General features: G+C 38.6%; 2 protein-coding genes across 4 annotated transcripts; one reads left to right on the plus strand and one right to left on the minus strand.

Moving 5' to 3' along the window:
- Positions 1–13421: 13421 nt before the first annotated feature.
- LOC129361319 (ATP-binding cassette sub-family C member 4-like) lies at positions 13422–59326 on the minus strand. 3 transcript variants are annotated; one of them, XM_055032092.1, is made up of 32 exons: positions 59065–59326; positions 57634–57744; positions 55485–55605; positions 54903–55127; positions 54724–54813; positions 54285–54374; positions 53683–53846; positions 53454–53579; positions 53043–53292; positions 52709–52816; positions 52454–52543; positions 52055–52246; positions 51789–51883; positions 51620–51706; positions 51127–51223; positions 50625–50843; positions 50347–50478; positions 50175–50212; positions 49773–49867; positions 47909–48055; positions 39271–39350; positions 29934–30084; positions 29187–29264; positions 28076–28186; positions 27855–27955; positions 27213–27404; positions 24964–25119; positions 20943–21032; positions 20312–20484; positions 18870–18975; positions 17266–17400; positions 13422–14566 (listed from the first exon to the last, which is right to left on the minus strand). In XM_055032092.1, the coding sequence occupies exons 1-32, from the start codon at positions 59136–59138 to the stop codon at positions 14489–14491; spliced, it is 4002 nt and encodes a 1333-aa protein (XP_054888067.1). In that variant the 5' UTR covers positions 59139–59326; the 3' UTR covers positions 13422–14488. The 3 variants fall into 3 exon arrangements, with proteins under 3 accessions (XP_054888067.1, XP_054888066.1, XP_054888069.1); XM_055032091.1 differs by having other exon boundaries at positions 29187–29306; XM_055032094.1 differs by lacking the exon at positions 54285–54374 and having other exon boundaries at positions 29187–29306.
- A 3622-nt stretch (positions 59327–62948) lies between these two features.
- LOC129361469 (claudin-10-like) lies at positions 62949–65114 on the plus strand. Its single transcript, XM_055032331.1, has 5 exons — positions 62949–63282; positions 63864–64025; positions 64105–64186; positions 64266–64370; positions 64500–65114. The coding sequence occupies exons 1-5, from the start codon at positions 63063–63065 to the stop codon at positions 64654–64656; spliced, it is 726 nt and encodes a 241-aa protein (XP_054888306.1). The 5' UTR covers positions 62949–63062; the 3' UTR covers positions 64657–65114.
- The last annotated feature ends 6975 nt before the right edge of the window (positions 65115–72089 follow it).

Consider the following 72089-nt stretch of genomic DNA (forward strand, 5'->3'; position numbering starts at 1 on the left):
GCAATTTGATTCCCGCCTTAAGTGCATTTGTTTAACAGGTGCTGGAGATGAGAGCGTCTTTCCATCCAAAGTGTCGCTATGTCTCCTTTATTAATTTATGGTTTGCAAGTGGTTGGGCATGGGGGTGGAGGGGTGGGAGTGTAAGGAGAAAGGGGAGTTGACAAACACTAATCAAAGGTTCAGAGTGGGTTGATTCCGCCACAGATTCAGTGTACTTTTGCTTCATTTGCAAACTAATGATTTTAAACCCCCACAATCTGTTTGAGGTCAGCTTCTGTGTATTTTGGATACGCTTGGCTATTAGCATCACTGAAAGCTTCAGATGTGTCAAGCCTGCACACCCTCTAGTGATAGTCACCTAGTTTAATTTCCCTGCAGGCCTCAGAGGGGGATGAATTCAACCAAAATCACAAGCTGTTTTGTTGGCGCTCCTTTGTGGCCTATAATGAATCTAATGAATATAAAGAGAGGAAAAGTGAAGGAAAGCGGGGAGGGGATTTTTGGGGGTGGAGGCAAATGCATTTCAACCATGCTGTGTTGCTTTTACTCGACGATTTGTGACCCTCAACAAAGGGACAATAGCGAGTGTTTTTGTACCCTTAATTTGCCTTTGTGTTTCAGCTTCATCTCTTTCAGCACCGAGCATTGAAAGTCACCAGTTTAAGAATAACTGCTGACTCCATGGTCTGTCAGACAAAAGGGGGAGGCTTTAAGATGGATCCCTAACTATCAGTCTGCCAGAGGGGCAGAAAGGGAAAGGGTTCAACAGGCAACTACTGGCAAGTGGAAAACAGAATTACCCACGCTCCATGAACTGGCCTGAAATATGTTTTCTCATCTATAAAACCCAACAAACATCACTTTGATACCTTAAAGACCTAAAAGTGCTGCATTTGGAAAATAATTAGTCCCAAAAATGTGCATCTGTCATCTAATTGCTGAAGTTATCCTTCTTCCGTTTGACAGTAGAATGCCTTTCAAACTTTTAGAAAGCCCTGCACTTTTAACTCAAAATCATATACATGTTTTGACACTGATTTTAATAATTCACTAATTAAACAGTGATAGTATTGACTGCTGACAGAGTTTTTTATGAATATGAACAATTTCATTACATTAGAATATTATCAAGTTGGCAATGCGTAGATATTTTGATGTTGCATTTATGTTTATCACTGGCATTGTACATGCTCATCTATTTTTGTTTACTATAATTGGTGCATACCTTTGGGTTCTGTGTACCAAGCCTCCTGCTTGGTATACACATACCAAACTGGAGGAGAGCATTTTCTAATGAAAACATGTTAATATTTTACTAATTATAATTTTAACCTTCAGCCTCACAGAAATAGCAGTTTTTATATTTAACATTTTTTGTCAATTCAAATTGGTGAATAATTTGCCAGAAACAATTGGATGGAGGCTCCAGGTCAGTTTGCCCTTATTGCACTAGGATTATTTCTTAAGCCCAGTTCACACTACACAATTTTAGAAAAGTCGGCCGATTCTGAAAACGTGAGGGAGCGCACACTAGCCGATTTAAAATCGTAGGTGTAACAGGTTCGATATTTCAAATTGATTAAACCAAAACATATTGGTCAAGTTTTCTTTGTAGCAATTCTACAACAAACAGCTATAAGTTCCTCAGACTCACAGTCCCACCAAGTGTTTGCTAATTGCTGCTGCTGCTGATCTGAAGGACAGGAGGGGGATTAGGGAGGGCTGCTCTATGAGGCGGATGTTTGGATGGAGGCTGCAGCTCAACGGAGGAACTTTCTCGAACTAGGTGGCGCTTTGTGAGAGCAAGCGTTTAGGCACCTAGAAATAGTTGCCATGGGAGATTTGAGGTTTTCTCAAACATGCATGAAAGAATCAAAGCCACACTTGAGACATATTTTTGATGAGCTAATAAAATCATAATATGATCTTGAGCTCAAAAAAGTCAATTTTACATAACGCCCAACTTGGTTATTTACAAAAGCTACTTTTAATCTGATAAGAGTCGCGTCAGAATGCGTAATTCAATTTACTAAATTTGAATGTATGTACAAGGTCTTAAGCTCAACTACTAGAATTAAAATTACAATTTATAAAAGAAAAACATACTGTGATATAAGTTGTTTTACTAAAAACAGACAAGCAAGACATCCTGTTGTGATGTTACTAATATACTATGATCTAAATTTTTTTTGTACTATGTTTTTTTTTACCTTTCTGATACACAGACTTCACCAGAAAAGAAAAATTACTGCTTAATTTAGTGGAAGGTTTAAAGTGCCTATTGAGTTGAATATTATCATTTTTTGCAGTTCTGTTCTTTATAGCTCCACATAGGCTAAACAAAAAATATATATTATGTGGTTAATTAGTTGGGTTATCTGCTAAAGTAGCTAACCTACACTCAGTTACTGCTTATCACTATCTAATTCCAGAATATTACCGTAATTCTGTTTGTAGTTTCATCACCATGAGTGGAGATAGTAGAAGCAAAACTTGTTTTTAAGGCTAATTTTAAGGCTACGGACACCCCAGACTCTGTGAAATTATTTTACGTTTCTGGAGGTTAGTGTTTATTCTGATCAAGATTTAAAGAAAGGCCTTTTAATGAATGATTAAAAATAAACAAACAATTAGAACATGACACACGGGCAAACTCATGTTGTACTGTACTAAACACACGTGCACATAAACTTCTAAGTTCTGCAACGTGCAGATGTCAAAAAATAGAAAAGTTCTGTGTCACTGGTCCATGCCGGTATGCTCCCCAGTCTCTGTAATGATTTCTATTCATAAACATGCAGTGTGCTATCCTCCACCTGGCAGCTGCCTCTGTGCATATGAGATTACTATTATGCATCTTCCAATCCCAAGGATAAACATCTCCCCACTTTTGAAGTTTGCAACCATGAGGCATATTTTAGTGCCATATGACTTAAGCATCCCTTCAGGTATCACTTGCAATCTCTTCTCATTCTATATACATTGTTCAACTTTAATGGGTATCTAATTTGTGTTATCAGCTTACAGGGCAGTAAGTAATAATTTGCATGGCTGCCCTAAGCAAATATGCTTCCATAAGCATTCAGTAGTATAGACACAAGAATGGATTAACCTCCATATTGGCTATGCCCTAATGGTCAGTGTTGTTTTTTTTCTGTAGTTCAGCATTTAATTGTTATTTTTTGGATTTACTGCAACAGAGAAGCTGTGTAAGATGAATATGTCTATATGACTGTGGTGAAGATGCTACAGTGCTGGAATCAACACATAATTTGGGTTTGAATGTGATGTACTTCTGGCTTTCAACAACAGCATGAAGCCTGGAAGCCTTGTCTTTGTTCAGAAAGTTCAGTCAGTATTTTTTCCCTGAGCAAAACTTACCAGTGCAGTGATAAGTCTGCACAGTGTGAAGGACAGCATTATTTTTTGCAGCCAAAGGCAGAAAAGCAGGTATTTTCAGTGAATTATCCAGCAGTCATCAAGACGCTGAAAAAAAAAATTCCAATTGAATATCAAGAGCTCTCCCACACTTTTTGAGGAAGACGTCCGGAGATTTGATGAAGCGCTTGTGTAAGAAACCAACTCAAAATAGTGCATAATTGTGAAAGTGGAAGAAAAACTGATGAGGAATTTTGAAAAATGAAAATCTGAAATATTTATTGTGCAAACATATATTCTGCCCCATTTACTAAAATACCCTCATGCAAAAAAAAGCATTGCAAGCAATGACCTCTACAAGGCTCTAGAGGCTGAAAAACAACGTGGGCCCAAACTGAAGGTTCACCTTTAAGCAACACAGTGACCCTAAATAATCTCGACAGATGAAAGAATATGTATGGTCAAAGTCAAGCTCTAAGTCCAATTGAGAATATGAAAAGCCTTAAAAATGTATTTGCAAAACTGTAATAGGTAGTCTTACAGACTATAAATGTACTCCACACTTCTCAGAATTTTCTAAGTAAAAAAAAACCCAAAATGATTCCATGTTCTTCAATAATGAAGCACTGCTTTGAGTTGGTCTACCACATAATATCTTGATACTGCCAAATCAAGTGTATAAAATAAAAAAAAAAAGTGTAAGGGGTCTGAACACTTTTGCACAGGACCAAAGCTCCTGATTTGAATTTCACACACCAGCTGCCCTCCAACACACGGTGAACCCACGTACCGATGCTGCTGAGACTACAGCAGCTCGATCCATAGCTGCAGGTCAATCATGTGGAGCGTGCGTTCACGGTGGCAGTTCAGGATAAACACGGATACATCAAGCAAAAGTGTCTTGATATTCAACTGGCTTGCATCAGGCATGTGTGCTACGCTTATTAGCTTAGTAGACAGTTAATTGCTGTGGTGGGTGGTTGGAGTGCTAGAAGCCTGATCTTGGGAGTATGTCATATTTGTTTAATCGGACATGCAGATGCAAATAACGTGTGACAGACTGTGACCAACACAGCCGGAACATAAATACTGTTAAGTTCAGAAATGTTCTTGGCTCAGAAACCATTCCTGCATAAAGGCTATAAAGACAACCCACTGTTTATCTATTTATTTATTATATTCAGCAATTTCACTTCACGGGCCAAATTTGACAAAAGGAATGAGGGAACAAAAAAAAATCCTTCTGAAATAGTAGCATGCCAGATTCCGCTTTGTTGTGCATTTTGTGTGCTACAACCCTACACTAGTTGGTAATTGTTGGCCCGATTTCATTATCTGCCTTTAAGAATTCATGTAAAACAACAACAAATAAGAAATAAAAAAGTGTGAAATATGAGCTCAACATGAATGAGAGGAACACTCGTGTTTCACAACCTAATTCGCATTCCTAGAAGGATTTGTAATTTGCAAAACACATCGGAAATCTGACAAACAGGTGGGGGCACAGCCTCTTTAAAACTGTGCAATTCAAACTAGCATATAGTGCGAAAAGCTTACTCGCAGATTGATGAACGGTGTAAAGATTTCACATCACAAGGAGTTCTGATTAAAGCCATACGCCACAAAGCGGCTGCTACTTTTTTTGTATCGGCTCTGCAATCTTCCTCACCTGGGTGAAATTATTGTTAATGCAGAAATAATATCAATGCAAACGATATTAATAACCATGATGGGAGAAGCTGGAGTAATGTCAGTTAATCAATGGGAACAAATCATGTGCGCCTTGCTATGATCATCAGGGTGAGTGCGAATATTAATGTTTCAGTCTGAATCAATGCTAGGGTTGCATACATTGCCACCAGTGTTTACTCATGGTTAAGACATTTCTTTCTTTTATGTTTGGTTGCATCCTTGAGAGCAATCGATGAAACACTAAATAGAGATAAGATATGAGCCATTACAGCAATTCAAAAACAGCAACAAAACATTAGCGATTGTGTTATTGTAAAGTGTGAAGATGGGCTGTTCAAATTTCAATTAACTTGGGTTTGTATATGCTGATATTAATTAAGAGGGCTTGTAGAAGGACAACAAAAGAGATGGGTTTATTGTCTCAGAATGTTCTCATGAAAGCTGCATTTGTATGTAGCACAACCTGGCTGCCTAATTAACTAGCAAGGGAGGAAGACATTGCACGAGGAACCTTTTGATTTGTGGACGGTAATAGCGCCGGGCTTAAAAATAACTGATCCTTTATTTCATTATTTGATAAGGAGGCCTTTAATGAAAATATCAGCCCAGGAGCAAAGCAAGTCAACATCACTACTTAAGTGCAGAAAGTGCTTTGAGCAGTTAGTGAGAATGAATTACCTCATGACTACAGTTCATTAAATAAAATGTGAAACACACCTGGTGGGCTAATGGAGGACAAATGCAGGAGAAGTGGCAGTGAGAGCACGAAGGGACGAGGCAATCAAAAACAAAGCTGCACCTAGTCCCTCTTTGACAGGTTAATAAAATGCTTGCTGCTGGAGCGTTCTCGCCACACTTCTTCCTCCGTCTGGACTCGGCCGTGTGACAGCGGCGTATCGGTGTCACCTAGAGCAATCATAACATTCCTCTCCTCCAGGTTCCAAGCTGGCTTTAATTCTCTTGGAAGCAGAATGCTCGAGGGGGTCAAACAGACAAAATTTCTGAGCGATAATGGGCTAAATATCAGTTACGACTGTCACTCGTAATCACTGGCTCGGCATTAAAAGCATCTTTTCTTTCTGTTCTGCATACTTCAGCTGTGAATGCTTTTGAAATGGGTATAATGTAATCTGTGCCGTAGATATCTTCTGCTTTTGTGCATCTGCTCAGGCGGTGAATGGCCGGGCCTATCGGTTACTCTCTCGAGGTGATGTATCTGGGACAAAGGTACAAACAGATGAAGGATATACTATGCTGGCTATTTCTACTCTCTCAATTTCCATGCCTATTTTGACTATGAAGAAAATGATTTAGCTGCCACCAGTTTTTTTGTCTTTACTTTAAAGAAAAATAAGGACAAGCTGCAGCTTGCAGTGCCCTGAAAACACTTTTTTACATTTTGTCAACAAAAAAAAAAAAAAGTCAAGAACGTTAGGAAAAATAAATTAGTATACTTTCCTGGACCTTTATGGGACAAACTACTTCATAACTGTGGTTAGCTGAAGAAGGATCATAGATGCTTTTTAAATTATAAAACAAAAAAAAATCTAAACTGATACCTCTAAATAAAATCTCGTACTAAGTTCCTAGATTTAGTAAAATTAGAACGTGAAGAGAAACAACAGAGCCCACTGGTGTGTAATGTCAGTGTGAATAGAACTTTTCTTGGCAGAAATTGTGGGGATAAAGCAGTAGAGAAGCTTAAATGAGTGTTTGGTTATGAAACATTGCTCTGAACATCTCACAGAGAACTTTTAAAATGTTCTCTCTGAGAACAGCACATCATCCTAATACACTATGTCAACTGTGAAACATGGTAGTGGAGGAACATGCTGTGAGAAAGTATTTCCTCAAGGCTGTTGAGATTTAAGTGAAAGATGGATCAATTTCAAGAGGGGGGAAAACCCAAAACAAAGGAAAACCTTTCAAAACATGATCTTTCATCTGAACTAACATTGTCAGCAAAAAAATCCCTCAATAATCTGAAAATCAGACAAGATGTCCATTGTAGCTGGAAGTCCCAAGAGAGATTCAAAATTTGGGGTGGAGAATCATAAATGCACGCCACCCTGGAGGCACAATCTCCACCGTAAAATATGATGGTGGCAGCATCATGCTGTAGGGCCAGACAGATTTAATAAGAAACTGGGTGAAGCTAAAAATAGCACAGTCCAGGAAGAAAGGCTTAAACAAACTTGAAACAGTGGCAGAAGTTAGTCTTCTTGCAGGATAACAACTGTGAACATACAGCCAAAGAGACGATGAGAGGTTTACCTTAAATAAATTGCAGCTTTACCATATTCGTCATGTCAAGTTTATTTGTACTGCACATTTAAACAATAAGGCAGTTCCATTTGCTTTCCAAAAGGAGTTCTACGAATATTATATCAGGGAGGTTGAATTCAAGTACATACCAATCTTTTTGTTTGTAAAAAATAAAGACAAAACAAAACTATCAACCATTTTCCTTTCTCTACATAGTTCTTCACTGCATTGTGCTGGTCTGTCGCATAAAATCTCGATAAAATACAATCAGTGAAACATTCTCTGCACAACAAACATTCTTGACTTTTTGTAATTCATCTGAATTAGAAAACGTTATGCCTCCAACATGTAGCAGCTAGATTCTGTATTATTAAAAGTGATGACAAAATTTCCATCACTTTCAGCATGAATTTGACGTTATCTTCAAGAAGCAAAAGTTTTCATTCTTGCACCGTGATAGGTATCAGATTATCCACCCGGCTGTCTGTCTGTATTACTATTTCATTTTTTACGCTGATGGTTTAGAGAATAAAGACACAGGGTTTAAATACAATCCCCCAACCGAACAGATGATCCTTACCAGATGTGCAACAGATAATGTCAGCCTAATCTTTGAAAGCAGACAGCGGGATTGCTATGTGTTCATTGAAGAAGAGGAATCAAATCAGCTTTAAGGTTCAAAGTATCTTCAAAACTTTCCTAATTGCAGTTTTAGCCATTCTTTGAGGGGGAAAAGCAATGTTTATTTTTTCAAAAGATCCCTAAAAATGTGTGCTAAAAATGCATAAAGAGACAACTCCTGATGATATGTACAAAGCAGAGGAAAAGGTCATTTGAGCAATTATACAGGGACAGAAACCGGCTTGTTATAATACTCTGCCTCACTTTATCAGGCATCTCCAGCATTGTCCATAGGGAGTTAACTTTTAGACTGTTTACTGGTTAAAAAGACCAGGCATGCATCTAAGGCCACATAAGCAAGATAATGTATCCCAGGCTGCGAAAGCAGGCAAATCACTGTGCATTAAGACTGGCCACACAATAGACAACAATGCCTTGCATAAACACTATTTAGAACTATTCACACGGCATTGAAGAGATGGGCGTCGACTTGCCATTGCTGCAAAGCCGGCGCATTGTGGAGAGGTGAAAAGAAGTCTAATGAACAGGAAGCCTTATTTGAGAGAGCTGACAGTAACCATACAACAGCCGCATTGTGCGCTTGCCACCAACCCTGTGGGTCTCTACATTAGGAGAAATGATGAGAAAGTAACCCGAAAAGACACAGTGGGCCCTTGGACCCACGTAAATGCAACCACACAATAATGGAGGGGGGGGAGACACAAGCTGTCCCCACCTTTACCCAGAGCTGCACGTTTACATGCACAGAACATCAACCGCTCTCATGGCTGAGGATAAAAGCCCCCCTGGCCAGATGGAACTTTGAAGTACATTTTGGGTTAGTTTGCCACCAAAGAGTGCAATTTTAGTGAAGAAGTTGCTAAAATATGTCATACATTTTAAATTAAATGAAACTCTGCAGGGGCAAAGTTGGAAACTCTAAAGTTTGCTGCACAGGAATCCTCTTCACACACACACCTGCACACGCGCTCACACACACACACACACACACACACACACACACACACACACACACACACACACATTCACATTGTACTCCCTGCCACAAGCTTCATCAATTTTCAACAAAGAAATGACATCACCAATGAGTATAGTCTTTTATAGCATTTAGCAATAAGCCTTATTTACTGATGAGATAAGCTCGCTGTCATTGTCTCCCGGGCACTTTGCTTCTTTCTTTCGCAGCTGAAGAATCAAATGGCACTTTTGGAAGTTGGCAGAGCATGTCCAGGACTTAAAGGCTAAAGCATGCAAAGATATTTTCTATTTGGTGGCCTCTCAAAGCACCACATTAGCCAGTCTAGTTCAAAGCACTGGGCACAGGTAAAATTGCACAAGTGGGAATAAAAGGCTGTTTTTATTACTTATTGATCAGTTTTCGTGTGTGTCAGTATGGTGACTGTGGTTGCCTCACACAGTCCAGTCAGGTTAAGCGTTAAATTAAATTAAATTAAATTTAGCATTCTGACAATGTTCAGTGTGCTTAAGCTTACAATATTTTTCCACTGAAATATTACAGTTTATGTCTAAATGTTAAAATCATTAGCACAATTTGTTGACGCTAGCATAATTACAAGTGTCAGCAATAATTATAGTTCACATAATTTTTTTGCAATTTAGCGGGCCACTGTTGTCACTGTTGTGGTCATTTTTGGCGTTTGGCTTCAGTTATTGGCTGGGCTCATCAGAGTAACAGTTTCAAAACAAACATGGCAGAAGAAGCATTTGCTTAAGTTTTGCCATTTTTTCCCTTTTATTTTCTATCTTTGCAGTTTTAGTTATTTCATACTAGATTATCTCGAGTGAAATGGTCTTTAAATGAATTTATAGCTGCCAGATGTTTATTAGAATATAGAATAAGGAAACTTTATATATTTAATTGTCGTCTTACTCTAAGGACGTGGTTACATGAAATAGTATTTACCTGCAGGAGGTCTTTTACAGTTACTTTGGTCTGTTGAAGGATCAACAACCTCTCAAAGTTCATAAGATTCAGCAGAATTTCAGAATCTGAAAAAAATCTATTCACATAAAATTAAAATTGAGTGCAATTAAATAACATTGAGCAATTTGACAACTTGTAATAACTCCTTGGACCATGAAAATAACTAAATACAAAAAAAAAATAAACTGATATGCAATATTTTATGTACAGATACAAATCATTCAGCACTTTAGGTTTGTTTTTAAGTTTGAGAAGTTAGATTATTTGTGATGCTTTACCCTGTACAAGACTTTATGGAAACTTTTAAACATATGCCCATCGTTACTGTGCAGACACTTCTAACTGTGAAAAGTGAATGTCTTTTCACAGTTAAAAAATATATATTTTAACTGTGAAATTTTATTAAATCTAAATCAAATTTTTAGATTTGAGTTACCTTTAAAAAAAAGTATAAAACAAGAGATACAATTAATAAATACCAGTCAATTGTATGTTACAGTCTCAATTATTCTATTTGAAATAAAAGCTATAATAGACATAGGTTCTTTTTCTTTTGAAGTGTCATTTTTTACTGAACTGAAACCTACTTTTGTTGATGCACAATTCTGTCTAGTCATAGTTGATATTGTTAACAGACAAGCCATTCTTATATATGTATATAAAATATTTAAATAACAGGTTTAATGTTCTTCTGTCTTGTTATATTTGTTCTCACATTTTAAAATCCACATGTAAACATTTTTATTATGTGCTTTCGTTATGATTAAAATTAGATCAATTATTATTATTATTGTTGGTGGTAGGAGCCCTTAATAATTGAATAGTATGTAAAATGCTATACACAGTCTGCAGGTTCAAACTGACCACAGCCTGGATGATTTACAAAATATAATCACCTCCACGCGTGTGACCTATAATTATTGTTTGTAGCACTGTTACTCAGAGTCCATAAAGCCTCATCAGTTTGGCCGCTAAACTGCTGAGGCACCGTGATACAGTGTGCCTAGTTAGACCTCACGTGTGCATTTGTTTATGCTTCTGTGGAGACATCGCTGGCATGAAGTGAAATAAAAAGTTGGAAATCAGCACAAAGTTGTTCTTGTCTTCCCTACTTTTCCAAAGTCTGTCAGAAAAAAAAAAACTTAGTCTAACTAGGTTGTTGCGACGATATAGAAAATATAGCGCCAACATATTCTGAATTGAGAGCCTATTTTTAAAAAGATAAAAGTCCTTTTCTAACACACTACAAGCTGTGTCAGGGCATATATCTTAAAATGTGCCATTTGTTGTTTGTTTTTCTTAGTTCCACACAGAGTCACGTTGGGAACTTGTCAGATATTCAGTTTGTACTCGGTCTCAGGGGAGTCACTCTAGTCCCCCCCCACCTACACACACACCATGTCACCAGCGAGGAACAAAGCCGCCACAGTCAATTCTCCTAATTTCACTGCAGCCTGTCGAAATCCCGTTTTCCTTTTCTCCTTCTCTTCAACAAGCACTTTATGCCAGGATCAGTCAGGTCTGAGTCGCCAACAGAAACCTGAGGCTCTCGCTTCATCGTCTTTCAGCGCTGGGTTTGACACTCCCCGGCTCCCTGCCATTCACACGTCTTCGCGGTGCAATTTGTTTCCATTTGTCAAACAGCAAGTATCCGTCACAAAAGAAAGGAAAAACGCTGGCACAACAGAAAGTTTCTGACAAACATTGTCTCCAAAACTCGACGCGGCCCTCAGACTACCTACAACCTATTGGCAATTTACATCATCCTCAGTTTATTATAGATATTTGTTACATTATGCTTTATTTAACAGACAATGCATGCTTCTTTAACAGAATACATCAGGTATCACTCCCAAATCAGCACCAACAGATCATTTCTCTCTTAAAAGTAAGGATGCTACAGTTTGAATTCATCATTTTCATTCACTGCCTTCACGTAGTGCTGACTCTTTATTTTCTGCTTTATTTCTTTGGGATTAAACCTCATTGTGTGCACAGCCAGGTTTCTCACGCATTTTTATTTATTAAGGCTTTATCAGCACTATGTTGACAGCCTTGCTATGTGCAACATGTATTCAAATGCATGTTGAAACGGGTCTATTATTGGTGGACATAGGAAGTTATCTGCTAAATAATACTTATTGTGCAAAACTTTGTCGTTGCTGTTCTTTCGCTCCAGGAAAGCAGACAGGATATTTGCCTACTCTGATGTTAGATTATGCTAGGGGTATTTCTAGAGCTTTTTTTTTCTTTCTTTCTTTTTTTGCTGAAGTCCCCAATGGGTTTTGAGATGCTGTCAGTGCTGCGTCAGGTGCATTAGTACCTCGGAGAGCCGCGGTGCTCCAGCTGCTGCGCGCCCTCGCGTTCTCCCCCCGGCCCTGGCCGCCAGCCTGACACCCGACACAAAGTAATCACAGATCACAGCATTTAATCACTGAAACAAGCACTCCAGAGGACCCCACTGTCAATATCCCACTCTCTCATTATCTGTTTGGATTGCACATCCACACTGTCAGATACACAGAGTGGAAAATTAAGATTAAAAATATGGTAATTTCATTTCAGGCAGCAGGCTCCTCTCACTGCCCCATTGTGCTATTGATTACCTCTGAATTCAATTTTTCTTTTCAATGTAAACTTTAATCTATTCGCGAGCCAACAATCCTTCTCCCAAGGGGCCATTTGAGAGTAAGTAACCATTTAATATGACTTTGGCTGAAGATTCATTGGCTTTAATGAATTGTGTAAATCACTCAGCTTCTAAAGGGGCTGATGTCCTGCAGTTCATGACCCAAATTTGGGGCTGGTTAAGTACATCCTTCTAAACCGGCTTAAGTGTTTACTGACAAGAATCTCTTAATGTGTAATCACCATCTGTGTGAAGCCAAATTAAACAGCTCCATTTGTAATGGATCTGGTAATGAAAATGGCATAATAACAGAGTGGCTAACTACAACACTTTCCTAATAAAAAAAAAATTAAAAAAAATCACTTGACTCACTCGGTAATCACCAGGTAGTCTTCTTTCACCACTTACCAATTTGTAGCATCATGTTCAAGACCCGCTGTAACCACTGATCTGCCTGAGGCAAACATACCATTCAGACCAGTAAGCATCTGAGGAGGGAGGAACTGTTTGTGAGTCAGGACGCTCACAGGTTGAATGAACAAACATTTGAAGGGATATTATTGACACGTTGTTACAATCTCTGATGCAAAAACGCAAAACAACATAGCCTCATTTTAATCATCTTATTAAAAGTAAACTGCTACCACTGTGCTGTGGACTGTAGTAACTTTACTAATATTATATACCGCAGAGAGAGGTGTTCTTAAAACTAACAATATGTTTGGAAGTCCTTGTATCCATTTTCTTCCTCTCGTTATTCAAATTTAGCAACTGTGCAATGGATGTACGAGCATGATCATTCTGATGCTCATTGAACAGTTATCTTTTAAACATAAAAGCAACTAAAAATATGAGCTCAATATACAGCAATATATCTTAGTGGTTTATTCATGTCAGCCTATACAACAGCATGACCAAAAACAACATTGAATGTTTGCAAAAGCAGTGTTCTGCAGTGAAAGACATCCGTATGAACAGATATTTGAGGATTGAACCATTGAATAAAACGGTACACAGATTGAAGTATCAGTATCAGTACTGAATCAAAATCCCCCAAAACCTGCATCAGAACACCCAATAAAAGCTCTACAACAGTTAATTTAAAAAAAAGTGTAACAAAAGCAGAGTAACATGATAGCTAAGTCTTCAGAGACATTAAAACTGGGGTCAATTAATCCCAATTTGTTCACCAATTGTGGCCTTGCTCATTGCCATTTCACATCATCTTGCTTGTGTACCTTTCTTACTCAATCATTGTGCAACTGATTATTTCTTTTGGTTGTTCTGTTTGTCACTTACAAAGAAAGATAATAAAATAAAACAATACAAAATACAGAAATGACCAACACCCAATTTGGTCAATTATTTCAGCCAAATGTTGCTCTGCACCAGAGTTTAGGTAAACATAAAACCACTAGAGTCAAAGTGCAGGAAAACCGTTCAATTAAAACAATACAATTACTAACAATCAACAGTCTGATGAAGGCACAAATTACCCCAAACACTACTGGCTCCTGCTAGGGATTTTCTGTCTTTCCAAATAATAAAAAGTCTAACAAAAATAATTTCTTCTTCCACAGAATATTAGAATGTATTAAACTGCAATAAACATATTCAATGTCTCCCTCCTATTCATCAAATGTGCAAAGTAGAAGTTACCCAGGAGGACAGAACATACATTCATAAACATAGCAGCAGGTAATCAATAAACAGTCACCCGGCTATATGCGGTCAATAAAAGGCATGGCCTGCTTCACAAAACTTCTCTGTTCCAGGCCAAAAGACTTTGCCGATCAATGCAGCACACACTAAACCTATAATGCCTTTTGGGAGTCTGAAGGCATTTTGTGTACACATCAAGGAATCCAAGCATATCTGGGGAAAGATTTGGTCTCTGTTGTTCAGCACGAAAAGGACCACAGAAACTCTCCAAACCATCAAAGCGATGTCTCAAAGATGACACCGATGTCCTTGGTGCGCCACGTGTCGCTCTCTCCTTTTCTGTTTGCGTGAACCTGAAAGCGGATCAGGGAGACAGTGTCACATCACAGAATGCCAAGCACACTTCCCAAATCTGAGCTGAGATCAGTTAAGGTGTGATTTAAGACGGGATCCAGTCAGAGCGCGGTGAAGGGATTTATCATCCACTGAGGCAAGCCAAAGTGGCTTATTTAGCCGAACAAACAGGTGTGAAATTCATAGGAAGAAAATTTGGAAGATAATCACGGGAATTATTTGTGGAGGTAATTTTGTGAACTTATTGGCTTAAAAACTATTAGAATTGGAAAAAGTGACTGTGAAAGCTTTACCCTACAGTAGGTAGTAAAAGTATTCATGAGTAGATTTAAGTATTTTTATTTAAAATGTCTGGAAGTTAAGAAGAAAGTGGAACTGAAGTCAAATCCCTAGTTTGTGAGCACAAATGTGGCGAATAAAGGTCTTCACAAGTCAAGTTGGAGACCAAGACAGGGAAGATGGTTTTCAATTTGTTTTACCACAACAGATTTAAAAATCTGTGGTGTGCATTTATATTCAGTCCACTTTACTCTGACACTCCAAACAAAACCATGCGCAGCTAACTGCCTTCAAACACCTTGTGTGTAATTCAACACTCGTATAAATACTGCTTCTCTTTCAGGGCTTCAGACGTTTCTAGGAGACTCTGGCAAACAAATAGGGTCAAAAAGACCAACAACACCACCAGACAGGTAACAGATAAAGTTGAGAAGAAGCTAAAGGTGGGGATTAATTTATGAAACAATATTCTAAGCATTAAATATTTCTCTGCCATCTGTTTAATACCCCTTCTAACAATGGAAAGAGTAAGGCAAAATTGCAGAACAACCAAGACATGGCAATCCTAAAATGTGAGAACTAATCAGAGAAGCTGCTAAAGTAAATATATAGCAACTCTGGATGAACGACAGAGATTCACAGTTCAAGAGGGAAACACATGTCAAGAGTTTACTAATGTGAAATTTGTGGCCTTTATGTGAAAGTGGGAAGAAAAAAAAGACCTTTTTAACATCATAAGACCTTTCCAATTCATCACAAGAAACAACGCCACCATATTTTACAACATGGTGTGCAACATGGTATGGAAATACTTTTCTTCAGCAGGGATGAAAAGTATTTTATGAAAAAGTGTGTCCTCACTGACACTAAAGACATGGAAAATTTGCAAGAAACCCATTTAGAGACTGCATAAGGCTTTAGAGACTGGCGAGGATTTTCAACATTCGATAGTACAATGACATTAAACATACAACATAGATCAAACCATATTTCTATGTTTGATTAGTCTAGTCAAATCCAGATTTAAATTAAATTGATAATTTGTTGCAAGTCTTTAAGGTTGAAGCTCTCTATTCAGTCTGGTTGAGCTTGGGTTATTTTTCAAAGAAGACTGAGAAAAGATTTCAGTCTCCAGATGTGTAGCTGTACTTGAAACAAAAATTCATTCTACAAAATCTTGATTCAGGGGAGCCAGATATGACTACACATGGTCACATACACTTAAAAATTTTAGATGGAAACAATGCTGAAAACCATGTGTGCTGTTCCTTCCATTCCTCATTTATGTGCAACATTTAAATGAGATGGCAACCCATTTAAATACATAGTTTGTGGTTGGACCAAGACAAAATGTGAAAAAATGTTTGATGGGTATGGATACTTTGGCAGGGAACGGTCTAACAAGTTTTTCTTTTACAGCTCAAAGCTTGAGACGTACTGTCTGCTCCTGGATTTTCTTTCAACATGAACAAAGGAGGCAGAGGTTGATATCAGATTATTGAATGTATTTAAACCTTGACTGACAACTATAGAAACCTGACACACAACATGTAGACCATCTCAGTATTTAATAAGTGGTGCTAGACAGTTTTGGATGCTGACGTAATCTGATCTGTGGAGAGCAGCCTGCAATGAAGAAGAAACGTAAGGGTTCCAACAATGTCCTCACCAATCCACCAGTGTGCAGGGTAAGACGATACCAAATAATGCCACAGTGTGCTGCGTCTTTGAAATCAGTATTTTACTCATTTCACTTCTCTGGCTGAGAAGATACAGCACCACTGATAAATTTGTGCGCGGGACAGAGAGAAAATGAAACGATGCCCACTTTTTTTTCTTATTTCACAAAGACCTGTTTGAAGTTGCTATATGGTATCTGTCGTCCCAGACAGATGCACATAAAATGGAATTGAACAATGAATAGCCAGCCCTTATCTGCTCAGTGTCTGAAGGGGAAATACATCACAAATGAATTTCACAGGGACAGAAAAAATATATATACGGAGTTTCTTTATTACAGTAATCCCCATAGAAAGTTTATCCCGGATCACGATGAAGTTAAACCCAATATTCCCAAACGGATACAGTGCGAAGAAAGCTGCTTTTCTGGACTCATCACTTAAAATGATCTCAAAATTATATTATGAGAAAAGAGATATTATGGGAAGTTTCTTTGATAATATCAGTGGATCTGAATCTACAAAGAGCCAATTTCTCTCGTAAAATTAATGTTATGGTGTTGCAAGGCTGCAAGTAGACACTTTAAATTAAAATGGTAATCAAGTTTCTTTGCTTTGCTTTGTCAGGGTCCTGAACATCTTTTGTTACAGCTCGTAATATTTTGGAGTGTGAGGAGATTAGTGTGCGATGGCTGGTCTCTTATTTAGTAAGAGACCTACTCTGGGACAGAGGCAGATACCTGCTTGGCCACTTGCAGCAGTGACGCAGCTTCGGCTTTGCCTGCTTTTTGGACCATCTGGTAGAAGAGCCCTTCCTGGTTCTGGAGCAGGACGTACGGCTTGTCGTACTCCCGGATCCTGCCAGCATCCAGAACCTGCAATCACACGTGCAGCAGAATAATAGGTGTGTGGTCCAACACCTGTATACTTTACTTCAGGGAAAACTGACATTTCAGCTGTTTCGCTGGCTGAGTGGAGCATGCAGACGGTGCAAACTTGAATGGGGGAAACAGTGGTTCGGAGTGCAAAAGGAACCATCCATTTGGTGTGACTCAGGCAGCTTGCAAACAGCGGCGCCTGTTTCTGCTTGATACGGCCTCTGACAATGAGAGGAACCTGTTAGCAGAGCGAAAGCCTGCTGCGCTGACTCTGACAGACAGGAGATCAGAGATTTATCCATGTATTTACCCAGGCATTTGCAGAGGCCTAGAGGTGGTCCTCAGTCAAATCCAACAATCACACCCTCAAGGCACTCGAGAAAATTACCATCATTTCTGTGTCATGGCATGCAATGTAAACCACACAAAGAATAGTGCCAGTTCCAGCAGTTTAGAAAAGACTACAATTATAGCACAGACTAATTTAAACAAGCCAGATTCCCTTACAGCACTAATGAGCAGTTTGTCAACTGTGTCGACGAGAAAGGGAGACTTCTGCAGCTGCTGTCATAATCAATTGTTTATGAGCAGAACCCTGGAACACTGAGTTTGTATCTTGAAAATTGTTTTTAATTTGGGAAAGTCAACTCACACAGGTCACGGTTTAGTTCCCCCTCAGCACACGGGGGCATTTAACACAAGCATAGGTGTGAAACAGTTCGTGACACCTGGCTTTCCTGAGAAACGCTCTCAGTGGTCAAACAGCCGTCAGGTCGCGCTCCGTCCTCCGTAGAGGATTAACAAACACCGCCACGAATGCCACTAATTGGCACCTCTGCAGGCAGTAGCAAGAGAGAGCCAAAGATCAAGAGGCACAAGTGTGGATTCAATAAAAGCGAAAGCTGTGAGGGAGGATCAACCCAGCTGTTGTGAAATAAGTGAATTAAATGGGTACGAGGGGACGAGGCGCTAATGATGTAGAAAAGAAGTGTCTGCATTGAATGGGCCTCAGGTGTGCTGACCAATGAAACAAAAAGTGACTGGTAGTCTACCATTGTTTTAGACTTCTTTCCAATCTTACCCCTCATCTGTCTACTGTGTTTCTCAGTCTTTATGATACTGTTTTTTCATTAATGTCTTCTAAAAAAAAAACTTCCAAGGCTGGATTTACCTCAGATTAAACTACACATCAATTAACTCTATTTTGTAAATGCTTGTCTTCTTAAGTGGATATGTCTGTGAAACATTTTAGAAACTGTATTATTTCCCTATCACACTTGTTCCAGATGTGGAAAAGTTTAATACTTTTACAAGACCCTTCTTGTAACAAAATTATCTTAAAATACAAAATTTAATTGTATTCTTTTAAGATATTTTCTGCTCTTGGCCTTAAGGGGAAAAAATAAAGGAGCTCAAAACACCAACTGAAGTGCTGCACAATGGAAATTTACTGTCTCCTTACTTACCAGTATTCTGTCACAGTCAATGATAGTGTTGAGCCTGTGAGCAATGGTGAGGACTGTACACTCTTGAAACTTGTTCCGGATAGTCTGCTGGATCAGGCTGTCAGTTCTAAAGAAGCAGGGAACACAACACCTGAGAACACAAAAAAAATTCTCTTCCTACAAACCCTTGGGCAGGGATTTTACGCAGGCCAGAACAATGGCTCATCAGCTGCAAAGTATGTGTAAGAGTAGACAGAGAAAAACGAGGACCATCAGGTGGTTTAAACTGGGCAGAAATGACAGATTTTGACATTGTGATAAGCATGTTTTGTTTTACTCTTTTCAATATATTGGCTTACTTACAGTCATCAGATCAAAGGGAAACAATTGGTCTGACATTTATATTTATGTAAACCTACTCTTATTTAAAACTGTATGTATGAAAGGGTTAGAGACAGGATTTATTGAAGACTGAGAGCCAATGTGTGAGGAGAGATGTTCACAAAGAACCTGCTCCACCGAGGAGCTCTATTCAATGCTAACTATGCTCCAATACATTGATATTTTTAGTCAGAAAATGACAGCTTTGCACTGTTGTGATTGGAAAATAATTGTTTAGGTTTGTTTACAGTTAAGATATGATTCAAAAGTGCATTATGACATATTCCATGTGGTAGCAACTCAAAAAAAAAAAAAAAAGATTCTGTCAGCAGGAACATATTGCTACATCCAATTTACCATGTCAAAGATCAGACTCAGATGTCAAGCAACCAGGAAGGGCAAAACATACACAGTTGTCTACATACACTCATAGGCATAAAGCCATATTAATTTTGGACCATTGCTGACTTTTGGTGAAGGGCAAGTAGATACAGCGAAGAAATAAAGACCTACTTAATGTCTTTGTTTGTTTGGGGTTTTTAAATGTTTCATCTTTTTGATAATGATGGGCCCAATGAACAGCAGTTAGGCTGTTGGATAGTTTTCATAGTTTTATGGGAACCACTGAAAAGTAAATGCAGCTTGTTATATGCAGCATATAACTTAAATATTAATTTAAGTACAATGCATTAATTAATTTAAGTTATATGCATTAAAAACATAACACGAGCCATTTGAAAATTACAGTTTCTGCACAGTGTAGACTGTCCAGTTTAAAGCTGCAAATAAGTAAACTGCCATTGCTGTCTGAGGAAATACAATGCTGCTGACTAAAATCAACCAATCAGAGCCAGGAGAAGAATCTCCTGGCTTCTGAAGTGATCAGTGTTCAATGACAAAAAGATGGCTGTACTGGCCAATATAAGGAGACATCTACATTCCCTATTAGAGTTTAATGTATATTGTGTCATTTTTAATTATTTGAAGTCAAATACTTTGTGTATACTCAACCAAGAGAGAGAAAATACTATCATTAATCTTTTATAAAATAAAAAAAAAAGAACAGTAAGGTGTTGCCTGACCTCGGGTCTACATTTGCTGTGGCTTCATCAATAATGAGGATGCGGTTTTCCCTGAGGATGGCCCTGGCCAGACACACCAACTGTCTCTGGCCCATGCTGAAATTGGAGCCCGACTCGGTCAGCACTGTTTCCAGCTTGTTGGGCAGCTCCTCCACCACTGCCTTCATCTGCACCTGCAGAGAGAGAGAGCACGCCCCCAACCCTTCATTACTCCTGCATAAAGGCATCCTGTGGAGATCTCTTTAAAGAGCCATCCAAACACACCCATTAACTGGTTGGCACAATGCAAAGCCAGGTCCACTGATGACCTTGGCCAGTGCTCTCTTGTGGCCAGCCTCTAACTTTAATCCAGGCCACCAAACCCATTCAGAAGCAGGACCAGGAGCTGAAGCCCTTCACGGTGGGGGGAACCTTCATCACGGTTGCCCTGACTGCCCAAACACATCTCCTCTTGCACTTTCAATGGTTCCCCGTTACAAGCCGCACATCGAGCTGGGCCCCATGGCCCTAATGGGATTTCCCCCCATGACTTGTGGCGAGCAGGGAGGCTGAATGGCCGCATTGTACAGGGGAACAGAGGGATCCCCCCTGGGCTGGTGAGGGGGAATCATTCAGAGCCACGCTGGAGTACCTCTTGGAGTGCATTCCACAGGTCCTCATCTGTGTGCTGCTTGAAAGGGTCCAGATTCTTCCTCATGGTTCCTGTGAAGAGTACTGGGTCCTGTGGATAGATGGATATAGAAAGAGAAGGCCATAGCCAGTTAAAATAATGATGAAGGAGCAGATGTATAAAAGGGTTAAAGACAGGATTTATTGAGGACTGAGAGCCAATGTGTGAGGAGAGATGTTCACAAAGAACCTGCTCCACCGAGGAGCTCTATTCAATGCTAACTATGCTCCAATACATTGATCTTTTTAGTCAGAAAATAACAGCTTTGGACTGTTGTGATTGGAAAGCAATTGTTTAGGTTTGTTTACAGTTATGATATGATTCAAAAGTGCATTATGACATATATTCCATGTGGTAGCAACTCAAAAAAAAAAAGAATCTGTCAGCAGGAACATATTGCTACATCCAATTTACCATGTCAAAGATCAGACTCAGATGTCAAGCAACCAGGAAGGGCAAAACATACACAGTTTAAGTCAGTTGTCTACATACACTCATAGGCATAAAGCCATATTAATTTTGGACCATTGCTGACTTTTGGTGAAGGGCAAGTAGATACAGCGAAGAAATAAAGACCTACTTAATGTCTTTGTTTGTTTTGGGGTTTTTTGTGACTAACAGACAAAAAGCTTAATGCAAGTCAATAAAATAAAAAAAGCGGGTACAATGAAATATCCGTCATTGCTTAAGATTGTACTTTGGGAGAGAGAGAGATAACAAAACAGGAAATTGACATTAAAAGAAGCATCGATAAAATCCAAGAAAGTAATATTTACTTTTATTCTTTCTCAACTATTTTCATTTAAAATACACACAGTGGGATTTTCTTGTATGTTGTCAATTAAGCTGTAATTGTTGGTTATCTATGGCCAGTAAGTTATGGTTGGATGACACTGACAACTCAAATTGTTTCACATTTATTTTTGAAAAAGTAAAGAAAGAACATTCTACTTAATATTTCAGTTAACAGTTTCTGACTAAACCAAAATGAAGAAAAATAAAAGAAATATAGGAAATCCAAAAGAACATTGTAAAAGGTAAGTCTAGTTATTGTTTTAAGATAAAATTAAACTGAACCAATGTTTTCTCTTGTCTTCATGTTCAAGATCATGTTCTCCTTTGTATGGCTGCTTGGACAAAAGAGTTTAATAATCACAAGTATAAACTAGTATGAAACTTACTGGAACCGTACACAGTAAGCTGCTGCTAGAAGTCGGAGACCGTATTTGTCTTTAGTCGAGTTCATAAGGCTCCCATTCCAGTGTTAAAGCCTCAAATAATTTCCAAAATGTCTTTGTAGTTGAAATAAATCTGATAAAAATTATTTTACAGATCAGATATGTCTTACTGAATACTGATCTCTTAAAGCAGCCGAAGGAAATGTTCTCAGATCTTATTTTTTTTCTGCATTGTTTTATCATGCAACAATCACTGGCAGGATTACTCTGGATTTAGTGCTACTAAGAGGTTCTAATTATCATGCCCACAAACAAAGATAATAATGATTTATACAAGAGAGGTGATGCAGAGAGAGGTGATACATGGTAGCAGACATCTTTATCAAGATGTCATGTTTTCATCCTGTCTTAATCACAGTCTGTTAACTTTTATAACGGATCTCAATCTGACCTCAGTTGTAGACAATACATTTATTTTAAAACTGCAAGATTAGACCAGTAAAAAAAAAATGGTTCAATGTATGCATTAAGGTTACAGAACATCATGCAAATTATTTTACCCGCTAAACTTTCTAACATGTTTTTCAAACAGCAGCTAATATTCTTAATGCATTATATTGGAATTTTATTTAGCAGATATATCAAAATAAAGTAGCTAATAAGCAAACAAGTCAGTGACGTGTTGTTCATTAATCGATAATGTAGCTTTGAGAATCGCATTATGCTGAAGTGACAGGTGCATGTTCTTTGTTGTGAGTCTTCACAGCACACATACACAAAGTTAAACTTAAATTATTTGTTCTAAAAAGCTCAAACTCAGTTGAGCATCTGTGAGCATCATTCTAGCACATTAACATTTTTGACTGAAATCATTCCACTGTAGATCTTCTGACGGCTGTTGTATTGTTGGAAGACGGACTTTTTTCCCAGTTAAAAAGTCTTTGTAGTCGAGATTTTCTTTTCTTGGCCTTAATTTAGTGGCATTAATCCTCCCATCAACTCTCATCAGGTTTCCTATCGCTGCTGAAGAAAATCATCAATCAATCCTGAGACTAGAAATCAAACAGCAACCAGCCTGTCTGCTCATCTTATAACATGCAATTCTTCTTTAGTTTATGTACGATACAATGATAAATTTGTTTTCCACTTCAACATTATATTCACTTTTGTGTTGGTGAATCACAAAATATCCTAATGAAATACATTGAAGATTGTGGTTGTAGAGTGACGAGATATAAAAGGGTTTACGTGGTATTTATAATTTTATAAGGCACAATAGACACAATAGAAGGCATAAAAGAACATTTAGTATCAAAAATGAAGATCGCATCTCAACAAGTCGCATCCTGTGGGGTCAGAAGGGTCAAGACCAACAGCTCAGTTTCCATACCGAATAATAAACCTTTCAAAACCTAATCCCTGCTACCTGCGCTCTCCCAAAATGTTCCACCTCTTCACCTCCAATGAGCTTTTCCCTCTGTCACCAAAATACCACCTTGTCATAAAGCCAGCCGAAGTCCTAAAGCAGACTAGTTCTGTGTCACACTTTAATTGAGGATTCAGTGTTAGGTTGGAAAACTGCTTTCAAGCGCAGCTTTCCATGCGCCAATTATGTGCTCCAGCAGTTCCAAGCCCTCTGTTTGCCACAGAATTCATGTTACACTAAGACATTCCTGAGGGTTCAATAGAGACTGAAATGGATCCTTTTTAATGCCATATGCTGTTACAAATATATCAGAACCAAATCTCATCAATAGGACTACATAGTAAATATTCCACTTAAATTTTTTGGGGAAAAAAGTAAGGCTACAGCTGACAGAAAAAGGTTTCCTGGACATTGCATTATCTGTGATACTCATTTAAATAATTTAAATATTGGGTTTTTTAGGTTAATTTATATGAATGCAAAAGATAAAAAGTTTCAAAAACTTCTCTAAGTGCTGCCTACATAATGAAAATATCACACTTTATGACAGATGAATGAATGTGCAGTGGAAGCTTTGGCTCGTAACCTGGCACTTTTTTAAGTCTTCCCTTTAGGAGAGGCAAAGTAAGTAAACAAAATCCCATCAAACATACATCATATCCATCTCTAACTAGTTTAGACGAGGAAGTAAAACTTCATCTGAAGAGGCAGCGATGCCAGAAACCTATCAAATCCACAGAGGAGCATTAATGAAATTGTTTTTGGGCATCTTGGCTGCAGCCGAGAAATATTTGAGACTTGGGCTAAGTGACGGTGTTCGCTGCGAATCTGACTGTGAGGATGGGGAGCTTCTTTTAAGCAGCTTTCCCATGTTTGGGGGGTAGAGGGCTAATCCTCTGTCAGGGATGGGGAACTGCTCTCTTCACAGTACAGGCCGTGGGAGTCTTCTCCCCTCCCTCCACTCTGCTGACACCCACCCGCAGGCTGGCATTTTCTTAATGCCGTATCAGTTTCAACAAGCGGAAATAAAGTTAAACTGTCTCAAGGCATCCGTTTGTCTCACTTTCAGAAATCCCCAGAGAGACGACTGTAATTCTCTTCACTTGCTTTGGCTTTTTAAAAGCCAGGAGTACAAAAAGAGAAGGAACCAAAGCAAAAAGCTGTTACCATCGTTCCTCAATCATAAGGAATCAGTCAGAGACTTTCACTTAAGCTGTCAAAGTCGAAAGTTAGGTAGTGGCAGAAGAAGGCCAAGTTAAACAGACTACTTTGTTTACTTATCAGTTTTCTGTCTTTAACTATAGTTCATAACATGCAGTTTTAGCTTCCAACTACAAAGACATAGCTCAGAGGAGCAAGACAGTTCTTAATGGTGTACCTGAGGGATAATTGACATTTTCTGGCGCAGCGTGTGCAAACCGATCTCTGAAGTCAGAATGCCGTCAATTGTTATTCTTCCCTCAGGTTCTCCCAGTCTGAACATAGCAGAGATGAGGGAGCTTTTCCCAGCACCGGTGCGTCCAACAATCCCAACCTGTAGAGGAGAGAAAGAAATTTCAGAGCACGTCCATAAAACTCTGCAAATTCCCAAAAATCTTCCAACTCACACTATTCTGAAGGAGAATTTCATGTGACATTTAAAATAGTTTTGCTTATATGAGATCAGAAACTTTTTTTCCTCTTTTTAAAACACTTCTATTGACCAACCACAATAATACAAAGGTAAAAATCATTTATCAGCTCTTCATTATGATCCCTGTTGGTGGGTTGGGTAAATTAGTCAATAAGATACATTTTTGCCTTTGTTTGTGAGATGAAACATGAAAATAGTCAAGCCTAAGTTGGACAAGAAATAAACGCAGTTCCCTGGATGGCTGAGTCAGAGCATCTCCAAAACTACCCCTCCTGTGGCCTTTTCAACAACAGTGGTTAACCAGTAATAGGGTGATGTGCAGCCAAAGCTCATTGATGCACGTTGGGAGGGAACAACAAGAGCTACTGAAACTCAAATTACTGACAAGAGTTAATGGTGGTTCTGATTGAGGGATGCCAGGACACACACTGCATCATAGTGTTGTTGTGTATGAGGCTCCACAGCCGCAGACCAGTGAAGATGTCCCTGCTGACCCACATCCTGCTCTGAAAGTGCCTAGAAAGAGAACATGAGCCTCAGAACTAGACTACAAAGCATTGGAGAAGATGGCCTAGTCTAATGAATCACTTCTTCTTTCACGTCATGTTGATGGCCAGGAACATGTCCGTCAAATACCGGAGAAAGACATGGCATCTGAATGTACGACAACGGGGTAAATATTCCACTGGACAGGCTCAGTTGCTGGCCTCCATACAGTTTGATAACAAGTCAAATCTCAATTCATGCAGGCCTCATCTTGCAACTTCTGGGACTTAAGAAATCTGCTGCTACTATCTTGGTACTAAATACCACAGCACACCTCTGAAGATCAAGTGGAGTCTGTACCTCAATGATTAAGGACTATTTTGGAAAGAATGCTTTTGGAACATTGACTATTTAACTTCTTTGCAGTATGTGTGTTTCTTTTGATGTTTCATCATTCTAAAGAGTAAGTGTATATTGGCATTGGCGTTGTAGAATTGACAATGTTCTGCTGAGTCATGCCTGGGTCCGTTATTTTTCCGTGCCGTTTTTGTCACCCAATAAAGCATCAAGTGACCACTTCGGAATTAAAATTCAATGCTTTGTGAATGAGTCCAAGCAGTCAGATAGTTATTAGCTGAATTGATCAGAAAGTAGGTCAGTTATTCTCATATCTTCCAGCACCATAGAAACAAAAGAAAGGTATGTAAACTGATATAGTTTGCACAAATAGTTAGCCTATTTCTTTGATATTGGTATGATGATCTGAACAGCTGGTTACCAGTAATGAGTGCATTCCAATATCTATATTATGAATTGCATTTAGCTATATCACAGAATAAAAAAAATGTTGACCAGAAGTGTGAATAAATCTGATCTTGGGGAAAAGGAAAGTGTCCTTACAAAGCCATTCCTCTCGACTGGTAAAGATTTCTTTACACCTGTTTCCAGTTTAAGGCAACAGTAAAATATCTATTATTAAAGCTACGAAGTGCATTGAAAAAAAAAAGGTGTCAGGGGAAATAAGATGCACACCACCTCTTATAACCCCATGGCATGCTGCATAGGTCCCTCCCATGGGCTGTCAGAGCCAGGGCCTTTTCACTTATCAGCCCATCCATTGTGAAATCAGCTGCCCTGGCCAACCATAACCATGCAAAATACACCCCCTGCATTAAACACAATTTCAATCATCCTTAACCATCTCCCCTCTGCCTTCCTCTGCCCCTCTCCCTCGGCCTCTCCTCTCTCTTATACTGAATAAACAGTTGTCACCATCAGGTAGCTCAAAATGCAAATTGGAAACAAATGGATCCACTTGAACAATCTTAATTACATGATATGTATTCCATGAATCACAAATGGTATAGTCCTAAAGATTCCGCAGCACAATATGATGTCCCTTTAATAATTGATTCAGAAATAATGCCACGTAAAAAAAGAAAAGCGCAGCACGCCTCCTAAACTGGCTGCATATCAAGTCACGCACAGGTGGACGTAAAGACAAAAACCTTTTCTCTGGATGTGAAGACAAAACTCAGATTCTTTAGGACCAAAGGGGAGCTGTCACTGTAAGAAAAGCTAACGCTGTCAAAGGTGATGGAGCCCTTCTGGGGCCAGTCTACAGGAGGCTGCTTGTCCGTCTCCCAAGGTGCTTCACTCTCCAGCTCTGCATACTCAACCACTCTCTCCACAGATGTCATCTAGAATGAATAACATACAGGCTTTAAGTAAATCTTGTCAAAGAACTTTGCTTTCAACTACTCTGGTTATATGAGAAAGCTCTCCAGTTTCTGGAAGCATGAGGTCATTAATTTATTATCTTCACAATATAAATGGCTGCCTAATTCTAAAGGATAATTGGATTTAGTTGAATTATTTAGCGCTTCATGACTTCACTTGAAAAGATTTGAGAGTCAAAGACAGATTTCAGTGCTAATAAAATTGAAATACACAAGGACACATTTTAAAGTCTTGTTCTCAAGTGACAATTTTTTATGCAAAAAATAAATAAATAAAAATCTGAGGTAGCCAGGTTTAGCTGATAAAATTTAACAAACACTTTTGGTGTAAATCTTATTCATAAAACGTCAAAATGCTAGCCAGGTACGTACAGCATTATGTTATGAAGCAAATAGTGTAAATGTTCTCACCAGGTTCTCAATCTCTGCACTCTGTCTGACTCCCCACTGAAACATGCCTGTGAGGGTAACAGCATATGACAGAGCCAGGCCCACAGCGCCTGGCTCCAGTCCTTTAACACAAGGAAAAAGGGGAAACACGCACCTGTGTGATTTCACAGCAGTATTCTTAATAACTGTCAGATATTAATAATCCTCTTCATGTGGGTGTATGTCTGTGACCAGTACAGTACCATCCCTGAAGTAGAGGCACCCGAAAGCTGTAATCGTGACAAAAATGCAACAAATTCCATCAAGACGCACGGCAAACCAGCGTGAAGTGGTCAGGAAGAGGAACCAGGCTTCTGTTAGTAAATATAAAGACACAGTTCACATGTTTTTTTCTTTTTCTAAATCCCTTAATTTCCTTATACCACAGAAATAAAATAACAACTCTTAGTTCAAGATGCAGTAGTGACTGACATGTGGAACCACTCCATCTGGACACTTCATAATTCATAATTGCAAAAAGTCATCCCAATTTCCAGCACAGCCAATGTACTTAAAATGATAACTTGTCATCATAGCCATTAACCATTAGTTTGATATATTTTTTTTATTATGATGCGGCATCTATTCTGTTTATTTGAACAGAAATCGCACAAAAAGGGACAAACATCTCCCTTTTTAATTTTAGCATTTGGTAACAATTAAAACAAATATTCCTACAGTGTAGCTTGGTGGTGGCAGCATCATACCTGGGGATTTCACCCTAATGGTTGAAATTAAGAACAGTTACAAATGCCAGTCTGTTTTGAGGCAGAGCGCTCATTGTTTATCACATCACAATGACTCCATGCATTAATCCAGACCAACAAATAATAAAGTTTTGAAAGCAGATTTAACAGATTATGTATGTGGTGACCTGAATATCGATTGTAACATACAGTTAATATTAAAAAGAGAAAAGTTAGGTGCATAAAGTATCAGTGTAAAGATATCCATACTTATCCAACCAAGTCAACAGTCTGGTTGGATAAGTATGTGGGGAGTTTTTTTCTATTAAATAGTTCGACTCAATTTGGGTTTATTCATATACCAATTTATAACACAAGTAATTTCAATTTGATCACAGCCAAACATAATGCTGGCTGTGGTAATTTAATTTGTTTTGCCATTGAATTGTACAGGATTTTAATATTTTAAAATAGTTTTAAAATTATTTATCAGGGACTCTTTTTAGAAGCAGTTTTCACATTCTTTAGATCCACTGTAATATGTCCTTATACAGATTAGTCAAAGCCACAGGATGCATCAATATTATCTGTCATTTTCCATTTTAAACATTTATTTAATAAATTTAACCTGAATGAAGATCTTGATACTTGTCAAACATTTGCTGAAACCGATGTTGAACTCTGAAGGCGCGAATGGTGCTCAGGCCTTGGAGAGAGGAAGAAAGGTGGGACAATACAGGACTCCGAGCTTTAAAAAATAAAAATCAAAGATCAAATAAATATTAGCACATGAACAATTAGAAAAAAGGTGATTGTCAACTGGTAAAGTACATCATCATTCTTTATCTTTAAGAATGGTCATTTTGATGCGCCCATATATTGCCTATAGTAATAGTCTTTTGGGTATATATTTTCAAATGTGTGCATTAATAGATGCAAGTTGTTAAATGGCTGCCTGCAAAATATCTGTATGTATTCCATCAGACAAACCGTTAGCAGCCATCCTCTGCTTTAGTTTGTTTTAGCAAAAACTTTTATTTTATTCGTCTTTTGTCTCTATTATTCGGAACTTACAAAGTCACTGAGAAAATCCAAATATTTCCTTTCAGCCCTAAGGTTTTAAGCTTAGAATAAAGGACAAACTATGGCCTAGTCATGCCCACTTGGCATTTTTGCTTTTGTATGTGATGTCATGAACCTTAATCTCTTGAGGAAATTGCTTGTGGCCGAGCCATAGGTTACTGCCACCTTTAGCCTTTATGCTAATAACCATGGCTTTCTGTCCTAGTCCATTAGCATTCCTGTGGTCGACTTTTGTCCATCACCACAAATGGAAGAGCCCATCCCCACACAGCAAAACTGTTTCAAAAATTACTTGTAGACTCTAGCCGCTTGATGTCCCTGGAGGTCTGCAGAAAATAGTGTCGCAGGAAAAGGAAGACGGCGAGGAGAGGGACAACGGGAATAAGAATCCCAGGGATAATGACGCCGGCTACCGCAATAACTCCAATGACTTGCAGAAACACCTGAAAAAAAGAAGAGGAAGTATGAGCCCCGTATTCAGAGAACACGGTGCTCTGCTGAGTGGTGTGACTTTGGAGCACTGAGGCTTGCTTCTCAAAACAGAAAAGGAGAATCTTTCTGCTTCATGTGAGACTATTGGTTAAGTAACAGCAGGTTGAGGGATTGGGTTTATGTGACTCACAGTGTGAAAGGAAAACGATCGCTGTGCTAATTCTCACTTAGTAGCAGGTGAGAATTTACCACTTGGCCACAGCAGCCGCATATCCCCAGCTCTCTTGGGCTTTCCCTTCAACACTTCTAGCCTGTAAGCCTCTCTGGCAGAACAGCCAGCCAATGAGGATGGCCACAGTGACTGGCAGAGAGCTCTGGGAACCGCACTGTGGGTGTCTGATACATGACAGTATAACTGCACAACCCTCAACAACACAGTGAGTCATCACCTTTGTTAATGGCTCTGTGACACATCTAAACCAGGAGAGCAATAATGCCTGAACAGGATTGGAGGAAATGAGTCTGATAGCAACCAAAGAGACCGCACCGTCAGAGTAGAAAAGAAAACAAGCATCTAATAATGGCATCAACAGCAAAAGTGTTTGCATAAACTCATATGGCAGTGATCACCTCATCGGCAAGTATTTATACAGGACAGTTTCCAAACTAATGAGCAGGAATTATATACATAAAAACATCTGGAAATGCACAATTTAATTATGTATGTCCATGCTGCTACATTTGTTTGTTATGACTCGGTTAAGTAACTAAATTGTAAGGGGATTTTTACTGTGGATGTGAATTAGGATCCACACCCAGCGTCCACTTATGCCCTAATTTCATGATTTCAAAGAGGAAAACTGAGCAACAACAACCATTTTTATAATTTTATGATTCTTACTTCAAAAATGGAAATGCTTTCCTATCAAAATGAATGAGGGCCTTTTCCTTTATTCCCTTTGGATATGAAATAACATATTTTAGCTGAATGACAAATTTCTTTTATGGAAACTATGCTGAATGCTGACTCTAAGGGCAATACAAGTCTTCAACATCCAGCTCAGTCCAATACTCTTAAGAACAGTTATTAATTAATGACATAATGAGAATGATTTTAAGGCATCAAATTGTGAAATCAAATTTATTTTAGTAAACAGCTAAGTCATGTTTGATATGTAGCATTTTTATAACAACTGAAGTTAACATCGTTACTTGATTGTGCCAAAAAAATGGCACTATGGCACTAAATATACCCCTTTAGTATATTTTTGCACATATTTCAGTTTTTACACCATAAATGGACTTGTATGATGGAGTGTGTAAACTTTTAACCTACTTTGATTAAATAAATGCTTGGTCAAAAACTTATAGCACACAACATGAAAGCCTTGCACCTTAAAATTAGAAACTTTGCGGAGATGAATCCCAAAAATGTGAAGATTAGGATCATATTCTTACCTTCAGTGGTCTCCGACTACCCCTGAGAGATGAAAATTTAATTTAGCACCTTAATTGTGGATTTTATCTGCCACTTATGCACACATTTAAGCATGATCATTTTCAGTGTAGGTTTATGATGAAAAGCCACTCAATTCCATTTGCAGTTCAGATAAGAGGGAATTACTAGTCCAACCATTGCTGTGGTGGAGCCCACACAATCAAACAGTGAGTCAAAGCTACTGAGCACAACTGATCCCAAGAATTTCACAGTACATAAGTTTCAATCTAAGCTTTGATGGAAGGCTACCAGACTGCAAAGTGAGATGATGGTGCACGGTCCATCACTGCATGTTATCCAGCCTTTCCTCGAGGGCATAAAATATTAACAGAACAAATGTCTTATCATGTATACTGGTTCTCCTTTGCTCCCCAGCTAATAGCTGGTTGACACCATGCGACTGTTCTTTCACAGTTGCTGTGGGTTATTCTGAATTCTAATTAGGCCCTATAAAGATGCAGAATTTTCCTACCAAAAGACCCAATGGTGCCCCAATTTTAGTTTAGACAGTATTTTTTTTAATCCTAATATTCCAACAGGTTCATGATGGCATGCACTTTAACAAGGTTCTTGGGTCCTTTAAAAGGAAAAAACAGGCCCACAGAATTACAGGCCCTGTACCATGCTGTACCATGGAGTGGGAGATGCTTTTCCAAACATTCATCTTTAGCAGCAAGCACAAGAAAGCTCAAGCTCGGTCATATGTGACCAATTACAAACAGTTCGAGTTAAAAGTCCTTGTAGCACTTCATAAAGTCCTGACCTTTATTTTATTCTTGTAATGGTAGAACAGAAAAGAGGTTTCTCCTTGCATGCCTCTCAAATAGCCAGAAATATTATTTCATCCCTGGAAGAGACAAATACTTAGATCTAAAAGCCTATCTAACCTCCCTTTAAACACGTAAATACACATTTTCTGACTGCTCTGATGATGATGATCATTGAGAAAAACTCAATGCAATCTTTAGGTTGGCATTGTTGTTTTTCAATGTAGCCAATTGAGGTGAGTTCTGAGTAAGATTCAATGGAGTGGTGACATTTCTTTGGGTTCCAAAATGATCCAAAATTATTTAATACCACATTCATTTGGAGAGACATTGATGTGGTTATCATTGTGGATCAACAGCTAACATTAACATAACGTTATGAAACACTAGCAGCCCAGAATCCATCAACGTTTAATAATCGAGCACTACCTGTCACAGTAAAATATACACAGCAGCAAAAGTTTGAAGCCCATATACCTGGTTCTTTCCACTCTTCATCACACAGTTACCAAGACTCATGTTTAAGGAGTCCAAGTAAAATTACAAGTGTTTAGAGAACAAGTGTAGTCTGAAGTGTTTTATCTTTACAAATGAAGTCAGAGTCTCACACTTGAATCATTATGTCTGATATCTGACACAGAAAAACTCAATCTTTAGTCTCATCTGATTAAAGCACACCTTCACAGTTAAAGACATAGTAGTGTTTACCAAACTGCACATTTATTGATGTGTTGGTAGGACAAAAAATACTTTTCTTGGCATGCCTTCCAGACAACCAACAATGGAAAGGCAATTTTATTTGTATAGCACATTTTAAGCAAATCAATTCAAAGTGTTTTACATGATTAGAAGGAAAATAAAACAACAATCAGAAACTATTTTGTTGCAGTGGCATAGAAAGAGAAAACAAGCTACAGTTATGTCCCAGCTGTTATTAATTAAAGGACATTCTAACCAAATAAGGTTTTCCCTTGATTTAAAGGAACTCTGTTTCAGCAGTTTTACAGTTTTCTGGATGTTTGTTCCAGATTAAAGGACCACAAAGTCTAAACGGTTCTACTTCAGGTTTAGTTCTGGTTCTAGGGATGCAAAGTAAACTAGAACTAAAATACATGAGCAGTCTGGAATGTTGATACAACAGATTTTTAGCAAATTTCGTTGCTAAGCCTTTCAGTGATTTATAAACTAACACAAGCATTTCAAAGTCTATTCTCTGAGCTCCAGGGAACGAGTGAAGAGACCTTAGATGGTGAGCCATAACTGCAGCCTTCCCTTGAGAGGATCAAATATAAACAGAACCAATGTCTTGTCATGTACCCTTGTTCTCCTTTGCTCCCCAGCTGATGACCGGTTGACATCTTGAACCTGTGCTTTCACATTTGCTTTTTGCTGATCTGAATTCAAATTGGACCCATTTCAGACGCAATAACCGAAGGTCTGAGCCTAACCGGCTTATCTGTCAGCGGGGTCATCTGAAGGGGCAGCTGAGAAACAGCAGCCATTAGAACGGCTCTGGGGAACAGGGTCTGATGTCACCAGGATCCTGTTTGATGTGACCCACTTGCGTGGTTTGGCGTTTTTATCGCATGAGCATCGGGAACACCAGGAGACCCCCACCCACACTACATACAGATAAGTCGGATAAGTGATCGTTTGCAAGCATCCACCTCACCCCCTCAGACCACATCCACATCTCCTATGAAACCACACAGGAACAGAAAACTCCCGAAGCCACATCCCACTGCATATAAAAGTTGATAAAGGGATGAAAGGTTTTGTATACAAACAGTTTAAATAAAGAATTACCACTAATAGCTCTTTAGCGAGAAAAGAAAGCTACCGCACGCATGTGATTCAGTCATCCAGGCAAACTGGGCGCGCTGCCGTGTCCAAAGACTATTCAGATCTTCGCTGACCCTAATTGCTTTATTTTTCCAATGATTCTATCAGCTCTTTGATGTCTAAGTAAATGCAGAAAATTGAAGTTAATTGCTATATTTGTGCTCAGCAATGATAGCGACTGTTGTTCCACAACTGAAAATAAACACTTCCTTGTAATTAAACATCCCTCCGGACACAAGAAATCATTATGCTTTTTACAACTCCTTTTTCATCCTCCCTTTATTTACTAACAGTGTGCAACATTTGCCACTGGGAAAAAGAAAAAGTGCATAGAAAACAGGAAATAACAGGAGAGCATGTCAGACTAGAAATCGCAAAAGAATTCCTCTATCTACACAAAACTTTTTTTTCCCTTTTGCTCCAAGCTTTTTGTGATAGAGCGGGGGACAAATAAGTCACAAGGGTCAGTGGTACTGAAACAAAACAAGGCTGTTCCACTTGGGCTCTGGAACAATAGAGGTGACCTGATCCATTCTACTCTGTGTTTGAGCTTTATTTTAAAATTAAATGCCCAGATGCTGAGGCTTTTCTTTGGGAGAAATGACTGTGGACACCTCCTTCACATTTTCCCCTTTCTTGGCCATTTTCACTTCATAAAGCTGCAGTCAATGTGTTTTGTGTGGGGGGGAGGAGGATCTGACACATACTATGGTGGTCTCAGCCACTGTCTACATTGGTGGCTCAAGTAGTCCGAGGATTAGACCTTTGTGTGCTCTGAAAAGGTAAAAAGAAGTCACTTATTTGGGTTCAGTCAAGCTGCTGATTTCCAACCCCGTTTTGGAAATAAGAGAAAGGCTTTGAAATGCCGTCTCCCCCAGACTCCACTATAAATCACCACTGCCTGGCAAATTCATTCATTCATTCACTCAGCGTCATTCTGTTGAGAACAACACAAAACCATTTTCAAATGCACAATAAACAACAATTCTGAGATACAAAAGTCACAAAAAGCACCGAATTCATTATCTCCTTCATGCTGACGCAAGGCGAGATTCTAGATTAGATCCCGACTTTGTTATGTAAGTTCCCAGACTCAAAGGACCCAGGGCCTTGCCCTGCATGTCTGAGTCAGAGCAGCTGAGGTGCTGGACCGCAGCATCAAGGGAGGACCACACATACACACACTGGAAAGCTTTTCTCGGCCGGTGCTCGCCATCAAATGACCATGTGTGGTATTGCTGACCGGCCACTTAAGTCCACGCAAAGGCATCCTTGCAACCATGATGATGTTTTGTTTCTATTTTGGCATACAGTATGCATGTGTCAACACATCAGTTCAGTGAATTGAAAATTTCATCAAATAATTTAAAGAATATGCAGCAACCTACTCGTTGTTCATCTTTTATGGAATAATCTCAAACCAAATTTTATTTTTAATTTTAAAATGAAACCCTTAAATATAGTACATTTTGTCATTTCATACTTACACCTTTGGGAAACAGCCATTAATTACTAATTAGAAGTTAAAAATACAATCAGAGCACTTTATGAAAAAAAATAAAATTATGTTGAATAAAATTACTCAAATGCTGATTTTTAAACAAATATTCGATATGAGATTAAACTACTTTAAAGCAATCAAACATGAATTTATTTCAAGGCTGCTTATACTTCGGTCAACAAATGTGCTTGCATCTGAAATTCTACAATGAACCATCTTCTTTCTCATACTACATTTTATGACCCAGAACCCTGAAGGCAGTGCATTCTTCACTTCTTCTGTCACTGGTTTGGTGGCAAGGCAGAGAAGCAAGTTGGTGTAATCCCATCCTGCAGGGTTCATAATGACATCAGTAGTTCTCATTTCCCACAAAAGACACTAAAGAGAGTTGAGATACAAAGGGAGCAACAATATACAATCATCCAAAAGGTCTCTATGCATCTTTGCTTCATTGTTAAAAGTTTTGTAATATTATGAACTGTGTTGAACTTGTGGGGTTTCTTTAATCTTACATGTTCCACAAATAATGAAACCACTTGTGATGAAGTTGACTTTTGATTTAAAAGCCTCTAACGGGTTATTTTATTTTATATATATAGTTGACCTCTCTTTTGACAATATTTATGCTAGTTAAAGTTGAACTGGAAAACCCCTCACTAAATACAGAATCTTTGAAGTGCAACATGTTGTTAACGCAATAAGTTAATAATATGAGTCCATGCTATGTTTGGCATTCAATACAATTTGTTTGGCAGTTCAAAAGCCACTGGTCCAGTTTAAAACCTTAATCTAAGAAGGTTTTAAACTAAGTTTTAAAATAAGTAATTCTGCATTTATTTTACTTTATGTATCGATAATTTATCTCTATCTCTATTAGTTACTATAAGAATATTTTAATATTTGTAGTGGATTGGAAGTAGGCAGGCCTCCACATATAGATAATGACTTATGCTTGCTTTTTTCATTAATTGCTTTGTCGTATAATTTCCTAATTTACATTATTGAAATAAAACAAGCCACAATAATTCTGAACCCTGAATACAGTCAAAAAAGTGAAAGCTCAATAAATTACACTTGCTCAGTCCTGTTTTTTCAAACTTATCCTGTTTTCAGGGAAGCCTCTTACCAATTGTATGGCTTACATTATACATCCCTCATCAGCAGTAGCAAAAGCCAAGCTAAAACACACTTGAATGACAATATCAGTATGCTCATTTTCCATTAAAAGCCTTTTTTTAGTTGTTGGAGAAAACAGGGGGTGTAAATGCAATATCAAATCCAACAGTTGGTGGTGGAAGCTTGTCAAGAGCCTTCACTCAGATTCCACCCAAAGATCCCTGAATTCACTCCTCATTGTCTAGGCCTCCTGCTCTGCCCTCTTTATGAAAATAAAGGCAACCCAGGATTTAAAGGTCAAGTCCAAACAAAAGCTGACAGTCCCCAAAGGCTGAGGTGTTTTTAATTGACATTTCTGTCTTTGTCCCCTGACCATAAAGAGGAGGAGAGAAAATAGTCTTTTCTCCAATATACTAAATTACTACTAAATGAGACCTGTGGAAAAAAAATAGGGCTGTGGGGTGTAGCCAGGTTCCACCAGCTTGAGGGAATCCCCTTGTTAGGAAGCTCTGGGGGCAGTGTTGAAGGGCTGTGAAGTGCTTACTCCACCATAAAGGAGGGAAGGCTCAGGCACAAATCCCCACACAGAAGCGGCCTCTCTCCATAGAGAGAGATAAACCAGTTAGGGCTTTGTTTATGAAGTTTCACTTTATTCCTCCCTGACAACCATTTAGACAATGACTATGGGGAAATGTCCCTCTGAGAAAGAGCAACAATAGTCAAGATCAGCAGCTTTTCGAAGCAGCTAATTCTGTGATAAAAAGAGTGTAGATCTTCCTTCCTGGAAGCATTAGAAACTGCCTAATGAAAGACACCTGAACAAGAGCAGAGAGAAGCCTAAACAAAGGTGCTTTGTCCAAATGATGCCACCTTTGTGCACCAACACAATCACCTACCACTTTCTGGTCATTTCTGAAAAACTTTGCATACTATGTACTCAGTCCATGTCATGTCTTGCTCCATTTCAGTTAAGAGATAGTTTTTCTTGGAAAACTTTGTTCTAAATATATTTTTAAAAATTGCACCGAAGAAATTTAAGTGAGAATAAATCTGAAAAAAACAACATCTGGATGGCATGTCTGTCTTTGGAAATATTTTCCTGATATTTAAAGGATAAGAATAACCTGTTCTTCAAAAGCTTTAACATTTGGTGTTCCCCAAAGTGTACACTTGGTCTGTTTTTATTTTATGTACGTCCCTCATCAAGTTTTTTTCAATCTTTTATCATTTTTATACAGGCAATATTCAGGTTATACAGCATGTCTTTTGTTGTTGATTGTGTCATTCAATAAGTTATCCACTTTATTCCTATTCCAATAAAGAGATGGAAAAAAAAGTTGCCTTTAGCTAAATTACATGACTATCTGTGACAGCAATAATTGATTATATTAATATTTTAAATTAAACAACTTGAAAGGCTCAGTCTCCTAAACCAATACTTTTCTCAACTAAAAAATGCATTTAAAATCTTCCAGGTTTTGACTCCAGACTGCCTTACATTCTTCTTTTGCTATTGAGTTTCTGATTTTTATCTTTAGATAGTTTGTGACTAACTCTGCAAAAAACCTTACGCAAACAATTTATCATTTGAAATAGTCTTCAGTCGTGATATGCTTAACTTTTAAGACCTTTTAGGACCTGGGCATCCTTTACAAAGTTGTTGTTTTTCTTCATGTTATAATCAAAATGAGGGGAACTATTGCAGACAAAACTCTTTTGTGCATATGATCTTTTGTGCTTTCAGCATTTAAGATGGCTTTTGTATACAGCGAGATGGGTATCTGCCACAAACATCACTCAGGCATTGTGGAGGGGGGATTCATTTTCAGCTCGCCTTTGTTCTATTCTTTGGCCTGAACCAAGGAGCCACGCCTGCTCCTCTACCTTGAATTGTGTGGCAAACATTCCCTTCTTTGTGGCACTAGGTGCATGAGCTAGCTCATCTCCGCAGGCTTTCGTGGGAGATGGCTGTCACGGTGGCGGGGTCGCATTTGGTAACCCAACCGGGTTGTGCTCTAGGGTGGCCGTTTGCTACTGGGCCAACGAGACTGTAAACAAGTAAGAAAACTGGGCTCAGAGGGGAAAGTCCTTTTTTGGATCTCTTCCACAAACACCTCCTCTACATCCTGCTATAGTTGTCTTCAATACACCATCCTTGTTATGCCCTCCTCGGCTCCCTAATGTTTCTCTCCATCATCATGACGCTTTTCTGATCCCTTTTCTCCCAATAACCTTTAGTCTCCGTACACATTTTTTGAAGACTTGTGTTGTGTCACACAGAGGGAGCCACGCCCTGAGCCTGTGTGCACACTTTTTATTAAATCTGTGCAGGCGCTGGGCTGCGCTGCCGAGTAATCCTACAGTAATTGTTTCCAGATTAGGGGACCCGGACCACAAAGCAGGTTTACCCAGGCATGAAATGGCCTCACAGCATCGCAGCACCGGCAACCAGACCTGCCGAGGTGCGTCTCACCTGGGTAAAGTCCACAAACGTCCATGGAAGGAGAGAGTCTAAGTAGCCAATGTCCTTTGAAAACCTGTTGAGAATTCTCCCTGGAAAACAAAACAAAAACAAAAAGAATCAGACAAAGCCAAAACTACTGGATATTTTTCAAAAAGCTGCTCAAATAAGCATCCATGCCTAGAAAAAAGATGAATTTTCACCTATTTTCACCTGTTTTGTAATTTTGCAATTTGAACTACAAATGTAGGTCAAAAGCAGTTATGTTCAATCCATTCAAAGTTACACTTTCTTTTTTTTTTATTTCAACAGAGGATCCGTTTCAATAGTCACCTCAGATTCAACAGCGCAGAGCTGAGAGACTGAGATGAAAAGCATTCAGCCCATCTAATTTAAACAATGAATCATTATTTGGGCAGCATTTCATAAAGACTGGCCTACTCTTGGATGAACATGTGAGGGAGCCTTTTGTTAGCAAACAAAAGGGCAACAGAAGCTGCGTACCTGCCTTTATGCTCCAACTGGCAGTGTCAGTGACATTAATTGAGTTGCCTCCAATCTGCTCAGGTGTTCATTATTTTGGTTGGTACTCGGCAGGTGCAGTAGCAGCCCTTTCATTGTTGTCCCTTTAGCAACTTTTCTACCTTATTCTGATCCTGCGGTACACACGATTACACTTCCAGGTGCTTTCACACAGAGTTTACTGCAGAGTTAATCCCTGCAGTGCATTTCGTACAACCTATTCACTCTGTCTCTAAAGGATGCAGATAAACTGAGAGGTAGACTACAGAAAGTGGCAGCAACAGAACGGGACTGAGGCAGCTTTGTATATTCCCCCAAAATTGTAACTCTATAGTTATGTCACATTGCTTCAATATACATCTGAAAAATAAACTTTTTTGCTCTTTGCTCAAACATACGCAATTGAAATCAGATATTTGCACACTTTCTAAACATTTGCTCTCGCCTTTGTGACATTAAATCAGACTAAACTTTTCCAACTTTGGTAATTTAGGATTACTAAGTAACAGAGTTCAACTCAATTCAATTAAATTTAAAAGAATTTTATTTATCCCTGAAGTAAATTATGTCTTCATAACCAATATCATCCAACTATCTTCAAAGATTTGTGGAGGACAGTGATGCTGTGGGCAGGAAAGATCACTGGTTACTGTCAGTTTTGCAACAAATGTCAAGGGCTCTCTGACTGAACATGTCAGGACAGACTAATGACTGTCCTGACATGCTGATAGCTCAATTTACAGACAGCAGAAGAAAAAAATCCCGCAGTGACAGGTTATGGAAGGCACAATCAGTTATTGGCAAGCACTGCTTGTCCACTTCATTTGTTTTTACAGCTCCTCCAAATCTCAGTCTGGACATATGGTTAGAAAGCCACACAGAGTCTGTTCTGTGATATAATCCTTGCTCATTATGAGCAATAAAAAAGATGATTTGAACCTAGTGCTCCTCTCTGCTGGTCCTGCTCTACAGCTATGATGTCTCCTTATCAAACTATTTTTTAAAGTCAGACATTTAGATTACTATGCCTTGGGAAATTTAGAAAAGCCTATATGAAAATGTTGTGGATTTTCAAGCTTCTGAGTTAATTGTGGATGTTTATTATGTAACATATACGTTACATGTGTGACATCATGGAAGAATCAATGCAAATCAGTCAAGGAATCAGGAAGGGAATTGTAGATCTCCACAAGTCTCACTCAGACTTTTGGTACAATTTCCAGATGTACCAAACATCAAAGAAAGTCTCAAAATGAAACTATTTTGTGTTTTGAGTATCTATCACAGGACAAAAGCAAAAGACCTTGTTCAAATGCTCGCAAAAGCTGGTAAGATAGTTTCAGTACCCACACTGAAATGAGTCATCGACTGAGATGAGATGAAAGTAAGGAAAAAACCCTTACTCCAAAAGCAACTCACAGCAACATACTACAGTGAGCAAATCCAGGTTTGCATCCTGGTAAAAAAATGAAGTTTTAATGCACTTGAGTAAAATGTATATTCAAGTATTATTAACACCTTAAGTTGTCCGAGAATATTGCAAATTTATATTTTGCAATTAGTTTACCAAAACTGATGTGAAAATCTAAATTCAATAGTGTAGGATGTGAGGAGAAGCAGGGTGGCACACTGGCAGGATGTGGTGGCATGGTACTACATAGGCATGGTAAAACCATGGCATCGCTGACCTAAAAGTTGCCTCCCAGCTTCCAGTCAGTCCTATGGAGGAGGGCCCTGTAATCACCTCTCTCCACGGCCATAAGCAGCTTACGGCTTTATCCAAAACGCCGCTCCCGCCTAAAAAACATGCATGCAGACGAGGCTGGGCTCCCCATAACAGCCATTGCATAAACCCAGCCAGAGCATTATTCTCCGCAACAACCCAGCAATGCTCCAAATCAACACTGATTCAAAGTCAAGTGGCGTAAGCATGTTGTACACTTAGAGGCAGACTAATCTTATTCACAGTGTGAGTGCCCCTTTAGCATACAGACATCCCGAGGGGAGGGTTCAAGCAAGCAAGGGGGTAGAGCTGCAACCACACCAACGTAAGATACTGCTGCTTTTCATCTGGGAACAGGGGGAGGACTTGTCAAACTGTGTTTGTTAAATATATTCAATAATATTTTATGTAATTTCACTGTCTGAGCCATAAATGACCTAAATCCATGCATATCTGACAAACAATGCCAATGAAAAAAAACAGGATTGGTTTCTCTGGGTTACATCATACCATGGTTGGAGGGTGTTGGAGCATCCGGCGTCAGACGGGTATCAGCTGTTTGACAAGCAGCTCAGTTAACAGAGAGTTTTACTGAGGATGAGGCAAAGACCCTTCTCTCTCTGTCCAGACTATGGAGGGGATACATTACAGTGATGTAGTTACACAAAGACATTCACTGCAAGGAAATGCCTATGAGGTAAGATCAGCATGGGACAGTGGCTTCAATCACTCTGGGTGGTTGTCAACAATATCACCTATTGTGTAGAGTGGGGTATAGACATTTCAGGATATCAGCAGCATTAGTATCAAACAATTTCTCATGCTTTAAGACTCCCAGGGTGATTTGCACCACTTTTCAGGCTCAGAAAATATCAAGCGCTCCCAATGAAGGTGGCCTCTTAAGGTGGAGATATTAGGTGAGCAGGGCCCCCAATCACTTTTAAAGAAGTGGAACAGTGGGGTCCGGCTCGAGTGGGGCTGTGTAGCAAATCGCTGTTCCCTGTAAACATCAAGATAAGGCGACAACTCAGAGCCGCTCCATGTGTGGGCCCCAGTGCAGTTGGAGGGGCTTTTCAGTGAGCAGAGTGTGATAATAAAGTAATACCAGGGAGGGGGCTGCCAAGGCTGGAGGTGGCACGGCTCACCTGCACTTCCATGAAGGGCCCACAGGCCTGGGGCAGCCTCCCACCGCCGGCGCCTTGCTGCCAATACTAATACATTCTAAATCCATTCTCTTCGCTCACACCGCCAGGCTCCTGCAATCTCCTCTCCTTTCCTTTCATGCAATTAAATAGTGGAAGTGCCGAGCGAGGGGGAGCCCTATCAGCCATGCTGCACACACACGCGCGGCTCCATCTCCACATTCAATTTACACACTTCGATATCATCATCCTCTCTGCAGTACTTCCTTCACTTCACTCTTTACACTCATGCATTCCAGACCTGAAATACAGACATTAAAAACACTGCCTCTGTGGACACAATTAGAATCTCACAGCTCTGCCCACAGAAGATCTAATGTTCCCTGCGTCAACAGTAACTGAGTGACACCCAGCTCTGAGATGGCCCACCATGCTGATGCAAAACGGGAAAAGGAGATGCTGATGTATGCGTGTTGACTGAAACTCCACTCCTTGACTGTGTTGATGAGCTGAAGCCTCGGCCTGCAGTCTCTGAGGGGATTAGCCCACTCAATGACACCAAATTACAGGGATCAACATTAGCTTGACACATTCACTGCTGTCTGTGCAGCTCTAACTGCATTTGGATGAACAGCTGTAATAAGATATTATGACTATATTTGGGCAACAGCAATATTTGAATCTAGAGAAATTTGCACACGCACCAAGGAAACCTGGTGGTTTACTTTGTTAACCCAGATGCCAGGTGTATGCTGTTGGACAGATTAGGTAAGATGAAAAATGGTAGTGTAAACATATAGTGTGTAAGTGGGTTGTGTTTATAATTTTAGTTCACTCTAAATAAAGTGTTTGTTCAGGTAGCGTTAGCCTTTTGTGTGCTAACTACATAGTGTTAGCCACGTATGATTAACATTCACACACTGACAAGGCAAAGAGTCAATGAAGGCACACTTAAAACCATTGAGTTATTTCCTTAATCCAAATGCTGGGGTTATACTGTTGGATTAGAAGGTAGTCTAAATCAATCATTGCATCAAAAATTGTGATACAGTTTGTTATTAGAAGGAAGAAACATTATGGTCATTATTCCCAAAAAGCCATTTTGCTGGATGACAACACAACTTCATTGAACCTATTTCACAGGATGAAATATAAAATGTTAAGATACTAAAATTATTCTTTTAAGTTGTGCTAATGACATTAGTTCACTCTAAAGGTTAGGCAGTGATTAAATTAGCATGGTGATATAATTAGCTAGTGCGTGCATACGCTAACAATGTTCATTATTTACACTTTGACCAAATATTTGGTCATAAACTAAACATTAACAATAAAAATAGCTGTTTAATACAAATGTTGGGTTAATGCGTTGAAACAGCATTGCCACATATTAAACCAAACATTTAGTCAAAAACTGACACAGCTTGTTAAGCTTGAGAAGAGAAAAGGAGCTACAGTATATCATTCTTCAAGTATCATCATTTTGAAAAATGGGAAGGAATGAGCAAAATAATAGAAGATTTTTCACAGAGTGAAATATGAAATGGTAAGATGGTAAACTTATGCTGTATAATATTAGTTACAAAAAAGATTGTGTTTGTTGACTGAGAATATCAGTGTAAGCTAATACACACTATAAATACGCAATATCCCCACTTTAACCTAAAACGGTGAAAGTAAATAGTAATCACTTAATTGATCTTATACTAGTCCTGTCATTCAGCCAAAAGGTGGCGCACGTTACTGCAAAAAAATTATACTCACAATTAAAATAGCAATGAGCAACATTGTGGAATGTCAAAAATAGGAATTCTTCTTTAATCTTTTTTAAGTAAATCATATTCAGTAAGTGCATTGTAAAATTCATGTAAAATTATTTTAGTCGTTTTTTATAGTTTGTGTCAAATACATATGAAACGCTATGTTTTGCAGAATCAAAATACTTACCAGTAAAAGCATTGGTGTGTTTTTGCTGGTAAGTAAAAACACACCAATTTTTACTCAACTTAGAAAAGCATGTGCTGAAGTATCAACTGAGATGATTTTCAGTATGATTAGGTACTTTAAAAAAATAAATATTCAAAATAAACTTAATTAAATGTGTCTTTTTCAATCAAAAGTTGAAAATGTTACATAGTTACCAAAAATATTATATATAAGAAATTTAATTCTGAAATTTTCTTTTTCAGTAGATATCCTGAGAATTTGCACTACAACAAACAAATGATCTTAAGATATTTCTTTCAGCTACAAATTAGCTAGAGAAAAGGTTCATATTAAAATTTTAACAGAAGAACTGGTTATATAGTCAATATTTGATCCAATATGATGCAAAATTTGTCCTCCAGATTCAATTGTTACATCAATAAGTCTGACTTAGTGGAGCACACGCCAAAGACCGGCAATGCATCCCCTCAATTAATGCACACCATTTTGCACCTTTTACCACACTGTACTCAAATGTTTCAAGATTGACAGGTTTCTGAACTTGGAACGTTTTGATGCAAACATAGAACGAGTTTTAAAAGTGATTGTTGAATGCCCTGAAAATGACTCGTCAAATGAAAAAGTCTAGCTTCTCAGTAGAAACAGATCAAATGTGTTATGTGGTTGTTGTACTTTATTATCTGCACATTTTTTAATGTAAACTAAAAATAAAAATTAGAGATGTGCAAATGATCCTTGTCCTCACCAATACTAATTTCCCTTTTACTTTTAGGTTTTACTTATAGTTTTTTTTAAGGACATAATCACAAAAATAAAATAAAGAAGGTGTTGCAGGTTTCTTTGGTAGCAGTAAAAGTCATAAAAGAATAATAAGCTTATTATTCTTTAACTGAACAATAACAAAAATATGTCAGTCTCCAACAATAATGGCTAGTTCTGATTTTAGTCTTTTTAATAAATAGGAAAAGATATGATTTCTTTTAGCTTTTGACTTAGACCCTTTCTAGAGCAGCTCAAGAGGACATTGGCCAGCTAACTTGTAAATCTCTATAAAAAAAAAATTATTTTAACAGTAACATATTTTAGAGGATGAAAATCTAACATGGTATTCTAACCTACAGTCCTAAATCCAGCCCATAATCTAACTATGTTGTGTTAAATCAACTCATGTCTGCATTGGTCCAGGACTCAAGGCTGGTTTAGCCTTGAGTCAGTTATACTGTTTAGCAGTATAACTCCATTTGCGTTTTTAATCCAACCAATAGAAAAACCACAGATGGAGTCAAAAGGTGCAAATTGTTTTAGCAGGTCAAGCTAGAGTGCTTCTTTGTCAATCCTACCTCACAGTAGACCTTTTCTGTTGTTGTAACATACTTTCACAAAATAACAAAAAACACCTTTATGCAGCGGCATTCACAATGGTAACCTTTAACTCAGAGGGCCACTATCAAACACAAGGCCTTTTTCCAGTGGCAGCAACACACCTATCACTTACACGTGTAAACAGCTGTCAAATCCTCCACAGATGCACAGTTACAAATTGCAGAGACTTACTGGGAGAGCGGTGAATGCGGAGAAGGTGATGGAAGTGACAGTCATTGTGTGAGTGAAAAGAATATTCAGACAGTGGCAAAACATTGGGAGGAAAATGACATCAACTGTCTGGAGAAGGAAAAATAAAGAAAAACTGCAGAAGAAACATCCAATAACTTCTGATTTTTTTTTTCTAATGTGACAATAATTTATAATATAGTGTATACTTATTAACAGTTATTTAATTTTAATTATAATTCTGATAAATGCTAAGATAGTTACCAATCAATCCAGTCAAACATAAGTGCTGTTTGCCAAGTTGTGACAACTGGACTGGCCACACAATGGCCTACTGATAACAGTACAACAGCAATCAGATAGCGTCTGGTAAGCCTCTCCTTTGCTGCTCTATTAAACAGATCATTACATTATTCGAAGTGTTTGCTCTCCTCAGTGTTGTAAAGATTACTGAGCAAGGCACACCCAGATAAGTGAGTCAGGCAGTCCGATGCGTAAAGCAAACAGCAGTAGCTGAAAAACAAAACCGAAAGATTAAAACGTGCCGGGTTCTCTCCATACGCAGCGCTGCAAAAGGAAAAGCTTTCGCGCTTATACACCCACCTCTAATGCCAGTGGAAACCGCAAGCTGCAGAACACCCTCAAATCAAATTTAGATTTGTGTTATGGGCTTATTATGACTCATTATACAGATACAAGTTGCCCTTCCTATGGAGAATTCCCACCCGACCCGATTGTGCTGTACACCCATGTCACTATGAGGAGATTAGGCTGCGTAATTATCTCCTGACAGGTGAACAATGCAACAGAAAAAACTGAAGTTATCAAAGTAGGCCACTTGATAGTTGACTTTGGATTTGAGTGACAGGCCTCGGTAATATTCCTTCACCTAATTAAAAGAGATCTTAAATTATTCTTGAAAAAAAAAATGTAGGGCAAATTATAAACAATAGGAAAAAACATGTTTTTTATATAAAGAAAAACAGGTACCTTTCTAGCTTATTTAGGCTGTTTACTTACTTTTTATATCACCCCTGTCTGCCCACTCCAATGAACCAGCAGCAGTCCACACAAAAGCTAACAAAATGCTAAAAATGTCTGACATGGTGCACAAATACAGACAAATATGTCTGTATTTGTACAGCTCCAATCCAAACCCTTCATTGTCTAAGCTCTACTGTTCTGCAAAAGTGTTTACTCAATCAAGCTGTTTGCTCTTTTGTAAAGCTTTACAGTAAAGATGATAACGCTCTCACTTGTCGTTTCAAATACTTTACATGCTGAAAAAGCTTAAATCTTATCACAAGAATGTGGATTTAGTGTAATATTTATGAAGCTAGATCCGCCTCACAAAAATAATTCAATATAATAAAGTGACAACAAATTGCAATTACATTTTTCCACAGAAAAGTTTTAGATTCTTTAATGTTTATTCATTTAAGTTATTTGTTAAGATAAACATTAAAAAAAAGAAACAACATAAACTGTATGGGGAGCGAAAGCCCCTATTTTTCAGGCCAACATTTTAAATTGAAAAGATTACATCATGTAAAAACTTAACAGTCATGACAAACAAGAAAGATGAAGGGAGAGCTGGTAGGTGTTTTAAAGTGGAACAGAAGCCATGTCGCAGAAAGGTAGCAGTCTGCCCTCTAGTGGTGATGTATAACAGCAGCGCTCAATGTTCTCGACTCCTGATCATTTCATCGTTCAAATTCATAATGCCAAACCAGAAAAAAAGAGCTTCGCTTGTATGTGTGCTTACCAATTGGGTTGGTATCAAAAAAGTGGATGGAAGTCCGGAGAATGGCCCTGAACATGTTGTTGTGAAGGGTTTGTGCAGACTTCACCAGGACATTGAAGAAAACCAAACTGCGAATGAAGCCCAACACAACTGAGGTGACGGTTAAAGCTGAAAAAAAAAAAAAAAACACAAAGAAGAAATATTTGAAATGTATTACAGAATGATTAAAGTAAATTTGGATTTTTCTCATATGGTGTATTAATGGTGTTTTGAATATTTTATGGCAGATAAATTTGTTTGTGAAATGTGTGAGTGTATGTGAGGAATCCTAGTATTTGAAAGCTTTTCATACTAAGAAAAGTATTACTCGGACATAATATAATTTGGTTGTGTGGTAGGGAATGCTGGTATTTCTGGATGTGATCAATAAACAACCCGTTAAAGACAAATTTGTTAAATTGCTTGTTAGCACAAGTAGCAAACTAGTCAATCATATGCATTTAGGTATCCAGGGGCAGAGAAGACAACTTGCTGAAGTTCAGACCAACAAAACAACATGGAAGACAGGGGTTCGAGATGCCTTTAGTCATGGTATTCGGTTACAAGATGGACTGGTCTTAGTATTTCAACAACTGCAGATCTACTGGGATTTTCAAGGTTACAGAGAACTGTGTGAAAAATAGAAAATATCCAATCACTGCAGTTGTGAGGGATAAAAATTATTTGTTAATGCCAGACAAGAATGGACAGATTAATTCAAAGTGAGAAGCAGTAGGTGCTACGTCTCTTGGTTATGAACAGGAAACTGACCCTATAGATTGCAATCAACAAAAACTGGACAAAATCAGATTAAAAAAAGCATTGTGTGGTCCAATAATTCTCATTTTGTTGATCTTTGTTTCCATGCTTTCTGATGGCTACGTCCATCAAGACATGAAGACGACAAATGAGCTAGATCTACCATATAAAGCTGCCGGGGAATGTTTATAACCCACCATATTTTTTCATCTGGTGGCATGTTGGACACACTGCCAGGTCCTTTACATTTTTACCCACCAACATAAGGTGTTTCTCCAAGGTTTATATTAGGACTACTACTACTACTTGTTGCTTTTAATATGAATTGTTTTGATAACACAATTTATCACTGGATATGCGAACTGTGCACATCATTGTTCTCTGCATCCTGCTGCTAAATATTTATGGTAGTTTTTCCATAATCTTACATACTGGATGTTTACACTCCTGGTGTAGGGATTTTTTTCAGATGTCTTTCATAAGAGTCAGAAGGGAATATTGTGAAATATTGTGAAATATACAGCGCCTGCTTCTTTGAATAAAGTAGACCCAATTAGACTTACACTGAATAAATAGTGTACTTTGGTACAATAGTGGTATCAATAATAGTGATGGTAACAAAAATTGCATTTCTAATATTTGTATTAGTTTTTATATTATTAGTATTCTTTATAATTTTGTTTTTGTTAGGTGTGAGTGCTATTCACTAAAAAAACATGAAATAAATGATTTATATATCATTAAAGAACAATCCTACCTATACACCTCTTTCAAAGTAATATCTATTTACGTTGACATTATGAATCAGACAGATATCTTTTTACCTTGTATGCATTTTCTATATTTTACTGCTGAGAGCACAAAACCTGAAAAAATGAAGAGGCTGAGGGAAACAAGAAGATAACTGAGGGAATAGAGGGGCAGAAAGGAAAGAAAAGCACTCATATCTGACTGCAGCTGAGCCCCATGTAAACATAAATTGGGCCTTGAAGGCCCTGGGCCACAGCCAAAGAACTGTGGATCTGCCCAATGAATGACTGCAGCATTCAAAATACACAAAGAGCAATGAGAGCTCAGCGAGCTTCACCTGCGTAAATGCCTAGGTACAGGTCAAGGTCCAGATGCTGAGGGAAGCTCCCATTGAGGTGCTCAGTCACACCAGTGTACTTCTGTTCAGAGGCCCTGCGAGTCAGTCACCAAAAGCCAAGAAATTCACAGCAAAAAATAAACACAACAGAGATAGGTGGGAGGAAAAATAACACAACATCAGGGTCCCAAATACAACACATTTACATTGTGAAGCTCAAGGTTGGTTTCAGTAAGCGTCAGACAAAGTCAGGTAAAACAGTTTTCTTCAGGCGTTTTCTTGGAGATCCTCAACCACTTTCAGTCAGAGAAAATATGACTGACTTACGAAACCATCCATTCAAATTCTTGCAAGGATTCATGTTTTGTTTTTTTCAAAATGTGAAAAGACATAAAATCTCACCAGTGTGCAAGCCACCAGTCCTGAAGAACAAATGTAATCTAAACATGACACACAAAGAAATTATTGAACATAAAAGCCATATGCATGTTGAAAACTTGACGTAATCATTAATTCTTTTTGCAAAATACATATTTGATATAAAAAAAAAACAATTAACTGAAGAGAAACTCACGTGAGCGAGTCCATTGAGTAAAATGAGAAGCAAGAGGACCAAGAGGTTGGCGCCTGCCAGGAAATATTTCACATACATACGCAGGCTGACATTTCCTTCCAAGCGACTTTCCTCCTCTATCGGCTGAGCTGCCTACACATGGAAACCATAGTTTAAGCAGTATTCATCTAAAACAACCCATCTACAACAGGCCCACGCAGAGAGGAAGGAAAATGTGAGTATCTGCTGCTCTCTAGTGGCTTAAACGATGCACAGCAGAGCAGAGAGTTATGCTTCACCAAAGTCAGGGGATCTCCTCCATCGATCAGAGAGTAACGAGAGGAGGAAAGGGATGACATGGAGGAGTTGTCAGAAAGGGTGTAATGGAAGGAAGAGCCAGTTCCAGGCAAAGGGGTCATATCCTGCCTCTCCTCATCCTGGTCTTCCTTGAGAAGAGAAGTGAAGTCTAAGCCAGAGCATTGCAGCTCACTGTAGGTCCCTTTTGCAACCATCTGACCCTGGAAAACAAAAAAGAACAAAAGATAGAGTATTTGTGGATTAATTTAATGTTTGACTATTGAGTCAAAAGACTCAACATCTCAGTTACTTGAGAGGGTATGAAGTGATTTGGGTTTGAGCCTCTATGAGATTCTCATGATATGTTAACCTTAAATTGATGGTATTGCAATATTTGGCATGACTATACAAGTTTGTGATAATAAATATTTCCAAAGGATGAAGTACCCCCCCCCCCCATACACCTTACATTGTTTAATGATGTCAGAGTCATAAAGCACAAACCTCCTTTAAGACCACTATCAGATCTGCAGCCTTTAGAAACTGCAGCTGATGAGTAACAAGAATACGTGGTTTCTTCCTCAGGAGTCCACAAATGCACCTGAAAGGAGATTGCGTGTAAGAGAAAAAAAATTAAAATTAAACTTTTTAACAGAGGTGGTCAAAAATCCCTCAAAATAAATCAAGAGACTAATAAAGTCATATAAAAATCAACAATTGAGAGTTATTGTTGCTCCATCCAATTGTGATCGAGTGTGGTAATAATGTTGCGTGCTTAATTATTTCTACATGGATTTTCCATTTTGGCTTCTTTTTTGTTAAATGAACAATGACAGGGAAAATTGGTTGACATTTTGAATAAAATTACTATTGGACTAAAATTAAGAACCTGGTGAAGAGCAGCTTATTTTATGAAGTATTTAAACATAAATCTCTGTATTTAAAAGAGCACATCCTTTTTTAATCATAAGTCTAAGATGTTGATAATCAGACTTACTCCTCAAAAAGGTGCCTGCCCACGTCAGCATCTACTGCACTAAGAGGGTCATCAAGCAAGTAGATATCTGCATCACGATACACTGCTCTGAAAGTCCACAAAAATGAAGGTTATCACTCTCACTGGGACTAAAGACGAAAGTAAACTACTTCAAAAATATTCAGCACACCTCGCTAGGCTGACTCTTGCCTTCTGTCCTCCACTGAGGTTGACCCCTCTGTCCCCAACCATGACTAAGTCACCACCAGGCAAAAGATCCATATCCTGAGAAAAGAGGGAAGCAACTTTAGGTGGGATGACTTAATATCTGGCTCATATTTACTGAGACTCATGCGAGATTCAGAATAAGACAACAAATGAAACCAAATCATTTAATAAGAGCAAAACAATACAGTAAAATGTGTACTAATAAAGAACATCAGGGTTCATGCTCACTCGCTGGAGGGCGCAGGCTCTTAGAACTCGATCATACTTCTTGGGGTTGAACTCATTGCCAATCAAAATGTTGCTGCGGATCGTGCCAGGTAAAATCCACGGCTGCTGGGACGTGTAGGTCACTTCTCCTTTAACTTTGACCACACCAGTTTCCTGACTCAATTCTCCCAGTATGGCGTTCAAGAGTGAGGACTGACATGAAAAAAATTTAGATTTAAATGACAAACCTGACACTCTAGAGGGACCCCTGAAATTATTTATTTATTTATTTTTTTAACCAAGGGAAAGATGTGAGTTTGGAGGCAATTAAGAAATTTTTTCAGTGCAGATTCAATTATTATTAAATTATTTCAAGGTTTAAAAACAAGACTGAAACTGTGAAAACTGAACAGACCCGACCTTTCCAGCTCCGACGGGCCCAATAATCGCCAGCAGCTGCTCGGGCTTCACTGTGAAACTCACATTCTGTAAAGTCGGTGCCTCAAGATTCTGCAATAAAGGACCAGATCAAATGAAAACTCTGTAACCTAAGCAACTAAGCAATAAATGAGCTGATAGCAGGTATAGTTAAAACCAAAATAAATATAAAAAAAAGACATCTGAGTTACATGTCCTAGAAAAGAAAAGAGTGCAGTTCCTCCTTGTGTTTCTCACCTTATCCCAGTAGCATTTCAGATCTTGTATTTTAACCATGCAGTCCCTCCTGTCTGCCAAAGGCATTCCCAGATGCTGAGGTGCAACTTCATTTAGCAAAAGAAATTTCTTAAGAAAAAAAGATGAATTGCAGTTTTTCAATGAAACATTGGTTATATATTTGCAGTGATGTAACAGATGAAATGTACAATTGAACCTAGTTTCTGTGAGATCTCATGGAAACTACTGTTAGAATTGTTCAGTCTATTTTATTTAAGACATTTGTTTGACTCTGTAAAAAGAGAAAAATCAAGTTTTTGAGGAGCAATACGTTTTCCATCCTTTTTGCCCTTACCTGTATTCTCTGGATGCTGATGAGAGACTCTGAGACCTTTTCTATGGCGAAGGGGAAAAAGAGTGTGATGGTAAGTCTGACAGCCCCATAGAGGGAAACGGCCATGAACAGTTTGCTGGCCGACAGCCTGTTTCCTGTGAGCACATAAACGCACACGGTGAAAAAGATGACAATCTTGTTCGCCACAAAAAAGGATGCCATGTTCAGGCCACGAAGGTAGGAACTTTGCATGATCTTGGAGATTTCCATTCTGTAACAAATGAAAAATAATTGCATGATATACTGCTTTGTAAAATTAATAACAGATCTGACTAAAGGGCATGTTGAAATGTGATGCTGCTCTGCTGCAGACTAGATACTCGCATCATAAGAAATTATGAAGAAAATTGTGTGAAAAACAAACTACTGCACCGTCTGACTTCATCCACAAGTGCGCCAAAAGGCTTCTCCCACCCGTACATCTTTATAACTCTGATCCCAGAAATAACTTCACTCATTGTGAGGATTCGCTCGTCTGTTAGCGCTGCTGTTTCAGCCCTGAAAAAAAAAAGACACAAATTGGAGAAATGGAGGGAGTGTAACACAAGACAAGGCCTTTTACAGACCTATCAAACCAAGATGTAACTGATCCAAAATAAACCTCAGCCTGGAGAACAAACGTCCAAACATGGTTTGTATAGGCATCAGAATGAAGAGGATCACCATTCCAGCAAGACACGATGGTCCGATAACATACAGCAACAGAAAAATGACGGACACTGCTTGTAGAGGACCGAGCCATAAGAAGTGCAAGTATAAGGTTACCTGAAGAGAGATTGAGAGGAGGCTGACATACTATATAAACAACAATTTTTCTAATGTATACTTACATACTTTGTAGAACTTAAAACATCTCTTTTAAAAGCAATTACATCAGCTCTGAGTGTAACTGAAAATGATATATTATTCATTTTCAAAGAACAATATATCCACTGTGAAACATGGAGGGTGTTTGGTTTCCTTTCACAGCAGCCTTATTGCGTCTGGTGCGGTGAATCATAAATCTTTGCAGTGATCAATGAAGTCATGAGTCGACCAAGTCACCCTTCGGAGAAAAATGCTGTCCAGAGGCAGAGAGCTCAACTTCAGTTGCAGATCTTGGGTCTCTTAACAGGATAATGACCCAAAATATGCAGCTGAGTGCACTTTATGTTGAGAAATAAACATTGGATTATTTGTGAATGGCTCTCCACGAACACAGACCTGAACCTTACTGATAATCTTTGGACAGATGTAAAAACAGCAGTGAAGTAACAGCTGTCTATGAACTTGAGGTAGCTCCAGCAGTTTGTCCTGAAAGAAGGGGACAAACTACTGGTTGACATTTGCAAATGCCTCATTATGAAGAACAGAGCTTGTTGGTTGTGGAAGCTACAAAACATGCTGTCACAAAATAATTAGGATTTTTTTTTTTTTTCATAGAAGCCATTTTCAATACACAAAATGTTTAACTTTTATTTTTAATTTTGTCAGTTTAAAAAAAAAATTATCTAGTTGTTTTTTTTTTTTAAGTACCAACAAATGTATGTGCATCTGTGTGAAGAACAATTTCTCTGTCTTATGATTTTTAAGGAAATCAAATTAAAACCTATGATCTTGTGATTTGATTTAACTCTGTTATATTTATAGAATGTCGACTTACCTCATCAAATTTGTTGACATCGTTGGATAAGAGGTTCACAATTTGCCCTGTGGTTGTTTCAGCCATTGCTGAGCTGCTGAGACAAAGAGCCTTTGCAGAACAAAGGTATCAAATCAAGTCTACAGAATAAATTCAGCACAGAAGATAACATCTGGAAAGGTACCAACATGATGACTGACCTTCCGATAGATCATGTGGCACATGGCCACGCGAATCTTCATGCCAACCCGCTGGACTTGGTAGAAGTACACATGATGAAGCAGAGCTAGGCCTACGGTGGCCAATGAAATGCCTGCAGCACAGCTGTAAGCTTCGGAGATCGAAGCTGGCTCAGCAGTGTCGTAGCTCTCAAAGAACTCGATTAGCTTCCCAAGTAGCACTGGCTGAATGACTTTGATAATTTCCTAATAGACAAAACGATTGTAAAACAAAAGAAATGCTGGTTGCAAACGCTATGTCTTGAAAAGGTATCCGTTTCTTGAACTTTTTCCACATTTTTCAGCACAAAAATCTATGTACTTTTAAATGATTTTATGTTAGACCAACACAAAGTAATCCATAACTGTAAAGTGGAAGGCAAATAAATCAACATATAATTCCCAAGGTGAAACATGGTAATGGCAGCACCATGCTGAGGGGATGGAATGACTGGACCAGGGTTGGGAAACACTACTCTAAACATACAATCAGAACAACAATAAAGTGGTTTAGATCAAAGATATATAATGTGGAAGTATTCAGGGCATATGAACTCTTTCTACCTCTATAAAGATGTACATTCCAATTAATGAGTATGGTTTCCAGTAACAGTGGATGAGAGCTCTGGCAAGCCTGGGTGGCCGCAGATCTTTTACTGCCTGCTCAACTTCTTGATTCCAAAACCTTAAAAAAGAAAAACAAAAAGTCATTATTGGGATTTGTTTGGATCTGTGTTTATGATATCTAAGAAAATGTGTTCTTAAGTTTAGTTTCAATTTCTAGACTGTGCACTTACAGGGGTAATAAATTCAATTCTGATCTCTTATCTCTGTGTAAGCTATCTAAAACACTCCAGAAGTAGCAATCTACGCAATGTGGAAAAATTACAAATCCTTTACCATCAATAGCAACACGACCTTATGTGCCTAATTTATGTATTTAACAATTACCTAATCTGTCTCTGACTAAAAAGTCTTATACACTGCTCCTATAATTACCTTTTCATGTACTGAGTTCAATTCCTACACAGCTAAGTAAAACCTGGATTGAATTTGCGTTGATTTTATTTATATGATTCGACTGAACTGAATATATAGTGGTGAATATAAACTTGATGTGTTTGTTTGTCATGTGCCTCAGCACAGTACGAGTAAACTGAATTAAGGTTGAAAGGGACAGTGTTATGCTAAACACCGATGTGCCCGTGACTTCACAGAAAGAAACAACAATGGGATTTCGAGAACATACCACCTTCACATTTTTTATATTTTACCACATTACAACAACAAAGTTCAAGGTATTTTGTTCGAAATGTATGTAAATGCCATATTTAGTTCAAGCCATAGTCCCATCAGCTCTGGTAAACTTCCTTGTTTCTGCTGGAGAAACGCATCCTATTTCTGTTTTGTTCCAATGCAAAAAAAGCTGACTAACTCAACCTCTACATTCAAACATATCCTTGGCTAACACAGGAGTTGTAATGATAGCAGTAGGAAAGAAGCTTCCCCCCCATGTACGAGTTTGAAAAGTACAGTCTAAATATAGGTGGGCTCTTCTCCAAGCACAACGTTCCCTATGAGGCAAAACTTCCTCACAGAAAGCAGCCTCTTTCTGTGGAAGAGGTGCAGGCTCTTACTTCTCGGCTCTGACATCTTAATGTCAGGCAGTTGGGAGTAGAAAATGGACTCTGTTTTGCTATGACACGTGAACTTTCTCAATGGAAAATAAAGTTCTTTTAACCTGAGAGTATACCTTCTTCTATTAACAGTGAACAGTAAAATTTGATCTCAAGCTCCTACTGCCCTGAGCCCTAAAGCAGCATTGGTTTCCAGAGTGACTCAGGGATCTAAATCTGATATAGTTAGTTAAATTTTGTGTGGGTCAATCACCCAGAGCACAGGCACAGCAAGGATATTACATAAACAGAGAACAGTGGAGGATTTCTACACTTGAAAAGTCTTGAGAAAGTCTAATAAAAGCAAGGCAAATAAAAATCGGAATGCCCTAAATGCAACCAACAACATGGATGGGACTGCAGGAGCTGCAGTGGTCATAAAATGTTTAAATCTCTCTTTTGTCTTACCATAACACATCAGACTGCTTTTGAATAATTTTTTAAAACTCACCTTTTGCGTTGACCTTTGACACATGATTACATTTTGACTTCATTTTATTTATTTATTTTGCATAGCTGATTATATGTGTGCTTAAAGTATTTGTCATTTTACTATTTTATGTTTTGTATCTATGTAATGTAACTTTTAATTTCAATGTTTTTGTATGTATTCTGCACATCACATTGGTCCTGTGCGGATTTGGATTGGATAAGTCTCTGTTCTTAATTTTGAAATTTTTCCAGCAACAAAATACCAAATAAAATGTCTTTCCTGCCTGCTGTATTTTTAGAGGACTCCACAAAGAACAGGGTAATAACACTGTGATGGTGGATCTGCCAAAGCAGAGTTTGTGGTAAAAAAATAAAATGAAAGAAAAGTTCTTTCAAATTGAAATTACTATGGAATCCAAATTCAACTCAATCTAAAACTGCTCAAAACATAATTTAAATAAAATACTTTTTATATACATTTTACCTTTAGAGATGTCTTTAATAAGTTGTGTTGACTCTTTTAGTTCAATAACCTTAAAAGATTCTTGACTACCATATCTGTTTCTGACTACAGATACTTTTACACAAACAAATATAAGTGTTACCGATGTAGTTCCTCTCCAAGTCGTTGAGATGCGTCCTCTGGGAGAACTTTGTACATGTCATCCTCTTCCAGTCTCCTCTTGTACCCAACTCTGAATAAGGGGTTCAGCCAGCTAACATATATGGCCACATGTTAATTATTTTTACAACAATAAGTAAAAAACACTAACAATCAGACAAAAAAAAAAAGTCCCTCAAACATACTAACAAGTTAGTATAACAGACTAACAGACATAAACAGAAGTGTCTTTTTATGTTCACTACACAAACAGACATTTCCTCTCACTGTCAGACAGAATAATGAGGGAGAGAGGCAGGAAAAAGAGGAAGGGAGAGACACGGACAAAAAGGAAGATTTACATGTCCTATGATTATGCCCCGAGGTACTGGGGGGAAGCAAGATAATCATGTAAAAGCCTTGAAAGCCTCTGAGTGGCTAATTCACACCACTCAAGTTAAATGAAAACGAATATGTGGATGTATTTTAAAGCAGTCATCGAAACACTCTTCATCATCCTAATGTGGCATTGAAAAAGCTAAAGAAATCAGAAAACATGTCAGGAATCAAATCAGAGGCCTCCACTTGGACACAACTGGACCATAATGACTGTCAATACATTTGCAGAAAAAAAGCAAAAACTTGCAAGCCTGAGAAACTTTTCCCTGCTGTGAAGTGTGGCGGTGGCAGTATTATATGTGTTAGAGTTTTTTTGCTGCAGGAGCGACTGATGTACTTCACAAAATAGTTGGCATCACGAGGAAGTAACATAACAGGAAAATATCAAAGCAACATCTGTCAGGACATTACCACCTGAGCACAAATGGATCTTTAAAATGGACAGTGATTTCAGGCACACTACCAAATTAGTTGTAAAGTGGCTCAGGTCCTCTCTATTCTGAAGAAAGATTGTTGGAAAATATACAAAGGTGTGTGTGACAAAGACAGCACTTTTTTCCAAGAGAATGGGCCAGAATTCCTAAACAGAAAAAGTTCAGTCTGTGTCGATGTCAGTCAGTGAGAAAAAATGAGCATTTTTATACTGTGCATGTAAGTATTTGATTTCAGCGGAAGGGAAAACTCATTTAAAGAAGACACTATTTGAAAACAAAGGTTGTTTTTTTTCAATGTCATGCTTGAAGACAATTGGCAATACCAATATTTCAACGATAACAGCTGATATGAGTGTTGTACAAAAATGTTAAAGCAGATAATTTAATGCAATTTAGGATTATTGCTATTGCAAATGGAAATATAAAAAATCTTAATAAAAGGACATCTACACATAAAACAATGTTGACAAACATTGTTAGGGCAATAAAGGGCTTAAGTCAACTTTGCACATAAACTCCTTTCTGCCCATGCACTCTGCAAAGCCCTCTGTCCAGCTCAGCTCACGCCAACACTGTCAGTGGGAAAGGGCCGTTTTTCTTACCAGAAGAAAATCTTGGAGAGAAGATTAGCTGTGGCTGACGGATTATCCTCCTTCTCCTTATTCAGAGGTTCCATTGCCCCAACAGTGAAAGCAAAGCCAGCAGGCTGCTTCTGCAGGCTGTGTCCCAGAGAGAGGTAGAGTTGGAAACACAGCGAGAGCACCTGTTATGAACTCTTCTGTGTGTCAGAATCGGCCCTTGTGACGTTCAGGGCAGGATTACTGCAGGGGATTGGCAGCCGGTGTCCCGGTGTTCTAACTCTATGTGCTGTCCATTCATCTGTCCTACCTTTTGTTATTGCGCATGCGCACAACGATGCTATCGTCACAGCACCGACCGATAGCTGTCTATCCGTTGCTATTGTAGGAAAATCTGACGAGAAGCAGCTTTGCGCATGCGTGATTCATTTTCAACGTGGACAGAATGGGGTTCAGTTCAGTTCAAATTTGTTTAATCAAGGGCAGCACATTAAACAAAGCTACATGTGGGGGGAAAAAATGTAGCAAAAAAAAAAAACATTTTGTGCATAAGTTTTCTAACCTATGACTCCATACAGCCTGCTGGGTTTCATTTGGTACAAACTTTTTCAACTACTTTGATAATCAACTGAGCTTATTGTACTAGCGAAATTGGAGTACATGTGGTTGAACTAAAATTGCTTCACAGTGCCTTGAGATGACATTTGTTGTGAATTGGAAATGCATAAAATTGAACTTTCAAACTGCCAAATGAGGTGTTCTGATCAACTAAAACCAACACAGAAATATTTGACACTGCACATGAATCCAAACCATCCTCCACCTGGTGAAACATCACCAGGTTACATCTGGTTACATCTCCTTCCAGTCTAACAGATCTATTTTGCAAAGAATGTGTCAAATTTCCTGGACCAGAGTATAGCTGTTGATGGAGACTTACAGAAAAATTAACTGACCCCTGGCTGTGCATGTTATGTAATGATAAAGGAGCCTATTGAATGCTTTGAAACTCTGTAAGTCAGTACAGACAGTTTGGTGGGATGTTGACTGGTGAGCTAGCAAGTTTTCAAATTAAAACAAGTATTTTTATACATTTTAAGCCATTTGGACCCACATTTTCTGCTTTAGACCCTATTCGTCAGTGAGTAAAGGTAACATGAATGATGACATGTATGTTCATAAAACAGCTGGTAATCATTACTCTGACAGTTGCTAAATACTGTGTGCTAAAATAGATTAACCAGTAACTGGACTTTGTCACCTGTTTGTGTCCTGTTTTTTTAGGATTAATGATTACTTCTTTATTATTTTTATGTTAATATGATACTTGACATCATCTTAGGCAAGAGCAAAAACACACAAATGAAGGATTCTTTCTCTTTCCCTTCAAAAATGTAATGCCTAACTGCCAGCTCATCCTTCCTTTACTCGTTCACTTTGAGACTCGTGTCCATCCCTCACAAGGTGAACGATCAAGATGTCCTTTCTGTTAATCATCTTTGTGAAACACATGTCCACAGTGTAATTCTACCTGCCTGACGACTTTTTATTTTTCCTTACATCTTGATATTGACAAAGACAGCACACATTATTAAAGCTATCAAATGACAGGCTGGCAGATTCTGGCTTTCCTCAGTGGCCTTGCCGGGCTCTGCGCCACCATCGCTGCCACGGTGTCCAATGAGTGGAAGGCCACTAGCCGGGCATCCTCTGTCATTACAGCCACTTGGGTGCTCCAGGGTCTGTGGAACAACTGTGCTGGGAATGCCATTGGAGCTCTACACTGCAGACCTCATCTTACCATCTTCAACATTGAAAGTAAGAAATCACTGTTTTCGAATTTCAGACTTTCAAAAAGTTAACTTTTAAAAAAATATATATATATTTAAGACAGCAACTAATAAAGTGATTGTGTTTTTCCAGATGATTGTTTGCGCTTTAAATGTGGTAGATGTGAACAAAAAAAAGGAGATGTTAAACCATGAATGTTTTTAGAGTCATGGTGGAAAGTAAGTAGCAGCTTGGTGAATGATACAGCAGTAAAAAATGAAGTTGAGCAAATTATGATACTGCCTTAATTTTAAAAGTTTACATTGGGATTAAAAATAATAAGGTGGCTTAAAATACAGTGGAAGGAAGGACATCAGTGTAAATTACAAATAATATTACATAGAAATCAGTGCAATGTAAGCAAACGCATGAAAAGATGCTCAGAACTCTGAAGTTAAGGGAAATAAGGAGCACATGACTGATCCTGAAAATATTTATTTTTAGTTACATTAATCCAACACTGTGTTGATTCATAAAGAAAATCACAAAATGTACGTAGCCACACTTATTTCACAATACATATTAAAAATTGTCCTTACAGAAACAAAAAATTTTCTTTGCTTTGTCACATAAAAACCTCAAACTTTAATGTTTTTTTTTTTTGGAAATACCAAGACAAGGCATATCATTTTTTTCTTTTTACAAATAGAAATCTGATAAGTGTGATGTATTTTTACTGTTATGAAACAGAAAAAAAACTGCAGTTTTGGTCTCATCCGATCACCTTCTCCCACATGTTCATTTGTCCCTTATGTTGTTTGAGACTAAATTCAAATGGGACCTTCTCCCACAGCATCATGCTGAAGGTTTGCCTTCAGAAGGCACTGTGATTCGCTTAGTTTTCTCTAAGTTTCTTCTTTTCCATATTTTGTTTTGTTGACTACAATAGCCCAGGCTTAACAAAACAATCAAATTAAATTTGAGAGGCAGAAAGTCTGCAATATCTTTTCTATTATTTCGAAGCAACTTATCAGTTGCTATCAGCTGTCCATTTTCAGGAGTTTTGATTTGTTTTGCTTTGAATGTGCATAAGATGCCTGTTCAATAGTTCTAGGATAATTAAATTATGTAAAACTTCTACAAGTACCAGATTTATCTCCGCTATGGAGACCTTAACATGTCAGATCAGTATTACATGTATGTTTGTTCACTTGTGATTATTAATAAATTGACAACAAATTGCTAATCTAAATCTCACACGAGAAAACTGGAGCTCCCACAAAAGGCTTAACTTCTAACACTTCTAGCACATTACAAGATCACTTTTAATGAGCAACAGCTCTGAATACTCATCCCTATATAAAGTCAAATATAAAATGGACCACTTTTTCAAAAAAGAAAAAGAAAAAAAAAGATAGTACAACTTTAATACCTGTAAAGTATTTTTATCTTAAAAGTAATTTTGCAGCATGCCCTGAGTAAGCTGACTGCAGTGTGACGGACAAAGTATTACTTATTCAGCCACAAGATGGAGCTCTGATTCACATCAATAAAGAAGGATACATTTTCAGTTTGACATTTTCTGTTATTTTATGTCGGAAACATTGCTGGCAATCTCAACATCTCCTTTCTTTGAACTCAGAGTATAATTCATCTGTCTGAGAATAAAGTGAGAGACAATGTTAATAATTCAACTAAAACTTATTTTTAGTCCTATTCCAGGACTAAGGAAGCTGAAACACTTAAGTTGAGCATTAATCGTAGGGCCTTCTGCAAGGTGAGAGAGAAGGTGACATGTTCTCTCAAGGAAAAATAGAAGATGATGGAATGTTGGCAAAGTTCAATATGAAGCAAGGAGAGATTTTCTCCTTGTGCTTCTACTTTAAAACTTTTCCATAAACACCCTGAACGCGTTCTGGACATGTGCCAAACTTGAATATCTAACTTCTTTACTAACAACTTCACACACCATCTAAGTTCTGTAATTTCAGTCCCTACCAGTGCAGCTCTGAGTCATAGTGACTTTGTGAAAGGGCTGACCATTGGCCATCTGTTGATGTTTAGGTTCAAACTCCTCCCTTCGGAATATAACTGTCCACAACACATTAACTATCAATTGTTCACGATCCATTCAACAAACTCGGGCAGAGCAAAGACACCTTTTTCAAAAACTTTTTTCAGCCATTAATTAATTTCTACCCGTGTCACCTGAATTAACATCCTGGGCGGTGTGAAGGAGTCGTCCTTGCAGCATGAGCGGCATGTATCAGGAGATTGTGGCTTTTGCCTTAACTACATCGGGCTGGATTCTGGAGTCTTCCACCGTGTCAATGGACTTCTGGAAGGTCTCCTCAAATGATGGATCTGTTATTACCACATCTACTTTCTGGGCCAATCTGTGGAAGCACTGTGTGACCGATTCAACCGGGATCTCCAACTGCAGAGATTTTCCATCAATGTTGGCTCTGGATGGTCAGCTCTATTTTTAAAATGATCTGTTGTTCATTGCAATGGTTTCCTTACTGCATGCTTAACTGTTTTACTTGATTTATACAACGTTGTACTGTGTATTTAACCTTCTTCTTCCTAAAGCACTTTAAAAAACATTTTAAACACCGGCTTGTTCTCTCCTTCAGTTTTGCTAAAAAATTCAAGTTCAAGTTTGTAGACAAAAGATGTCATGATGCCCAAGGCAAGTTTCCATTGAAACAATCATTTATTTCCAAACATGTCAATGTTTAGCTTTTCTTCTTGGAACATGAAAACTTGTAAGAAGACTTACAAGGGGCCTCAGGCAGTGTTGGCCATGAATGACCACCTTTAGGGGTTGACTTTAGAGGTAGTCTTTGTCTCAGAAGCTGATTGGAGTGACAAATGCCATACCAACAAAGTTACCAAAAAGTGTTCAATTGCTCTTCTTGCTTTATATGTAAAGACTTTATTATGTCAGTAACTCATTGACCTCGCTGTGTTTTAAGCCATGATTGAAAACCATTAAAAAAAGACAAAAGAATCTGGATTCCAGACAGGTTTGGTTTGCTTCTGTTTCACAGGTTACATCCAGGCTTGCAGGGGATTGATGATTGCAGCCATCTGCTTGGGTTTGTTCGGTTCTGTGCTTTCCCTCATAGGAATGAAATGCACCAAAGTTGGAGGAAGTGACAAGAATAAAGCCAGGATCGCCTGCTTTGCAGGTGTCATCTTTATTCTTTGTGGTAAGTGCACATGATCTGTCTGAGCACCAACATTTTTCTGAAAACCATTTAATTGCTTTTTTCTTCTTCTTCTTCTTAGGCATCTGCTCACTTTCTGCCTGTTCTCTCTATGCACACCGGATAACAACTGAGTTTTTTGACCCAATGTTTATGTCTCAGAAGTGAGTTTTATACTGAAGGACATTTTTCAACTGAGACGCTTGTGGGATATAACTTAAAAGTATTTTTGTGTGCCTGCAGGTATGAATTGGGAGCTGCTCTCTTCATCGGTTGGGCCGGTGGTATCCTCTGCATTCTGGGGGGCAGTGTCTTCTGCTTCTCAGTTGCAAATTCTTTTTCAAGAAGGTTAGCATCAGCAACGTTTTTGCATTATACATTAGAATATTTTTTAAAGCAACTTCTTTGTGATTCATGTTTGTGAGCCTTAAAGGAGTTTGAATTGTAAAAATGAAGCTGTGCTGTTTCTCTTTGCAGCCACAGTCAGGCAAACTTTATCTACAGAGGTGCTGCCTCACATTCACACATCACCAACTACACCAGAGGGCAGCCGAAGCCTGTAAACGAAGGGCATGGTGCAGATAACAGCAGCTCCTCCAGGGTGCAGCACTTTGATAAAAATGCATATGTATAAACAAGTTGAATCCAAATCTTTTAAACCTAAAGTCCTTGGTGGACTTTTAGGAGTTTTATCAGCAGCATATGAGATGTGACAGCAGCAGCGGTGGGCTCAGTCTTATAGCAGCTGAGGTCACCGAAACAGATTTGTGGCTCACCTACATTTCAGTTTTAATTATTTTTTTTTTCTTCAAGGCAAAGTACTTTAAATGTTTTCTGACATGGTTTACTCAATGTTTTCTTGTTTTTATGCCCTTTGCTCTGAATATAAAAACATGAAAGGTCATAATTCTCTTTGTATTTCTATGAAAATTTTGTATTTTTATTTGCATTTTTGTTTAGTTGCTTGTACCTGTAACAGTATCAAAGCCATAATGACAAATTTAGAAACTGTAACATTTGATACATTTGAACAATAACTGTGCATTTTTAGTTGTGTTTATGTCAAAATAGATTAAAAATATTGAGCTCTGATTTTGTCCTAGCAGTTTTTCGAAAAGACATTTCAACCCCTCTACATTGATTTTTCATCATCTCTGCAAATAGAAACAGTCATTAAATCTTGCACTTTATGTGATGAAGCAGTTGTGAACATTGGTGACTTTAAGTAAAAATTCTGCGTCATGAGCTTTTCACCATAAAGTTTGTATGCTTTTCCCATGCATTTGAGGATTCTTCACGAGTATTTTGAGTTCCTGTCGAGACCAAAAACATGGTAGGTTATGTAGCTACTCCAAATTACGCCCAGATATATAAGTTCTCACACAGTCCAACACATGGAAGTGGTGATTAGTGAGGTTGCAGTCTTTTTTTTTTCCTTTGGTTAAACAATATAGCACCTTGATGGTGTAGAAATGGTGGCTGTTTATTTGTCCTTCTCAAATGTTCTAACCCGTCTAAGACATAGTAAATATTGTTACTTTACAACTTGCAAAATCTCTTTACAATTTTAATGTCTTAAATGCCTTGAGTGGAGAAATACACAATAATGCTGGCATGTATTGCAAATAGCAGTCACCGACACAGAGCAATTGATTGGTAGACTTTTTATATAACAGCTTAAGATTTTTTTTTTAATAAGCACAAACGGAAAATTGTTGTCAGTTGTGGCATTGTCAAAGAGGATAGAAATAATAAAAAAAAATAACACATAACTTAACTTGCTAGCAATGCTACGGGTGATATTCCCAAATGATGATTAACTCACTGCGCAGTGATGTCAAATCTAACATCTCTGTCTTCCCAGAGAGCATCTAACACCGCCGCCATTATCTTTACGCCACAACTCTTAATGTTTTGTGGACATTAACCTCCAAACCGCAACAACAGCAAGAGCTAGCTAAAGCCAATCTGAATAATCCTGCAGAGCGTCACAGTCTTAGAAAGCCTAAGGGATAAACTTTCTTTAACACTTAGTTCTAGAAACAGCAGCAAACGTTGATAAATAATATGACTAAATATGATAAATGTTGCATCAAAAGTAATTTGATGTGTAAATGTTCGTTTTTAAATAAAATCATCAATCAAACAAACTTTATTTCTAGGGCAACATAAGTGCCATATTTCAGGTAGAAAAATCTAAATCATTTTGTAAAAGATATTTTAAAGAAAAGTGACTAACCTTTGAGCATGCATTAAATATATTTTTCATTAAGCATTTCATTGTCTTACATGTTTGTCCATAGAGGGGTCACAAGTGGTGCTTGTTAGAGATTTTTTGATATTATCATTTTGTTAAAGTGTTCTCTTCCTTATGTGTGTATGGGCTGACCTGGAGGTTACGATTGTCTTCATGCGAGATAGTAAAACTTTATGGTTCTCAGACCTTCTTCTCTGGTGTTTATCTACCCGGTCTTAGGTGACAGTTTGACCCAGAGCTGAACTGGGCTTAGATTGTAAATTAGATATCACACCTGGAACTGAGTTGTTGGTCTGTTTGTGTTAAATGTTTTACGACCTCTGTTGTTTGATGTTCTTTGACAATAAAGAGGGCGCTCACGTGAAAGCAGATCAGAACTCTCTATTGAACAGCTCAGAGGAGCTGTTGATCGGGATTTCTCCTTATGCAGAAGCCTGACCATATTTAATTCATATACGTTGTCTGTGGTTATTTTATTGTAGGTTCGAGGAAAATACCTAACAGTGCTGGTGCTAAACAGTCGTCTTTTTAGACAGGGATGAAGCCGGAGTACCCGGAGAGAACCCACCATGAAAACTCATACAGAAAGACCCCGGGCTGAGAATTGAACCAGGACCTTTTTGCTACAAGACCAACTGTGCATCTCTGTTTAAGTAACATTCAAATTTATTGAATATGATTGAAAATAATAAAACATTGGAACGTATATGACGTACTGAAAATGTACAATTTAAGAAATAAAATTAGATTAGTTTTCTTTTATAATTTTATTTTGAGATGAGGAGTTGGATTCTTCCTTGTAAACTCTTAGTATAAATATTGACATTTTTCATCAGCTGATGAAATTTCAAAAATTCCGTATTTAGCAAAAAAGAAATAATCAAGATGTTTGGACAAACAGAAGAGATGATCTCTCCATCCTCAACAGTTTCATCTTCAATCAGTTTTCTTGTCACTGCCTGATTCCATTTTTTTGTGATAAACTTTACATGTATAAACTCATATCTAGCTTGGAAAATACAACCACCAATACAATACAATACAATCACCAGTTAATTCCAAAACACCTTCCTTTACGGTGAGTTTATTTTAACCATCCTGTTGCTATTTCTCTCTCTGGCTAATTCTGTAGCTGTTCATTGTGCTCTCATCTTGTTGTGTTTGTAAATGAAAGTTTAGTTTTATGAACCAAATCTTTATGACAGCAAGTTCAAACAACTTGTAGTTCAAACAAAACGCGTTGTTTCACACGTACCGTATCAAGTCAGCTGCTCAAAACTGGAGCTTCTTCTTCCAGCTTGTCTTTTCTGGCAGCGCGCGCTGCTCTTCTTCATGTTTATTGGCAGTTGGCTACGCTCTTCTTCGTCGTCGTCTTCTTTGTCTTCTTCGTCTTTTTCTTCGTCTCCTCTGTGACTTCGATACGCTCACTCGCGCTTTCTTCTCCCTGCCGATCCGGTGGAAAAGGGGCAATGGGGTTTCCTGCTACCGTAATAACGATCTATAGGAAACAATTTTTCTCGTTGATGAAATTCTAAAATCGGGTACTTTTCCGGGGACGGCTTCACCTAAAACGCGGACTGTTACTGGAAATCCTAGGTTGGGATCGACAGAGGCACGGAGAGAGGACTCGATACCAGGTTCGACAGAGGAACAGAGAGGCAGAGGCACAGGGGGGCGTCATGGGGCCGAGATCGACAGCCGAGATTGACATCTTCAAAAGGCATTTCATTTGATGAAATACCTCTTGAAGATGTTGGCACCAGAAGAAAGTTTTGCGAAAAAACTGCCCCTCTTCTTCTGGTGCTTTTCAATCTGGCTTAAAAGAGACGACACAATTGTGTTGTCAACGATCTCGTGCTCCATGAAGCCCAGAGCCCATCCGGCAGAACATCCAAAGGTTTTCCTGAGGTCCCTGAAAACCTTTTTAACAAGGCCAGGGACCCAGTCCACCTGGATTTCCACCGGATGGCACTCGATGTAATCACAGATATTACGAACCATGCACTCCTGTGCCTCCATCAGGGAATCAAGACACCGCCGTGTCTTTGACTCCCTGATGCCCAGACACAAAAGTGTCTGGGCATCAGTGCGACTTCACAAAAAGTCGCACTGTGTCCTGTCTCTGTTCCCCTAGGGACGCCCTCAGTCCTTCGGCGCGTCTCCTTGCTGTCATCAGTTCATGGACTAAACTGATGACAGCTCGCGCCAAAGAACTGAGACCTAAGCCCGACCTCAGAATCGACCAGGGGTCTTCATCATCCATGGGAGACGTGACCGCAGATGTTATGTGCTTCAGGAAGAGGATGTCAAGCACCTGAGCACAGTCTCCCTGGATGACTTCGTCGACTCCCATCGCCTGGGCAAAGGCCTGAGAGACCTGATCTCCGAACATGACTTTAATATCGCCATACTCGTAGTTCAGGTTCTCAGAAACATCCCTGACAAAACTGGAGAAAACATCCATTAAATAACTTAAAAGGTATCTCGTCCTCTCTTCGATACCTTCATCCAGGTCCAGAAATTCCAGATCCACCCAGTCGTCTTCATGCGTTTGATCGATGTACTCTGCGATGGCAGGGATGGCGTGTCCATCAACTAACAACTGCACATCTCTTTTCAATAAATCCATGTCTCTTCTGTTGAACTGAACTTGATGCTGACTCTTCTTGAACTATCTTGGAACCTGGCAGAATGTTACCAACCGGGGTTATTTATACCCTGTGTTACACAACAAAGCAGTATGTGACATCACAGCCTGTTCATGTTATTATGATGTCACAGACAACTTTCCTTTAAATTCTTAAAATGACATTTTTAAACTTATTTGTCTGTAACTCAATCTAAATTCTTATATATATAAAAAAAACCTCGAAACTTAAATGGGTTCTCTGCTTGGTCAATAAATCTAAGTAAACTAAGACTGACGACATCTTGTTTTATGTTATTTTTTTTATTTATTTAAATTTAGACAGCATCTTACACAGTTGATTGTGTAATGTGCAGTTGTTGCAGCGCGGGATCACGTGGTGTTGTTAGTGATTATAGATCACCTGTTGTTCACCTGTGTGACTTTAGTGAGTGGGTGATGGGGGAAGGGCTACCTTTTTGCTGACCGCCTTAAGTTTGTATGTTTTTGTCTCTAATCACTGTCTAATCATACAGATCCATTTTTTATACTGCTTGCACACTGTTCTGCTTGAATATTGACAAAAATTAATTATCTAAATGCATCCTGGATTGCGGTTTGATCAGCTGGCGCGTCAACAAGGATTCCCCTATTCAGCCGCTCGGCGACTTTGTTTGACAAAGTCAAACAAATACCAACAAATATTTTCTCATGGGTCTTTGCCCTGCTGGGGGAAAAGGACCCCTAAATGTCAAATCTTAGAATCTCCCCTGATGTCAAGATAATATAAATGTGTTTGTAAATAGAAATATAGATTTATTTTACCTATGAATGACGTTGAGTTTCGCGTTGCGTTCCAGAAAACTGCAAACATCGAGACTAAAATGAGCAGCGCAATAAGCACAAAAGTGTAAAAGAATAAACCTGTCTGTAAAGCTGCACAACTAAACGCCATTATAGTCATTAAGATTAAGATGAGTGTCACAAATCTGTGCAGCCATCTAAGTTGTGGAGCTGCATGAGGAGCGCTGCGCTCTGACAGCAAACGCAGGGTCGTCTACGTGCTCATCGTCGCTGACTTCTTTTATTTCCCCCATACAGATAAAACTTTTTCATGATTTAATCATAAAAAAATATATATATTTTGGGTGTGGTTTAATTTGTAGTTTTTTGGCAAGAGCTTAGATTTTTTGCTGCCATCTCCTTCTTTGCTAAATCGGAAGTCAAAGTGCCATATTTCAATTTAAAAAAATCTAAATCATTTTGTAAAAGACATTTTAAAGAAAAGTGACTAACCTGTGAGCATGCATTAAATACATTTTTCACTAAGCATTTCATTGTCTTACATGTTTGTCCATAGAGGGGTCACAAGTAGTGCTGGTGCTAAACAGTCATCTTTTTAGACTGGGACGAACCCGGAGTACCCGGAGAAAACCCACCATGAAAACTCATTCAGAAAGACCCCGGGCCGAGAATTGAACCCAGGACCTTCTTGCTACAAGACAACAGTGCAACCAACTGTGCATCTCTGTTTAAGTAACATTCAAATTTGTTGAATATGATTAAAAATAATCCATCCATCCATGTTCTTACAGCCTACTATGGGGTCAGGAAGTGTGCTGGTACCTATCTCCAGCTATTCAACAAGTCAGAGGCTGGGTCATCCTGGACAGGTCACCAGTCCATCGCAAGGAAACAGAGACACACGCACACACTCATGAAGGAGAATTTAGAGAACCCAATTAACAGTCATACTTTTGGATTCTGTGGGAAGAAGCCGGAGTACCCGGAGAGAACCCACCATGCACAGGGAGATGATGCAAACTCCATGCAGAAAGACCCCTGGCCGAGAATTGAACCCAGTACCATCAAACTGCAAGGCAACAGTGGTACAAATTATGCATCCCTTTTTAAGTAACATTTAAAGTGATCAAATATGACTGAAAATAATTGCTGAGGTAATTATTGGAGGCTTTTTGGGGTTGGGACCGACGGAGAGAGGACTCAATACCAGGACCGACAGAGGAACAGAGAGGCAGAGGCACAGGGGGGCGTCATGGAGCCGAGATCGACAGCCGAGATTGACATCTTCAAAAGGCATTTCATTTGATGAAATACCTCTTGAAGATGTTGGCACCAGAAGAAAGTTTTGCGAAAAAACTGCCCCTCTTCTTCTGGTGCTTTTCAATCTGGCTTAAAAGAGATGACACAATTGTGTCGTCAACGATCTCGTGCTCCATGAAGCCCAGAGCCCATCCGGCAGAACATCCAAAGGATTTTCTGAGGTCCCTGAAAACCTTTTTAACAAGGCCAGGGACCCAGTCCACCTGGATTTCCACCGGATGGCTCTCGATGTAATCGCAGATATTATGAACCATGCGCTCCTGTGCCTCCATCAGGGAATCAAGACATCGCCGTGTCTTTGACTCCCTGATGCCCAGACACAGCAACGACTTCACAAAAAGTCGCACTGTGTCCTGTCTCTGTTCCCTAGGGACGCCCTCAGTCCTTCGGCGCGTCTCCTTGCTGTCATCAGTTCATGGACTAAACTGATGACAGCTCGCGCCAAAGAACTGAGACCTAAGCCCGACCTCAGAATCGACCAGGGGTCTTCATCATCCATGGGAGACGTGACCGCAGATGTTATGTGCTTCAGGAAGAGGATGTCAAGCACCTGAGCACAGTCTCCCTGGATGACTTCGTCGACTCCCATCGCCTGGGCAAAGGCCTGAGAGACCTGATCTCCGAACATGACTTTAATATCGCCATACTCGTAGTTCAGGTTCTCAGAAACGTCCCTGACAAAACTGGAGAAAACATCCATTAAATAACTTAAAAGGTATCTCGTCTTCTCTTCGATACCTTCATCCACGTCCAGAAATTGTCGATCCACCCAGTCGTCTTCATGCGTTTGATCAATATATTCGCTGATTGCAGGGATGGCGTGTCCGTCAACTAACAACTGCACATCTCTCCTCAATAAATCCATTTTTCTTCTGAGCTGAAATCGATGCTGACTCTTCTAGAACTACCTTGGAACATAGCACAACGTTACCAACCGGGGTTATTTATACCCCGTGTTACACAACAAAGCAGTACGTGACATCACAGCCTATGACGTGTCAGCACAAGAAGACACACAGCGCTGTGACGTCATAGGCCTACAAATCAAGTGTTCTGACGA

This window comes from Poeciliopsis prolifica, unplaced genomic scaffold (assembly GCF_027474105.1).
Source record: "Poeciliopsis prolifica strain line A6 unplaced genomic scaffold, Auburn_PproV2 SCAFFOLD007, whole genome shotgun sequence".
In the NCBI taxonomy this organism is placed as follows: Eukaryota; Metazoa; Chordata; class Actinopteri; order Cyprinodontiformes; family Poeciliidae; genus Poeciliopsis; species Poeciliopsis prolifica.

Bases quoted from the DNA above. Each gene is read 5' to 3' on its own strand.
- LOC129361319 (XM_055032091.1), bottom strand. From the start codon at position 59,138: ATGGAACCTCTGAATAAGGAGAAGGAGGATAATCCGTCAGCCACAGCT. The intron at 51,884-52,054 runs GTGAGCATGAAC...CTCTTTTCTCAG, and splicing joins GAGCCTGCGCCCTCCAGCGA to GATATGGATCTTTTGCCTGG. The intron at 29,307-29,933 runs GTAATTTTTGAA...TATTTTTTAAAG, and splicing joins CAAGCGGCTAGAGTCTACAA to CTCGGAGTCCTGTATTGTCC.
- LOC129361469 (XM_055032331.1), top strand. From the start codon at position 63,063: ATGAGCGGCATGTATCAGGAGATTGTGGCTTTTGCCTTAACTACATCG. The intron at 64,026-64,104 runs GTAAGTGCACAT...TCTTCTTCTTAG, and splicing joins TGTCATCTTTATTCTTTGTG to GCATCTGCTCACTTTCTGCC. The intron at 64,187-64,265 runs GTGAGTTTTATA...GTGTGCCTGCAG, and splicing joins CCAATGTTTATGTCTCAGAA to GTATGAATTGGGAGCTGCTC.